Source organism: Oncorhynchus mykiss, chromosome 13 (genome assembly GCF_057628025.1).
Source record: "Oncorhynchus mykiss isolate SJ-2025 chromosome 13, ASM5762802v1, whole genome shotgun sequence".
NCBI lineage: Eukaryota > Metazoa > Chordata > Actinopteri > Salmoniformes > Salmonidae > Oncorhynchus > Oncorhynchus mykiss.
The window spans coordinates 79,035,172-79,098,870 of record NC_143034.1 but is presented as its reverse complement, the minus strand read 5'-3'; the positions used below and the strand labels follow the sequence as shown (position 1 = coordinate 79,098,870).

Here is a 63,699-nt window from a genome sequence, read left to right as displayed (position 1 = left end):
GTGTATATAAACACCTCTCCTCTCCCTCTAGACCATGCCAGACAGACAGATCAGTGTGTATATATTATATAAACACCTCTCCTCTCCCTCCTAGACCATGCCAGACAGATAGATCAGTGTGTATATATTATATAAACACCTCTCTTCTCCCTCCAGACCATGCCAGACAGACAGATGGATAGATCTGTGTGTATATAAACACCTCTCCTCTCCCTCCAGACCATGCCAGAGAGACAGATCAGTGTGTATATATTATATAAACACCTCTCCTCTCCCTCTAGACCATGCCAGACAGATCACCAAGTCCATGATGAGGAAACAGACCATTGACAAGCTGCTGTCCAACAGGGAAGCTGACATCACCAACTTTGTGAGCTTCATCACTAAAGACTCCATCCAGAGGTCCCTGCGCATGTACCTGGAGATGCTCAAGAGTAGAAAGGCCTAGTCTGGGGCCCGAACGGCTCCCCCATTCCCTACATAGTGCACTACCCCTATAGGTAGGCCTAGTCTGAGGCCCGAGCGGCTCCCCCATTCCCTACATAGTGCACTACCCCTATAGGTAGGCCTAGTCTGGGGCCCGAACGGCTCCCCCATTCCCTACATAGTGCACTACCCCTATAGGTAGGCCTAGTCTGGGGCCCGAACGGCTCCCCCATTCCCTGTATAGTGCACTACCCCTATAGGCTCTGGTCAAAAGTAGTGCCCTTGGCCCTATAGACCCTGGTCAAAAGTAGTGCCCTTGGCCCTATAGACCCTGGTCTAAAGTAGTGCCCTCGGCCCTATAGACCCTGGTCTAAAGTAGTGCCCTCAGTCCTATAGGCCCTGGTCTAAAGTAGTGCCCTCAGTCCTATAGGTCCTGGTCAAAAGTAGTGCACTATAGGGAATAGGGTGCCAGTTGACACACTACCCTGTCATATATATATATATATATATTAGGGCATTTTGTCAACTGTATTTCATTCTATTTCTGTCTGCAACCTTCATGAAATGACATGGGGTGTGTTTATTAGTGCAGACCGTAGCGAAACGTAGTGCAACAGAAAACGAAAACAACCGTTTTGTTATTGGACAAAATCAGGTAGTTCACTCCCCGTTCTGGCTCGTTTGGATCCTAATGAACACACCCCTGGCCTTATTTCCCCCTGCCACAATGTTTGACTGTTTGGACTGAAACAACGAGCACTGTTACCATGTAGGTGATTGTACAGGAAGTCATCTTGCCTTTGTCTCTGAACATAATGTTTGGACTGAAACAACGAGCACTGTTACCATGTAGGTGATTGTACAGGAAGTCATCTTGCCTTTGTCTCTGAACATAATGTTTGTGATCTTTTCCTGTACTGTTGGTTTGCAAGTAAACATCTGTAAAATACCTTCCATGGAATGTGTGTTGAGTTTCATGTTCCACGATGTCACGAGTTCAGGCCAGGGTTGACTAAATTCTGTCCTGCCCCAACGGGTGTGTGTTGAGTTTCATGTTCCACGATGTCACGAGTTCAGGCCAGGGTTGACTAAATTCTGTCCTGCCCCAACGGGTGTGTGTTGAGTTTCATGTTCCACGATGTCACGAGTTCAGGCCAGGGTTGACTAAATTCTGTCCTGCCCCAACGGGGGGGGGGGGGGTTTTCTTTTTTGCACTTCACAGCTGATTTGAAATAACCTCGAGAATAACTCCTCATCTAGCTTTGATTATTGGAATCTGCTGTGTAGTGTTAGGGCAACAACAGTTAATATGCACCCAGGTGGGGCCCCAGGACCGAGTTGGGGACCGAGCTGCCGCCCCTCTAACCACTAGGCTACCTGCCACCCCTCTAACCACTAGGCTACCTGCCGCCCCTCAAACCACTAGGCTACCCTGCCGCCCCTCTAACCACTAGGCTACCTGCCACCCCTCTAACCACTAGGCTACCCTGCCTCCCCTCTAACCACTAGGCTACCCTGCCGCCCCTCTAACCACTAGGCTACCCTGCCACCCCTCTAACCACTAGGCTACCCTGCCACCCCTCTAACCACTAGGCTACCTGCCACCCTCTAACCACTAGGCTACCTGCAACCCCTCTAGCCACTAGGCTACCTGCCGCCCCTCTAACCACTAGGCTACCTGCCGCCCCTCAAACCACTAGGCTACCTGCCGCCCCTCTAACCACTAGGCTACCTGCCGCCCCCTAACCACTAGGCTACCTGCCGCTCCTCTAACCACTAGGCTACCCTGCCGCCCCTCTAACCACTAGGCTACCCTGCCGCCCCTCTAACCACTAGGCTACCTGCCGCCCCCCTTCACAGCTGATCGATATGCACCCAGGTGGGGCCCCAGGACCGAGTTAAACCAGGAAACCCTGGCTGGCAGTGGTACATTGTACATGTGGTCCAGAGGCAGAGGCCTGGACCTCTTCACCACCCCGAGCCACATGTTTTAGATTGAGACAGACTAAATATGTAGAGAAGCAATCTTATAACCTTCAAACGGTTGGGTTTAATTGATCAAAACAGTAGCCATGGGTGTTTAATAGGTGCATCTGATTGGACGTCATTCCACTGGTGTCTGAGCTGTTACTGAGTGGACTAACAGAACCAAACTACCAAATTAATGTAGAATTCATACGGGCTCTTCCATCTCTTATAAAGCACTCGTTTCAGCTTGGATGTTGGACACAAACAATAACAGTTAGACTGAGTTTTATTGAAACGCGTCATGGCGATGACACTCAACTGGCACCCTATTCTCTATAGAAGGCTCTGGTCCAAAGTAGTGCACTACGCAGCGAATAGGGTGCCATTTGAGAGTGTCGGAACACTTCCTGGAGGCGGGCTCATGCAGCAGGGGCGTGACCAATCAACGGGGGGGGGGGGGGGTTTCTTTTTTGCACTTCACAGCTGATTTGAAATAACCTCGAGAATAACTCCTCATCTAGCTTTGATTATTGGAATCTGCTGTGTAGTGTTAGGGCAACAACAGTTAATATGCACCCAGGTGGGGCCCCAGGACCGAGTTGGGGACCGAGCTGCCGCCCCTCTAACCACTAGGCTACCTGCCACCCCTCTAACCACTAGGCTACCTGCCGCCCCTCAAACCACTAGGCTACCCTGCCGCCCCTCTAACCACTAGGCTACCTGCCACCCCTCTAACCACTAGGCTACCCTGCCTCCCCTCTAACCACTAGGCTACCCTGCCGCCCCTCTAACCACTAGGCTACCCTGCCACCCCTCTAACCACTAGGCTACCCTGCCACCCCTCTAACCACTAGGCTACCTGCAACCCCTCTAGCCACTAGGCTACCTGCCGCCCCTCTAACCACTAGGCTACCTGCCGCCCCTCAAACCACTAGGCTACCTGCCGCCCCTCTAACCACTAGGCTACCTGCCGCCCCCTAACCACTAGGCTACCTGCCGCTCCTCTAACCACTAGGCTACCCTGCCGCCCCTCTAACCACTAGGCTACCCTGCCGCCCCTCTAACCACTAGGCTACCTGCCGCCCCCCTTCACAGCTGATCGATATGCACCCAGGTGGGGCCCCAGGACCGAGTTAAACCAGGAAACCCTGGCTGGCAGTGGTACATTGTACATGTGGTCCAGAGGCAGAGGCCTGGACCTCTTCACCACCCCGAGCCACATGTTTTAGATTGAGACAGACTAAATATGTAGAGAAGCAATCTTATAACCTTCAAACGGTTGGGTTTAATTGATCAAAACAGTAGCCATGCGTGTTTAATAGGTGCATCTGATTGGACGTCATTCCACTGGTGTCTGAGCTGTTACTGAGTGGACTAACAGAACCAAACTCCTAAATGAATGTAGAATTCATACGGGCTCTTCCATCTCTTATAAAGCACTCGTTTCAGCTTGGATGTTGGACACAAACAATAACAGTTAGACTGAGTTTTATTGAAACGCGTCATGGCGATGACACTCAACTGGCACCCTATTCTCTATAGAAGGCTCTGGTCCAAAGTAGTGCACTACGCAGCGAATAGGGTGCCATTTGAGAGTGTCGGAACACTTCCTGGAGGCGGGCTCATGCAGCAGGGGCGTGACCAATCAGCTTCACCTCAACGGGGTAGTGGTCGCTGACAGCCAATGCCTGAGAGGGGGAGAGAGAGTAGAGCTGTACCGGTAAGACACTGTTACTCTACCTAGCTCAACACCAAACATTTAAAATGGGCTACTAAAATCATCCTGATTAGAAGGCGAATACAAGTAGCTGTCTCCTATTGGCTGAGGTGAATGTTCAGTCTCTTATTGGCTGAGGTGAATGTTCAGTCTCTTATTGACTGAGGTGAATGTTCAGTCTCTTATTGACTGAGGTGAATGTTAAGTCTCCTATTGACTGAGGTGAATGTTCAGTCTCTTATTGACTGAGGTGAATGTTCAGTCTCTTATTGACTGAGGTGAATGTTCAGTCTCTTATTGACTGAGGTGAATGTTCAGTCTCTTATTGACTGAGGTGAATGTTCAGTCTCTTATTGACTGAGGTGAATGTTCAGTCTCCTATTGACTGAGGTGAATGTTCAGTCTCTTATTGACTGAGGTGAATGTTCAGTCTCCTATTGACTGAGGTGAATGTTCAGTCTCCTATTGACTGAGGTGAATGTTCAGTCTCTTATTGACTGAGGTGAATGTTCAGTCTCCTATTGACTGAGGTGAATGTTCAGTCTCCTATTGACTGAGGTGAATGTCTCCTATTGACTGAGGTGAATGTTCAGTCTCTTATTGACTGAGGTGAATGTTCAGTCTCTTATTGACTGAGGTGAATGTTCAGTCTCTTATTGACTGAGGTGAATGTATAGTCTCTTATTGACTGAGGTGAATTTTCAGTCTCTTATTGACTGAGGTGAATGTTCAGTCTCCTATTGACTGAGGTGAATGTTCAGTCTCCTATTGACTGAGGTGAATGTTCAGTCTCCTATTGACTGAGGTGAATGTTCAGTCTCTTATTGACTGAGGTGAATGTCTCTTATTGACTGAGGTGAATGTTCAGTCTCTTATTGACTGAGGTGAATGTTCAGTCTCTTATTGACTGAGGTGAATGTTCAGTCTCTTATTGACTGAGGTGAATGTTCAGTCTCCTATTGACTGAGGTGAATGTTCAGTCTCTTATTGACTGAGGTGAATGTCCAGTCTCCTATTGACTGAGGTGAATGTCTCCTATTGACTGAGGTGAATGTTCAGTCTCCTATTGACTGAGGTGAATGTTTAGTCTCTTATTGACTGAGGTGAATGTTCAGTCTCTTATTGACTGAGGTGAATGTCCAGTCTCCTATTGACTGAGGTGAATGTCTCCTATTGACTGAGGTGAATGTTCAGTCTCCTATTGACTGAGGTGAATGTTCAGTCTCTTATTGACTGAGGTGAATTTTCAGTCTCTTATTGACTGAGGTGAATGTTCAGTCTCCTATTGACTGAGGTGAATGTTCAGTCTCTTATTGACTGAGGTGAATGTTCAGTCTCCTATTGACTGAGGTGAATGTTCAGTCTCTTATTGACTGAGGTGAATGTTCAGTCTCTTATTGACTGAGGTGAATGTTCAGTCTATTATTGACTGAGGTGAATGTTCAGTCTCCTATTGACTGAGGTGAATGTCTCCTATTGACTGAGGTGAATGTTCAGTCTATTATTGACTGAGGTGAATGTTCAGTCTCTTATTGACTGAGGTGAATGTCTCCTATTGACTGAGGTGAATGTTCAGTCTATTATTGACTGAGGTGAATGTTCAGTCTCTTATTGACTGAGGTGAATGTTAAGTCTCCTATTGACTGAGGTGAATGTTCAGTCTCTTATTGACTGAGGTGAATGTTCAGTCTCTTATTGACTGAGTCAATTTTGCTTGTTTTTGCTGAGAGTTTTTAAATTGTGTAGAAATGCACAGACTAGAGATAAGAGTTTATTTACTGTTGAGGGGAAGCCTGACTTGAGTTTAAGGGGAAATATGCAGAAATCGCTCCTCCATTTCCTGGTTGCTAAAATTCTAACAGTTCCCCTAATTTCATTGTATGTGACAAAACTAGCAAGTGTAGAGAATCCTTGTACCATATGAACGGCTAAGAAATAAATCTTCAACAACCCAAAATATAATTTTTTTTGGTTAAAGGTAGACTCAGTGAGATGACGTTGAAATTAGCCCTTGCTGGGACTTTGCTCTTGACACAGTCCCAAAATGTACCTGCACAGGTGCTCTTCACGCTGCTACAACGTGGTAGCTACGGGACCTGAGCAGAGGAGAAGTTTAGGGCAGGTAGCCTATTGGTTAGAGCAGTGGTCACCAACTGGGTCGATCGCCATCCACTGGTCGATCTTCAAGGCATTCCTAGTCGATCACCAAACATTTCTGTCGGAAAGCCAACGATAAAGGCTTGTTTGACTTTTGTTGTTGTATTTGTGTTGCCCTGTTGGTGGTTGGTGCACTGGATTCAGAATCCCTGTTGGTGGTTGGTGCACTGGATTCAGAATCCCTGTTGGTGGTTGGTGCACTTGATTCAGAATCCCTGTTGGTGGTTGGTGCACTGGATTCAGAATCCCTGTTGGTGGTTGGTGCACTTGATTCAGAATCCCTGTTGGTGGTTGGTGCACTGGATTCAGAATCCCTGTTGGTGGTTGGTGCACTTGATTCAGAATCCCTGTTGGTGGTTGGTGCACTTGATTCAGAATCCCTGTTGGTGGTTGGTGCACTGGATTCAGAATCCCTGTTGGTGGTTGGTGCACTGGATTCAGAATCCCTGTTGGTGGTTGGTGCACTGGATTCAGAATCCCTGTTGGTGGTTGGTGCACTTGATTCAGAAACCCTGTTGGCGGTAGGTGCACTTGATTCCCATTTTGAACCGAATCATTTGTCTGAAAAGACAAACTCCGCCTACCCGGCGGACCGGGAGATCTGTGGCTTAATCGAGTTCTCATACTGCGCTGGCCAATCGAATGTCTCAAATCAACGTTCCTACAGCTTCATCGACCAGTAGTTGGTGACCACTGGGTTAGAGCGTTGGTCCAGTAACCCAAATGTTGCCGGTTCGAATACCAGAGCCGACAAGGTGAAAAATCTGTCCATGTGGCCTCGAGCAAGGCACTTAACCCTGATTCGCTCCAGGGGTGAAGTACTACTATGACTGATCCTGTAAAACAACACCTTTCATACTACTATGACTGACCCTGTAAAACAACACCTATCATACTACTATGACTGACCCTGTAAAACAACACCTATCATACTACTATGACTGACCCTGTAAAACAACACCTATCATACTACTATGACTGACCCTGTAAAACAACACCTATCATACTACTATGTCTGACCCTGTAAAACAACACCTATCATACTACTATGACTGACCCTGTAAAACAACACCTACCATACTACTATGACTGACCCTGTAAAACAACACCTATCATACTACTATGACTGACCCTGTAAAACAACACCTATCATACTACTATGACTGACCCTGTAAAACAACACCTATCATACTACTATGACTGACCCTGTAAAACAACACCTATCATACTACTATGACTGACCCTGTAAAACAACACCTATCATACTACTATGACTGACCCTGTAAAACAACACCTATCATACTACTATGACTGACCCTGTACAACAACACCTATCATACTACTATGACTGACCCTGTAAAACAACACATATCATACTACTATGACTGACCCTGTAAAACAACACCTATCATACTACTATGACTGACCCTGTAAAACAACACCTATCATACTACTATGACTGACCCTGTAGAACAACACATTACACTGCACCTATCCGGTGTATGAGACAATAAAACATAAACATTGAAAGTTTAGCCTCGCGCTTCAATGCTATCAGTTGTGTAGATTGACCCGATATTGTGTTGACTTCGTGCCACATCATCTGACTGAGTCCACCTTTAAGGGTTAAGAGTTGTTACCGTGCTGTGGCTGAGCTTCAGGTGAGTCATGTAGTTGAACACCTCAGCCGACCCAGGGACCACTCCTCTCATCATCTCAGTGGTGGCCACCACCCTTCACAACCAGACCAACAGTTAGTCTGTGAGTGAGTGTGTGAGTTTGTGTGTGAGTTTGTGTGTGAGTTTGTGTGTGAGTGTGTGCGTGTGTGAGTGAGTTTGTGTGTGAGTGAGTTTGTGTGTGAGTGAGTGAGTGAGTGAGTGAGTGAGTGAGTGAGTGAGTGAGTGAGTGAGTGAGTGAGTGTGAGTGAGTGAGTTTGAGTGTGTGTGAGTGTGTGAGTTTGTGTGTGAGGGAGTGTGTGAGTTTGTGAGTTTGTGTGTGTGTGAGTTTGTGTGTGTGTGAGTGTGTGTGTGTGTGTAGGTGCATGGGTGTCCCTGACCTGTCGTAGGGACAGTCGGTGTTAGAGACCGTGGTGTCAGCGTGGTCAGGTATCAGCCAGTGTGTGTATAGGTGTACAGGTTTCTCTGACCTGTCGTAGGGACAGTCGGTGTTAGAGACCGTGGTGTCAGCGTGGTCAGGTATCAGCCAGTGTGTGTGTGTGTATAGGTGTATAGGTGTCTCTGACCTGTCGTAGGGACAGTCGGTGTTAGAGACCGTGGTGTCAGCGTGGTCAGGTATCAGCCAGTGTGTGTATGGGTGTATAGGTGTCTCTGACCTGTCGTAGGGACAGTCGGTGTTAGAGACCGTGGTGTCAGCGTGGTCAGGTATCAGCCAGTGTGTGTGTGTGTGTATGGGTGTATAGGTGTCTCTGACCTGTCGTAGGGACAGTCGGTGTTAGAGACCGTGGTGTCAGCATGGTCAGGTATTAGCCAGTGTGTGTGTGTGTGTATAGGTGTATAGGTGTCTCTGACCTGTCGTAGGGACAGTCGGTGTTAGAGACCGTGGTGTCAGCGTGGTCAGGTATCAGCCAGTGGTATCTGTGGTCTGTGAAGAGACGTATCAGCTGCCAGTCTGATCCACTGACGTAGCGACAGCCTGCGTTGAAGTCCCCCAGCAGCACTATGTCCTGCCAATCAACCAATCAATCAATCAATCAATCAATTCATCAATCAATCAATCAATTCATAAACCAATCAATCAATCAATTAATCAATCAATCAATTAATCAATCAATCAATTCATAAATCAATCAATTCACCAATCAATCAATGAATCAATCAATCAATCGACCAATCAATCAATTAATCAATTAATCGACCAATCAATCAATCAATCAATTAATCAATCAATCAATTGACCAATCAATCAATCGACCAATCAATCAATCAATTCATCAATCGATCAAACCTTTGTGTGCAAGTCAAGTTTCATGTTTTAATGTTATGTGCACAGGACAGTGAAATGCCTTTTATCTTGTAAACTCTAAACCCCCACAATGCAACAATCAACATCAATGTAGTACAACACTGAACAAAACAATAAACCCAACATGCAACAATTTCAAAGATTTTACTGAGTTACAGTTCATATAAGGACATGAGTCAATTTAAATAAATTCATTCATCTATGGATTTCACATGACTGGGCATGAATAAAGATGCATAATTTGTTACGACGGAAATCTGTTGTTTCTATGCCAGAGTTGTGTTATATTTCAGTCTTCTGTGGTGAATATAAAGGGTCATATTGGGGAATCTGGTGTTTCTATGTCTAACAGTTGTGTTATATTTCAGTCTTCTGTGATGAATATAAAGGGTCATATTGGGGAATCTGGTGTTTCTATGTCTAACAGTTGTGTTATATTTCAGTCTTCTGTGATGAATATAAAGGGTCATATTGGGGAATCTGGTGTTTCTATGTCTAACAGTTGTGTTATATTTCAGTCTTCTGTGATGAATATAAAGGGTCATATTGGGGAATCTGGTGTTTCTATGTCTAACAGTTGTGTTATATTTCAGTCTTCTGTGATGAATATAAAGGGTCATATTGGGGAATCTGGTGTTTCTATGTCTAACAGTTGTGTTATATTTCAGTCTTCTGTGATGAATATAAAGGGTCATATTGGGGAATCTGGTGTTTCTATGTCTAACAGTTGTGTTATATTTCAGTCTTCTGTGATGAATATAAAGGGTCATATTGGGGAATCTGGTGTTTCTATGTCTAACAGTTGTGTTATATTTCAGTCTTCTGTGATGAATATAAAGGGTCATATTGGGGAATCTGGTGTTTCTATGTCTAACAGTTGTGTTATATTTCAGTCTTCTGTGATGAATATAAAGGGTCATATTGGGGAGTCTGGTGTTTCTATGTCTAACAGTTGTGTTATATTTCAGTCTTCTGTGATGAATATAAAGGGTCATATTGGGGAATCTGGTGTTTCTATGTCTAACAGTTGTGTTATATTTCAGTCTTCTGTGGTGAATATAAAGGGTCATATTGGGGAATCTGGTGTTTCTATGTCTAACAGTTGTGTTATATTTCAGTCTTCTGTGGTGAATATAAAGGGTCATATTGGGGAATCTGGTGTTTCTATGTCTAACAGTTGTGTTATATTTCAGTCTTCTGTGATGAATATAAAGGGTCATATTGGGGAGTCTGGTGTTTCTATGTCTAACAGTTGTGTTATATTTCAGTCTTCTGTGATGAATATAAAGGGTCATATTGGGGAATCTGGTGTTTCTATGTCTAACAGTTGTGTTATATTTCAGTCTTCTGTGGTGAATATAAAGGGTCATATTGGGGAATCTGGTGTTTCTATGTCTAACAGTTGTGTTATATTTCAGTCTTCTGTGATGAATATAAAGGGTCATATTGGGGAATCTGGTGTTTCTATGTCTAACAGTTGTGTTATATTTCAGTCTTCTGTGATGAATATAAAGGGTCATATTGGGGAATCTGGTGTTTCTATGTCTAACAGTTGTGTTATATTTCAGTCTTCTGTGATGAATATAAAGGGTCATATTGGGGAATCTGGTGTTTCTATGTCTAACAGTTGTGTTATATTTCAGTCTTCTGTGGTGAATATAAAGGGTCATATTGGGGAATCTGGTGTTTCTATGTCTAACAGTTGTGTTATATTTCAGTCTTCTGTGATGAATATAAAGGGTCATATTGGGATTGAATCTCAACATGGAATACATTTAAATTCTAGAACTCAATAGTATGAAGGGGTTCTTAATGTTTTGTACACTCAGTGTAAATGATGGTTATATGTCCGTGTGTGTGTGGAGTCAGTATACATTTGTCAGTGTGTGTGTGGAGTCAGTATACACGTGTCAGTGTGTGTGTGTGTGTGTGTGTGTGTGTGTGTGTGTGTGTGTGTTGTATAGTCACATTGGTGTTCCAGCGAGCTCTGACGTCAGTGGCCACATCGTACAGAGCATCAACCTCCTTCACTGCAGAGTCTGGAGACGTGTGTTGAGGAATCAAAACAAAGTTTCCCACAGCTAGAAGAGAGGGAGGGAGGGAGGGAGGGAGGTGGGGGGTGGAGGGAGGTGGGGAGGGAGGAAGGGAGGGAGGAGGGGAGGTGGGGGGGAGAGAGGTGGGGAGGGAGGAAGGGAGGGAGGGAGGAAGGGAGGGAGGTGGGGAGGGAGGGGGGGAGGTGGGGAGGGAAGGAGGGAGGTGGGGAGGGAGAGAGGGAGGTGGGGAGAGAGAGAGGGAGGTGGGGAGGGAGATAAGGAGGTGGGGAGGGAGAGAGGGAGGTGGGGAGGGAGGTGGGGAGGGAGAGAAGGAGGTGGGGAGGGAGAGAGGTGGGGAGAGAGGGAGGGAGGGAGGGAGGTGGGGAGAGAGGGAGGGAGGGAGGTGGGGAGGGAGAGAGGGAAGGAGAGAGGGAGGTGGGGAGGGAGAGAGGGAGGTGGGGAGGGAGAGAGGGAGAGAGGGAGGTGGGGAGGGAGAGAGAAAAACACCGGAATGGAGAGTTAAAGATTTAATATCTTCATTAATCAGTTCCAAAATGTTTTACAGCAGTCAAGTTTTTCAAGATATTCAGCCTGGTCTCATAGACGAGATGTATATCATAGATGATATAGATAGACTAGATATTCAGCCTGGTCTCATAGACGAGATGTATATCATAGATGATATAGATAGACTAGATATTCAGCCTGGTCTCAGAGACGAGATGTATATCATAGATGATATAGATAGACTAGATATTCAGCCTGGTCTCATAGACGAGATGTATATCATAGATGATATAGATAGACTAGATATTCAGCCTGGTCTCATAGACGAGATGTATATCATAGATGATATAGATAGACTAGATATTCAGCCTGGTCTCATAGACGAGATGTATATCATAGATGATATAGATAGACTAGATATTCAGCCTGGTCTCATAGACGAGATGTATATCATAGATGATATAGATAGACTAGATATTCAGCCTGGTCTCAAAGACGAGATGTATATCAAAGATGATATAGATAGACTAGATATTCAGCCTGGTCTCATAGACGAGATGTATATCATAGATGATATAGATAGACTAGATATTCAGCCTGGTCTCATAGACGAGATGTATATCATAGATGATATAGATAGACTAGATATTCAGCCTGGTCTCAAAGACGAGATGTATATCATAGATGATATAGATAGACTAGATATTCAGCCTGGTCTCATAGACGAGATGTATATCATAGATGATATAGATAGACTAGATATTCAGCCTGGTCTCATAGACGAGATGTATATCATAGATGATATAGATAGACTAGATATTCAGCCTGGTCTCATAGACGAGATGTATATCATAGATGATATAGATAGACTAGATATTCAGCCTGGTCTCATAGACGAGATGTATATCATAGATGATATAGATAGACTAGATATTCAGCCTGGTCTCATAGACGAGATGTATATCATAGATGATATAGATAGACTAGATATTCAGCCTGGTCTCATAGATGAGATGTATATCATAGATGATATAGATAGACTAGATATTCAGTCTGGTCTCATAGACGAGATGTATATCATAGATGATATAGATAGACTAGATATCCAGCCTGGTCTCATAGACGAGATGTATATCATAGATGATATAGATAGACTAGATATTCAGCCTGGTCTCATAGACGAGATGTTGATGATCATAGATGATATAGATAGACTAGATATTCAGCCTGGTCTCATAGACGAGATGTATATCATAGATGATATAGATAGACTAGATATTCAGTCTGGTCTCATAGACGAGATGTATATCATAGATGATATAGATAGACTAGATATTCAGCTTGGTCTCATAGACGAGATGTATATCATAGATGATATAGATAGACTAGATATTCAGCCTGGTCTCATAGACGAGATGTATATCATAGATGATATAGATAGACTAGATATTCAGCCTGGTCTCATAGACGAGATGTATATCATAGATGACATAGATAGACTAGATATTCAGCCTGGTCTCATAGACGAGATGTATATCATAGATGATATAGATAGACTAGATATTCAGCCTGGTCTCATAGACGAGATGTATATCATAGATGATATAGATAGACTAGATATTCAGCCTGGTCTCATAGACGAGATGTATATCATAGATGATATAGATAGACTAGATATTCAGCCTGGTCTCATAGATGAGATGTATATCATAGATGATATAGATAGACTAGATATTCAGCCTGGTCTCATAGACGAGATGTATATCATAGATGATATAGATAGACTAGATATTCAGCCTGGTCTCATAGACGAGATGTATATCATAGATGATATAGATAGACTAGATATTCAGCCTGGTCTCATAGACGAGATGTATATCATAGATGATATAGATAGACTAGATGGAACTGTAACGCTGGGAGTCGGGAAGCAGGTTCAGGGAGTGTATTTAATAAATGAACTTAGAACAAAACAAGGAACACGGGTACAGACATGAACACTGGACCAGAAACAATAACGCCTGGGGAAGGAACCACAGGGAGGGACAGATACAGGGAAGGAACCAAAGGGAGGTGATGGAGACAGACAGTTGAAGTGGGAAGTTTACATACACTTAGGTTGGAGTCATTAAAACTCGTTTTTCAACCCCCCCACAAATGTATTGTTAACAAACTATAGTTTTGGCAAGTCGGTTAGGACATCTACTTTGTGCAAGTAATTTTTACAACAATTGTTTACAGACAGATTATTTCACTTATAATTCACTGTATCACAATTCCAGTGGGTCAGAGGTTTACATACACTAAGTTGACTGTGCCTTTAAACAGCTTGGAAAATTCCAGAAAATTATGTCATGGCTTTAGAAGCTTCTGATAGGCTAATTGACATAATTTGAGTCAATTGGAGGTGTACCTGTGGATGTATTTCAAGGCCTACCTTCAAACTCAGTGCCTGACATCATGGGAAAATCAAAAGAAATCAGCCAAGACCTCAGAAGAAAATTGTAGACTTCCACAAGTCTGGTTCATCCTTGGGAGTAATTTCCAAACACATGAAGGTACTAAGTTAATCTGTACAAACAATAGTACGCAAGTATAAACACCATGGGACCAGGCAGACGTCATACCGCTCAGGAAGGAGACGCATTCTGTCTCCTAGAGATGAACGTACTTTGGTGCGAAAAGTGCAAATCAATCCCAGAACAACAGCAAAGGACCTTGTGAAGATGCTGGAGGAAACAGGTACAAAAGTATCTATATCCACAGTAAAACGAGTCCTATATCGAGATAACCACAGTTGACAGTGAATGTCAGAGCAAAAACCAAGCCATGAGGTTGAAGGAATTGTCCGTAGAGCTCTGAGACCATTTGGTCCTAGACTTGGCGCTCCGGTACCGCTTGCTGTGCGGTAGCAGAAAACAGTCTATGACTGGGGTGACTGGAGTCTTTGACAATTTTTTGGGCCTTCCTCTGACACTGCCTAGTATGTCCTGGATGGCAGAAAGCTTGGCCCCAGTGATGTACTGGGCCGTGCGCACTCTGTAGCGCCTTACGATCGGATGCCGAACAGTTGCCATACCAGGCGGTGATGCAACCCGTCAGGATGCTCTCGATGGTGCAACTTTATGATGCAAAATGCTTCATGACACTTTGCTTCTTGAAAGTCTAATATCTTGAAAACTGCTGACACGCAACACATCCTGGGACTGACTGTATCAACAGGACTAATGGACTGACTGTATCAACAGGACTAATGGACTGACTGTATCAACAGGACTAATGGACTGACTGTATCAACAGGACTAATGGACTGACTGTATCAACAGGACTAATGGACTGACTGTATCAACAGGACTAATGGACTAATGGACTGACTGTATCAACAGGACTAATGGACTGACTGTATCAACAGGACTAATGGACTGACTGTATCAACAGGACTAATGGACTAATGGACTGACTGTATCAACAGGACTAATGGACTGACTGTATCAACAGGACTAATGGACTGACTGTATCAACAGGACTAATGGACTAATGGACTGACTGTATCAACAGGACTAATGGACTAATGGACTGACTGTATCAACAGGACTAATGGACTGACTGTATCAACAGGACTAATGGACTAATGGACTGACTGTATCAACAGGACTAATGGACTAATGGACTGACTGTATCAACAGGACTAATGGACTGACTGTATCAACAGGACTAATGGACTGACTGTATCAACAGGACTAATGGACTAATGGACTGACTGTATCAACAGGACTAATGGACTGACTGTATCAACAGGACTAATGGACTGACTGTATCAACAGGACTAATGGACTAATGGACTGACTGTATCAACAGGACTAATGGACTGACTGTATCAACAGGACTAATGGACTGACTGTATCAACAGGACTAATGGACTAATGGACTGACTGTATCAACAGGACTAATGGACTGACTGTATCAACAGGACTAATGGACTGACTGTATCAACAGGACTAATGGACTAATGGACTGACTGTATCAACAGGACTAATGGACTAATGGACTGACTGTATCAACAGGACTAATGGACTGACTGTATCAACAGGACTAATGGACTAATGGACTGACTGTATCAACAGGACTAATGGACTAATGGACTGACTGTATCAACAGGACTAATGGACTGACTGTATCAACAGGACTAATGGACTGACTGTATCAACAGGACTAATGGACTAATGGACTGACTGTATCAACAGGACTAATGGACTGACTGTATCAACAGGACTAATGGACTGACTGTATCAACAGGACTAATGGACTAATGGACTGACTGTATCAACAGGACTAATGGACTGACTGTATCAACAGGACTAATGGACTGACTGTATCAACAGGACTAATGGACTAATGGACTGACTGTATCAACAGGACTAATGGACTGACTGTATCAACAGGACTAATGGACTGACTGTATCAACAGGACTAATGGACTAATGGACTGACTGTATCAACAGGACTAATGGACTGACTGTATCAACAGGACTAATGGACTGACTGTATCAACAGGACTAATGGACTGACTGGATCAACAGGACTAATGGACTGACTGTATCAACAGGACTAATGGACTGACTGTATCAACAGGACTAATGGACTAATGGACTGACTGTATCAACAGGACTAATGGACTGACTGTATCAACAGGACTAATGGACTGACTGTATCAACAGGACTAATGGACTAATGGACTGACTGTATCAACAGGACTAATGGACTGACTGTATCAACAGGACTAATGGACTGACTGTATCAACAGGACTAATGGACTGACTGTATCAACAGGACTAATGGACTGACTGTATCAACAGGACTAATGGACTGACTGTATCAACAGGACTAATGGACTGACTGTATCAACAGGACTAATGGACTAATGGACTGACTGTATCAACAGGACTAATGGACTGACTGTATCAACAGGACTAATGGACTGACTGTATCAACAGGACTAATGGACTAATGGACTGACTGTATCAACAGGACTAATGGACTGACTGTATCAACAGGACTAATGGACTGACTGTATCAACAGGACTAATGGACTAATGGACTGACTGTATCAACAGGACTAATGGACTGACTGTATCAACAGGACTAATGGACTGACTGTATCAACAGGACTAATGGACTGACTGGATCAACAGGACTAATGGACTGACTGTATCAACAGGACTAATGGACTGACTGTATCAACAGGACTAATGGACTAATGGACTGACTGTATCAACAGGACTAATGGACTGACTGTATCAACAGGACTAATGGACTGACTGTATCAACAGGACTAATGGACTAATGGACTGACTGTATCAACAGGACTAATGGACTGACTGTATCAACAGGACTAATGGACTGACTGTATCAACAGGACTAATGGAAACAAATACACATGTTTTTTGAGTTAATAATTTTTTTATGTAAGGGAACCTCTTATTTTTCCTCCTCTCTCTCTCTCTCTCTCTCTCTCTCTCTCTCACACACACACGGAATCTCTCTCTCCCTCTCATTCCCCCTCTCCCTCCTCACTCTCTCTCGGAGGAGGACCTGAGCCCTAGGACCATCTCTCAGGACTACCTGGCATTATGACTCCTTGCTGTCCCCAGTCCACCTGGCCGTGCTGCTGCTCCAGTTTCAACTGTTCTGCCTGCAGCTATGGAACCCTGACCTGTTCACCGGTCGTGCTACCTGTCCCAGACCTGCTGTTTTCAACTCTCTAGACAGCAGGAGTGGTAGAGACACTCTGAATGATCGGATATGAAAAGCCAACTGACATTTACTCCTGAGGTGCTGACCTGTTGCACCGACAGCCACTGTGATTATTATTATTTGACCCTGTTGGTCATCTATGAACATTTGAACATCTTGGCCATGTTCTGTTATAATCTCCACCCGGCACAGCCAGAAGAGGACTGGCCACCCCTCATAGCCTGGTTCCTCTCCAGGTTTCTTCCTAGGTTCTGGCCTTTCTAGGGAGTTTTTCCTAGCCACCGTGCTTCTACACCTGCATTGCTTGCTGTTTGGGGTTTTAGGCTGGGTTTCTGTACAGCACTTTGTGACATCAGCTGATGTACGAAGGGCTTTATATATACATTTGATTGATTGATTGAGATATTACAGGCCACATGCATCCTGGAGGTCAGGGATTAGGGGTTAGAGGTTAGAGGTCAGATATTATAGGCCACGCACATCCTGGAGGTCAGGGATTAGGATTCAAATATTACAGACCACACACATCCTAGCCTGCTAGTATAATAGATGGTGGTGTAGGAGAAGCCTGCTAGTATAATAGATGGTGGTGTAGGAGAAGCCTGCTAGTATAATAGATGGTGGTGTAGGAGAAGCCTGCTAGTATAATAGATGGTGGTGTGAGAGAAGCCTGCTAGTATAATAGATGGTGGTGTAGGAGAAGCCTGCTAGTATAATAGATGGTGGTGTAGGAGAAGCCTGCTAGTATAATAGATGGTGGTGTAGGAGAAGCCTGCTAGTATAATAGATGGTGGTGTGAGAGAAGCCTGCTAGTATAATAGATGGTGGTGTAGGAGAAGCCTGCTAGTATAATAGATGGTGGTGTAGGAGAAGCCTGCTAGTATAATAGATGGTGGTGTAGGAGAAGCCTGCTAGTATAATAGATGGTGGTGTAGGAGAAGCCTGCTAGTATAATAGATGGTGGTGTAGGAGAAGCCTGCTAGTATAATAGATGGTGGTGTAGGAGAAGCCTGCTAGTATAATAGATGGTGGTGTAGGAGAAGCCTGCTAGTATAATAGATGGTGGTGTGAGAGAAGCCTGCTAGTATAATAGATGGTGGTGTAGGAGAAGCCTGCTAGTATAATAGATGGTGGTGTAGGAGAAGCCTGCTAGTATAATAGATGGTGGTGTAGGAGAAGCCTGTTAGTATAATAGATGGTGGTGTAGGAGAAGCCTGCTAGTATAATAGATGGTGGTGTAGGAGAAGCCTGCTAGTATAATGGATGGTGGTGTAGGAGAAGCCTGCTAGTATAATAGATGGTGGTGTAGGAGAAGCCTGCTAGTATAATGGATGGTGGTGTAGGAGAAGCCTGCTAGTATAATAGATGGTGGTGTAGGAGAAGCCTGCTAGTATAATAGATGGTGGTGTAGGAGAAGCCTGCTAGTATAATAGATGGTGGTGTAGGAGAAGCCTGCTAGTATAACAGATGGTGGTGTAGGAGAAGCCTGCTAGTATAATAGATGGTGGTGTAGGAGAAGCCTGCTAGTATAATAGATGGTGGTGTGGGAGAAGTCTGCTAGTATAATAGATGGTGGTGTAGGAGAAGCCTGCTAGTATAATAGATGGTGGTGTAGGAGAAGCCTGCTAGTATAATAGATGGTGGTGTAGGAGAAGCCTGCTAGTATAACAGATGGTGGTGTAGGAGAAGCCTGCTAGTATAATAGATGGTGGTGTAGGAGAAGCCTGCTAGTATAATAGATGGTGGTGTGGGAGAAGCCTGCTAGTATAATAGATGGTGGTGTAGGAGAAGCCTGCTAGTATAATAGATGGTGGTGTGGGAGAAGCCTGCTAGTATAATAGATGGTGGTGTAGGAGAAGCCTGCTAGTATAATAGATGGTGGTGTAGGAGAAGCCTGCTAGTATAATAGATGGTGGTGTAGGAGAAGCCTGCTAGTATAATAGATGGTGGTGTAGGAGAAGCCTGCTAGTATAATAGATGGTGGTGTAGGAGAAGCCTGCTAGTATAATAGATGGTGGTGTAGGAGAAGCCTGCTAGTATAATAGATGGTGGTGTAGGAGAAGCCTGCTAGTATAATAGATGGTGGTGTAGGAGAAGCCTGCTAGTATAATAGATGGTGGTGTAGGAGAAGCCTGCTAGTATAATAGATGGTGGTGTAGGAGAAGCCTGCTAGTATAATAGATGGTGGTGTAGGAGAAGCCTGCTAGTATAATAGATGGTGGTGTAGGAGAAGCCTGCTAGTAAAATAGATGGTGGTGTAGGAGAAGCCTGCTAGTATAATAGATGGTGGTGTAAGATAAGCCTGCTAGTATAATAGATGGTGGTGTAGGAGAAGCCTGCTAGTATAATAGATGGTGGTGTGAGAGAAGCCTGCTGGTATAATAGATGGTGGTGTAGGAGAAGCCTGCTAGTATAATAGATGGTGGTGTAGGAGAAGCCTGCTAGTATAATAGATGGTGGTGTAGGAGAAGCCTGCTAGTATAATAGATGGTGGTGTAGGAGAAGCCTGCTAGTATAATAGATGGTGGTGTAGGAGAAGCCTGCTAGTATAATAGATGGTGGTGAAAGAGAAGCCTGCTAGTATAATAGATGGTGGTGTAGGAGAAGCCTGCTAGTATAATAGATGGTGGTGAAAGAGAAGCCTGCTAGTATAATAGATGGTGGTGTAGGAGAAGCCTGCTAGTATAATAGATGGTGGTGTAGGAGAAGCCTGCTAGTATAATAGATGGTGGTGTAGGAGAAGCCTGCTAGTATAATAGATGGTGGTGTAGGAGAAGCCTGCTAGTATAATAGATGGTGGTGTAGGAGAAGCCTGCTAATATAATAGATGGTGGTGTAGGAGAAGCCTGCTAGTATAATAGATGGTGGTGTAGGAGAAGCCTGCTAGTATAATAGATGGTGGTGTAGGAGAAGCCTGCTAGTATAATAGATGGTGGTGTGAGAGAAGCCTGCTAGTATAATAGATGGTGGTGTAGGAGAAGCCTGCTAGTAAAATAGATGGTGGTGTAGGAGAAGCCTGCTAGTATAATAGATGGTGGTGTAGGAGAAGCCTGCTAGTATAATAGATGGTGGTGTAGGAGAAGCCTGCTAGTATAATAGATGGTGGTGTAGGAGAAGCCTGCTAGTATAATAGATGGTGGTGGTGTAGGACAAGCCTGCTAGTAAAATAGATGGTGGTGAAAGAGAAGCCTGCTAGTATAATAGATGGTGGTGTAGGAGAAGCCTGCTAGTATAATAGATGGTGGTGTAGGAGAAGCCTGCTAGTGTAATAGATGGTGGTGTAGGAGAAGCCTGCTAGTAAAATAGATGGTGGTGTGGGAGAAGTGCATCTTATGGAACAGTGGGGAATGTGAAGAGATAAACACACACACACACACAGGAACAGACACACGCCTACATAAACACACCCTTTAGCACACGCACTCTACACACACGTTCATTGTAATATTGTTGTATGGTGTCACGTTCGTTCAGAGATGGATTGGACCAAGGTGCAGCGTGGTAGGTGTACATCATTCAGTTATTAAATGAACATTACGTTTTGTAGCGCTAACACAGCAACTAACCAAAAACAAGATCCCACAAACTAAAGGTGGAAAAAAGGCTGCCTAAGTATGATCCCCAATCAGAGACAACGATAGACAGCTGCCTCTGATTGGGAACCATACCAGGCCAACAAAGAAATATAAAAACTAGAATGCCCTCCCAAATCAAACCCTGACCTAACCAAATAGAGAAATAAAAAGGCTCTCTAAGGTCAGAGCGTGACAGTACCCCCCCCCCCCCCCCTAAAGCTGCGGACTCCGGCCACAAAACCTGACTCTATGGGGGAGGGTCCGGGTGGGCATCTAGCCTCGGTGGTGGTTCGGGATGTAATAAACCCCAGGAAGAGTAGCTGCTGCCTTGGCAGGAACTAATTGGGATCCATAATAAACCCCAGGAAGAGTAGCTGCTGCCTTGGCAGGAACTAATAGGGATCCATAATAAACCCCAGGAAGAGTAGCTGCTGCCTTGGCAGGAACTAATAGGGATCCATAATAAACCCAGGGAAGAGTAGCTGCTACCTTGGCAGGAACTAATGGGGATCCATAATAAACCCCAGGAAGAGTAGCTGCTGCCTTGGCAGGAACTAATGGGGATCCATAATAAACCCCATGAAGAGTAGCTGCTGCCTTTGCAGGAACTAATGGGGATCCATAATAAACCCCAGGAAGAGTAGTTGCTGCCTTGGCAGGAACTAATGGGGATCCATAATAAACCCCAGGAAGAGTAGCTGCTGCCTTGGCAGGAACTAATGGGGATCCATAATAAACCCCAGGAAGAGTAGCTGCTGCCTTGGCAGGAACTAATGGGGATCCATAATAAACCCCAGGAAGAGTAGCTGCTGCCTTGGCAGGAACTAATGGGGATCCATAATAAACCCCAGGAAGAGTAGCTGCTGCCTTGGCAGGAACTAATGGGGATCCATAATAAACCACAGGAAGAGTAGCTGCTGCCTTGGCAGGAACTAAGGGGGATCCATAATAAACCCCAGGAAGAGTAGCTGCTGCCGTGGCAGGAACTAATAGGGATCCATAATAAACCCAGGGAGGAGTAGCTGCTACCTTGGCAGGAACTAATGGGGATCCATAATAAACCCCAGGAAGAGTAGCTGCTGCCTTGGCAGGAACTAATAGGGATCCATAATAAACCCCAGGAAGAGTAGCTGCTGCCTTGGCAGGAACTAATAGGGATCCATAATAAACCCCAGGAAGAGTAGCTGCTGCCTTGGCAGGAACTAATGCTGATCCATAATAAACCCCGGGAAGAGTAGCTGCTGCCTTGGCAGGAACTAATGCTGATCCCTAATAAACACAAATACAAATTTGGGACATAACCATAGTGTAAACGAAACATGAAGCAGAGCAACTTACCTGCTTGTGTTGGTTGGTTCAATGTAGTGTGGGTCCACTGCCTCAGTGGGGTCTGAAGGAAGAGGAAGCCTGCTATTATGGAGAGAGGACAGAGCCCTCTGTGTGTCCGTTCTAACAGTCTACTGTAGTACCTTTGACACAGAAGCCCCTATCTGCCCCCCCCCCTCCCCCATCGGCTTACATTCACCTGGGCTGGAGTCTGGGACTGTGGGAAAACAGCACGTTGTTAGGTCCACGGAGGGAGGAAGAGGTGGGTGGAGGGGGAGGGGGAGGGAGGGAGTGGGGCGGGGGGTTGAGGGTAGCGGGGCGGGGGGTTGAGGGTAGCGGGGGGGGGGGAGTGAAAGCATCAAGGCTGAACTAGGCAGAGCTACGGGGGTAAGGAGCGAACATTGCCTTTAAAAGGTGCATAGCTGATAAGTGGTGATGGGATTGAATCCCCGGCCCAAGGCTAGTTCAGATGAAGATAGAGGGGTGATGGGGTTGAATCCCCGGCCCAAGGCTAGTTCAGATGAAGATAGAGTGGTGATGGGGTTGAATCCCCGGCCCAAGGCTAGTTCAGATGAAGATAGAGTGGTGATGGGGTTGAATCCCTGGCCCAAGGCTAGTTCAGATGAAGATAGAGTGGTGATGGGGTTGAATCCCCGGCCCAAGGCTAGTTCAGATGAAGATAGAGTGGTGATGGGGTTGAATCCCGGCCCAAGGCTAGTTCAGATGAAGATAGAGTGGTGATGGGGTTGAATCCCCGGCCCAAGGCTAGTTCAGATGAAGATAGAGTGGTGATGGGGTTGAATCCCCGGCCCAAGGCTAGTTCAGATGAAGATAGAGTGGTGATGGGTTGAATCCCCGGCCCAAGGCTAGTTCAGATGAAGATAAAGTGGTGATGGGGTTGAATCCCCGGCCCAAGGCTAGTGAGATCAGTTGAACTGTACAGGACACATATTGACTACTAGAACTGAGATCAGTTGAACTCTTCAGGACACATATAGACTACTAGAACTGAGATCAGTTGAACTGTACAGGACACATATAGACTACTAGAACGGAGATCAGTTGAACTGTACAGGACACATATAGACTACTAGAACTGAGATCAGTTGAACTGTTCAGGACACATATAGACTACTAGAACTGAGATCAGTTGAACTGTACAGGACACATATAGACTACTAGAACTGAGATCAGTTGAACTGTACAGGACACATATAGACTACTAGAACTGAGATCAGTTGAACTGTACAGGACACATATAGACTACTAGAACTGAGATCAGTTGAACTGTACAGGACACATATAGACTACTAGAACTGAGATCAGTTGAACTGTTCAGGACACATATAGACTACTAGAACTGAGATCAGTTGAACTGTTCAGGACACATATAGACTACTAGAACTGAGATCAGTTGAACTGTTCAGGACACATATAGACTACTAGAACTGAGATCAGTTGAACTGTTCAGGACACATATAGACTACTAGAACTGAGATCAGTTGAACTGTTCAGGACACATATAGACTACTATTTTATTGAACCTTTATTTGACTAGGCAAGTCAGCTAAGAACAAATTCTTATTTACAATGACAGCCTACCCCGGCCAAACCCAGACGACGCTGGGTCAATTGTGCGCGCGCCCTAGGGGATTCCCAATCACGGCCAGATGTGATACAGCCTGGATTCAAACCAGGGACTGTAGTGATGCCTCTTGCACTGAGATGCAGTGCCTTAGGCCGCTGCGCCACTCGGGAGTCTAATACCATAGATGAGATAAGTCGGGCACACACATTGTTTCCCAGACGATATCGTGCACACGCAGGTGCACATGCCGACAAAGGAGTTCACTGCTGCTGCAGACTATCCAATATAAAGTGTTGTGGAGCTGCTTCACGGCCCAGCTCAGAGGTCCTGCCGTGTTATAGTGTTTGTCCTGGGTGTGAGACGGGACCAGGTGTCTTCAGTGAGCTGATAAGATTAAACCTAAACTAGGTAGAGTGAAGGAGCTACGTGTTTGACTGGTGCTCTTACTGGTTATAACTTCATTATGAGGAAGGGGGGGGGGGGGGGGTAACTTTCCATGTGAGTCTCAGGGATGACACAGCATATCTGTATCGACGTTATCAAATGGCACCTGTGACCCTATTCCATACATAGTGGTTTTTTACTTTATTTTTTTAATTTCAGTTTATTTTAGTATATAAATTTACTTTCTTAAAACTATTTTTTATTTTCTTAAAACTGCATTGTTGGTTAAGAGCTTGTAACTAAGCATTTGACTGTAATTACATTACAATCAAAATTAAAATATAGAAATAAAAATAACTTTTTTATGGTCAAAAGTAGTGCAAAATCAAATCAAATCACATTTAATTTTTCACATGCGCCGAATACAACAGGCGTATAACATACCTACATACCTACACCTGTTGTGTAGGTACTGTTTGTAGGTATGTAGGTATGTTATACACCTGTTGTAATTCGGCACATGTGAAAAATAAAATGTGATTTGATTTGATTTTGCACTCAAATCAAATGTATTTATATAGCCCTTTGTACATCAGCTGATATCTCAAAGTGCTGTACAGAAACCCAGCCTAAAACCCCAAACAGCAAGCAAAATAAAAGTTATTTTTATTATTTTATATATATTTTGAATGTAATTTATCAGGGAGTGCTGCAGCACCTCGACACCCCTGCTATGGGAATTGGGCTTAAGATATGTGCCTTCAGAAAATATTCACACCCCTTGACTTTTTCACATACACAGGGTTAGCAGATGTTATTGGTCACATACACAGGGTTAGCAGATATTACTGGTCACATGGTTAGCAGATGTTATTGTGAGTGCAGTGAAATGCTTGTGCTTCTAGTTCTGACAGTGCAGCAAAATCGAACAAGTAATATCTAACAATTACACAACAAATACCTAGTAGTCTAGTTTTTTTTAATTTTTTTATTTCACCTTTATTTAACCAGGTAGGCTAGTTGAGAACACCTTTATTTAACCAGGTAGGCTAGTTGAGAACAAGTTCTCATTTGCAACTGCGACCTGGCCAAGATAAGGCATAGCAGTGTGAACAGACAACACAGAGTTACACATGGAGTAAACAATTAGCAAGTCAATAACACAGTAGAAAAAAGGGGAGTCTATATATACATTGTGTGCAAAAGGCATGAGAAGGTAGGCAAATAATTACAATTATGCAGATTAACACTGGAGTGATAAATGATCAGATGGTTATGTACAGGTAGAGATATTGGTGTGCAAAAGAGCAGAAAAATAAAAATAAATAAATAAAAACAGTATGGGGATGAGGTAGGTGAAAATGGGTGGGCTATTTACCAATAGACTATGTACAGCTGCAGCGATCGGTTAGCTGCTCAGATAGCAGATGTTTGAAGTTGGTGAGGGAGATAAAAGTCTCCAACTTCAGCGATTTTTGCAATTCGTTCCAGTCACAGGCAGCAGAGAACTGGAACGAAAGGCGGCCAAATGAGGTGTTGGCTTTAGGGATGATCAGTGAGATACACCTGCTGGAGCGCGTGCTACGGATGGGTGTTGCCATCGTAACCAGTGAACTGAGATAAGGCGGAGCTTTACCTAGCATGGACTTGTAGATGACCTGGAGCCAGTGGGTCTGGCGACGAATATGTAGCGAGGGCCAGCCGACTAGAGCATACAAGTCGCAGTGGTGGGTGGTATAAGGTGCTTTAGTGACAAAACGGATGGCACTGTGATAAACTGCATCCAGTTTGCTGAGTAGAGTGTTGGAAGCAATTTTGTAGATGACGTCGCCGAAGTCGAGGATCGGTAGGATAGTCAGTTTTACTAGGGTAAGTTTGGCGGCGTGAGTGAAGGAGGCTTTGTTGCGGAATAGAAAGCCGACTCTTGATTTGATTTTCGATTGGAGATGTTTGATATGGGTCTGGAAGGAGAGTTTAGAGTCTAGCCAGACACCTAGGTACTTATAGATGTCCACATATTCAAGGTCGGAACCATCCAGGGTGGTGATGCTGGTCAGGCGTGCGGGTGCAGGCAGCGAACGGTTGAAAAGCATGCATTTGGTTTTACTAGCGTTTAAGAGCAGTTGGAGGCCACGGAAGGAGTGCTGTATGGCATTGAAGCTCGTTTGGAGGTTAGATAGCACAGTGTCCAAGGACGGGCCGGAAGTATATAGAATGGTGTCGTCTGCGTAGAGGTGGATCAGGGAATCGCCCGCAGCATGAGAAACATCATTGATATATACAGAGAAAAGAGTCGGCCCGAGAATTGAACCCTGTGGCACCCCCATAGAGACTGCCAGAGGACCGGACAGCATGCCCTCCGATTTGACACACTGAACTCTGTCTGCAAAGTAATTGGTGAACCAGGCAAGGCAGTCATCCGAAAAACCGAGGCTACTGAGTCTGCCGATAAGAATACGGTGATTGACAGAGTCGAAAGCCTTGGCAAGGTCTATGAAGACCGCTGCACAGTACTGTCTTTTATCGATGGCGGTTATGATATCGTTTAGTACCTTGAGCGTGGCTGAGGTACACCCGTGACCGGCTCGGAAACCAGATTGCACAGCGGAGAAGGTACGGTGGGATTCAAGATGGTCAGTGACCTGTTTGTTGACTTGGCTTTCGAAGACCTTAGATAGGCAGGGCAGGATGGATATAGGTCTGTAACAGTTTGGGTCCAGGGTGTCGCCCCCTTTGAAGAGGGGGATGACTGCGTTAGCTTTCCAATCCTTGGGGATCTCAGACGATATGAAAGAGAGGTTGAACAGGCTGGTAATAGGGGTTGCGACAATGGCGGCGGATAGTTTCAGGAATAGAGGGTCCAGATTGTCCAGCCCAGCTGGTTTGTACGGGTCCAGGTTTTGCAGCTCTTTCAGGACATCTGCTATCTGGATTTGGGTAAAGGAGAACCTGGAGAGGCTTGGGCGAGTAGCTGCGGGGGGGGGGAGCTGTTGTCCGAGGTTGGAGTAGCCAGGCGGAAGGCATGGCCAGCCGTTGAGAAATGCTTGTTGAAGTTTTCGATAATCATGGATTTATCGGTGGTGACCATGTTACCTAGTCTCAGTGCAGTGGGCAGCTGGGAGGAGGTGCTCTTGTTCTCCATGGACTTCACAGTGTCCCAGAACTTTTTGGAGTTGGAGCTACAGGATGCAAACTTCTGCCTGAAGAAGTTGGCTTTAGCTTTCCTGACTGACTGTGTGTATTGGTTCCTGACTTCCCTGAACAGTTGCATATCGCGGGGACTATTCGATGTTAGCGCAGTCCGCCACAGGATGTTTTTGTGCTGGTCGAGGGCAGTCAGGTCTGGAGTGAACCAGGGGCTATATCTGTTCTTAGTTCTGCATTTTTTGAACGGAGCATGCTTATCTAAAATGGTGAGGAAGTTACTTTTAAAGAAAGACCAGGCATCCTCAACTGACGGGATGAGGTCAATGTCCTTCCAGGATACCCGGGCCAGGTCGATTAGAAAGGCCTGCTCACAGAAGTGTTTTAGGGAGCGTTTGACAGTGATGAGGGGTGGTCGTTTGACTGCGGCTCCGTAGCGGATACAGGCAATGAGGCAGTGATCGCTGAGATCCTGGTTGTAGACAGCGGAGGTGTATTTGGAGGGCCAGTTGGTCAGGATGACGTCAATGAGGGTGCCCTTGTTTACAGAGTTAGGGTTGTACCTGGTGGGTTCCTTGATGATTTGAGTGAGATTGAGGGCATCTAGCTTAGATTGTAGGACTGCCGGGGTGTTAAGCATATCCCAGTTTAGGTCACCTAACAGAACAAACTCTGAAGCTAGATGGGGGGCGATCAATTCACAAATGGTGTCCAGGGCACAGCTGGGAGCTGAGGGGGGTCGGTAGCAGGCGGCAACAGTGAGAGACTTATTTCTGGAGAGAGTAATTTTCAAAATTAGTAGTTCGAACTGTTTGGGTATGGACCTGGAGAGTATGACATTACTTTGCATGCTATCTCTGCAGTAGACTGCAATATATAGAGTAGACTGCAGTAGAGCAGTAGACTGCAGTATACCTAGAGTCACTGATGTGATCGTCTTGTCTGGGTTGGCCCCCCCCCCCTTGTGTTGTGCCGTGGCGGAGATCTTTGTGGGCTATACTCGGCTTTGTCTCAGGATGGTAAGTTGGTGGTTGAAGATATCCCTCTAGTGGTGTGGGGGCTGTGCTTTGGCAAAGTGGGTGGGGTTATATCCTTCCTGTTTGGCCCTGTCCGGGGGTGTCCTCGGATGGGGCCACAGTGTCTCCTGACCCCTCCTGTCTCAGCCTCCAGTATTTATGCTGCAGTAGTTTATGTGTTGGGGGGCTATGGTCAGTTTGTTATATCTGGAGTACTTCTCATGACCTATCCGGTGTCCTGTGTGAATTTACGTATGCTCTCTCTAATTCTCTCTTTCTCTCTTTCTTTCTTTCTCTCTCTCGGAGGACCTGAGCCCTAAGACCATGCCTCAGGACTACCTGACATGATGACTCCTTGCTGTCCCCAGTCCACCTGGCCGTGCTGCTGCTCCAGTTTCAACTGTTCTGCCTTATTATTATTGGACCATGCTGGTCATTTATGAACATTTGAACATCTTGGCCATGTTCTGTTATAATCTCCACCTGGCACAGCCAGAAGAGGACTGGCCACCCCACATAGCCTGGTTCCTCTCTAGGTTTCTTCCTAGGTTCTGGCCTTTCTAGGGAGTTTTTCCTAGCCACCGTGCTTCTACACCTGCATTGCTTGCTGTTTGGGGTTTTAGGCTGGGTTTCTGTACAGCACTTTGAGATATCAGCTGATGTACAAAGGGCTATATAAATACATTTGATTTGATTTGATTTAGTACACACAGATCTAAGTAAAGGAATGGAATACGAATATATATATATACTGATATATATATATATATATATGGAGGAGCAATGACAGAGCGGCATAGACTAAGATACAATAGAATAGTACAGAATACAGTATCTACATATGAGATGAGTAATGCATTATTAAAGTGCCATTGTTTAAAGTGACTAGTGATTTCAAGTCTGTATGTAGGCAGCAGCCTCTCTGTGTTAGTGGTGGCTGTTTAACAGTCTGATGGCCTTGAGATAGAAGCTGTTTTTCAGTCTCTCGGTCCCAGCTTTGATGCACCTGTACTGACCTCGCCTTCTGGATGATAGCGGGGTGAACAGGCAGTGGCTCGGGTGGATGTTGTCCTTGATGATTGTTTTTGGCCTTCCTGTGACATCGGGTGCTGTTGTCTTGGCTTTGCTCGAAACATAACACTTTGTATTCAGGACAACACGTTAATTGCTTTGCCACATTTGTTGCAGTATTACTTTAGTGCCTTGTTTACAAACAGGATGTATGTGTTTCGGAATATTTTTTATTCTGTACAGGCGTCCTTCTTTTCAGTCACAAATCTGTGTTTGAAATTTACTGCTCGACGGAGGGACCGTACAGATATAATAGTATGTGTGGGGGGGTTACAGAGATGAGGTAGTCATTCAAAAAATCATGTTAAACACTATATTTGTACACTGTGAGTCCATGAAACTTATTATGTGACTCGAGCAAACGTTTACTCCTGAACTTATTTAAGCGTTTCCATAACAACGGGGTTGAATAATTATTGACTTAAGAAAGACATGTCAGCTTTTCATTTGAAATACATTTGTTAACATTTCTAAAAAAACAAACATTGTAGAGTATTGTGTTTAGGACAGTGACACAAAATCTCAATTTAATCCATTTTGAATTCAGGCTGTAAAATGTTGCAATAGGTCAAGGGGTGTGATTACTTCCTGATTACTTCCTGATTACTTCCTGATTACTTCCTGAAGGCTCTGTATGGTGTCCTGTAAGGACCCTGATCAAAAGGGGTGTGATTACTTCCTGATTACTTCCTGATTACTTCCTGATTACTTCCTGAAGGCTCTGCATGGTGTCCTGTAAGGACCCGGATCAAAAGGGGTGTGATTACTTCCTGAAGGCTCTGTATGGTGTCCTGTAAGGACCCTGATCAAAAGGGGTGTGATTACTTCCTGATTACTTCCTGATTACTTCCTGAAGTCTCTGTATGGTGTCCCGTAAGGACCCTGATCAAAAGGGGTGTGATTACTTCCTGATTACTTCCTGATTACTTCCTGAAGTCTCTGTATGGTGTCCTGTAAGGACCCTGATCAAAAGTGGTGCAGCATTTGATCGTCTGTCTGAGAGGCAAGTTAGTTGCACTTGCAGTTGATAGTGTGTTGATAGCGAGAGAATCAGACCGGACATTGTTATTATCTAGTTATGTACAGTATACTAATAAATTGTGGTAATAACTCATAAATGATCAAATAAATAATACATGTTAATTCATAAATTATGTAATAAATTGTGATGTTAATGTCCACCCAGGGCTGTAATACTGGCCTGATGTTATTGTCTACACAGGGCTGTAATACTGGCCTGATGTTATTGTCTACACAGGGCTGTAATACTGGCCTGATGTTATTGTCTACACAGGACTGTACCTCCTCACAGGTAATACTGGCCACAGCACAGCAGATCGTCAGACTTTCATCCATTACTGTTGTGTCAACTGTGTCAAAAATGATAGCGAGGGATTTGACGTTGGGAAGGTGCTTAAACAACAACTTTACTAGGGGTTTCTTCCTCAGCCGAAAGGAGCATATTTTACTATAGGCTATCAATGGATACAGAGATGGGAAAAAGATGCACACAAATCTCTCTTGTTACATGCACAAGATATTCTAAAAACCAATGTATCAAACATAAAATACAAAATACTTTTGCAAAGTATTGTATCTCGATAAAATACAAGTATTTTGTATTTTCAACCTTTTCAAAATTCTAAATACATTTGCCAGTACACGGCTTCATGTCAAGGTGGTGGGTGTAGCTGGTGTGTTGGAAAGTCAGGCGCAGGAGAGCAGAGATGAGTGGACAAGGCACTTTAATGAGGCAGTTTATGAACAGAACGCAACCGCGTCACAAAAACAAATGCCCTCAGAACAGGTGAGGCAGCACCAAGTACAACAATAACAAGGTTCAAAGTTCAGGCTGTCACAAAGCACGGGTGTAAAATACCAGCCGGTAAGAGTGCCAACCTGACAATAAACAATTACACACACAGACATGGGGGGGGAACAGAGGGTTAAATACATGACATGTAATGAGGGCAATGTAAAACCAGGTTTGTGGGAAAACAAGACAAAACAAATGGAAAATGAAAGATGGATCGACCGGTGACGTCGACCGCGAACACCGTCCCGCACAAGCAGAGAGACCGACTTCGGCGGAAGTTGTGACACTTCACTCCAACAGCATTCTCAGTAATGGTATATATAAAAAAAACAGTTTAGTTGCTATGACTGTGATATGTGGTTGTTATTCTACCTTGGTTAAATGCACTGGCCGAAATGTAAATTATTAAAATGATCAACTGCAAAGCACACTGGGTATTATTATTGGCCTTGTTTTGGGTGCGGAGCTCATTAGAATAATACCCAGTGTTCATTTACATTGTTGTCATTTAGCAGACACTCTCATCACACCATAGTACCATCAGACTTCTGATACCATTGCAGTGTGAAAGGGGGTGACAAAATTGTGAACCGCTATAAAAAAAATATAAAAAAAATAAACATATGTATATATATATATTTTTTTATAGAAAAGTATTTTGTAAATATTAAATTAAAGGTCTGTATGTATCTTGTTATAAAATACATTGTAGTTCGGGACAGTGTAAAAAAAACAACATACTCAAGAGTAGTTAAATACGTATTTAAAATACATGTAACAGAAATAATGCCTATGTCTGAATGTATAGCATGTTCGTTACAATCATTTTGGGGAAATTAAACTACAAAACCATATCCCAGAGAAACTACATTTCCGCACACAAAGCTGAATGACTTCCGGAATGTGACATACACAGGAAGAAGCCAACTCGGCTAGTTGTCAAATTAGCAAACGCTGACTAGCCAGCTAATGTATTGGTGGGAGACCAGTGTCTGTGGTTTTCTGAATAGAGAGCAAATTTGGGTTTTATCATGGTGTTTCCACTGTAGAAAACACTTTAAACGACACCCAAGGGATTTCACCCCACACTTTCCTCTTGTTCGAGCGCATAAACAAGGTAAGGTCAGCTGGCTACCCAGCTAATTGTAGCCATTATCCTCTACTCACTTTTGAGCTGACATAGTTAGCGAAGTGGTGTCCAGTTATACTTATATTTCCTTTACTTATTTTGCCTGGAATCGTAGCTAAGTAGGTCGCTACGTCAGCTAGTTAACCCCCTCAGAACTAGACAGCTAGCTAACCCCCTCAGAAATAGACAGCTAGCTAACCCCCTCAGAACTAGACAGCTAGCTAACCCCCTCAGAACTAGACAGCTAGCGAACCCCCTCAGAACCAGACAGCTAGCTAACCCCCTCAGAACTAGACAGCTAGCTAACCCCCTCAGAACTAGACAGCTAGCTAACTAGCCAGGTTAGCTAACTCTCTTGTTTTGACAACCAGTCAAGTCTACATATCCAACGCTAGCTAAAGGGGGAAGGAATTGGCTAATAATGCATCTTGTTTAGCTGAATTTACTGTGGAATGTCAACCGAACAACAGAGATGTCAGTTTGCTAGCAGTGTTAGCTAGCTTGATAACAGAGCACCTTACTAGGGCTGCTGATTAGGTTGTTTTGGCATTTAACTTTAAAAGCTCTGGTTTCGTCCTCACCGACGACAGTTGCTACTGCCACCAGGGGCAGAGTAGAGAGGTTTCAGAAGTTTGTTTGCCTGTCCTAGCTATCATTCCCTGTCCCTCTCCATCCACCTGTGCCTCCCAAATGGCACCCTATTCCCTACACAGTGCACTACTGTTGACCAGGTCCATAGAGCACAGGTCGAAGTAGTGAATTATAAAGGTATTAGTGCCATTTGGGATGAACACTCATATCCAGGCCCATAGAGCACAGGTCGAAGTAGTGAATCATAAAGGTATTAGGGTGCCATTTGGGATGAACACTCATATCCAGGCCCATAGAGCACAGGTCAAAGTAGTGAATTATAAAGGTATTAGGGTGCCATTTGGGATGAACACTCATATCCAGGCCCATAGAGCACAGGTCGAAGTAGTGAATTATAAAGGTATTAGTGCCATTTGGGATGAACACTCATATCCAGGACCATGGACAGTTGACCTGGCAATTCATTAACCAACTGACTAACTATTTTAAAAGGACCCTGGACAGTTCAGCTGGCAATTCATTAACCAGCTGACTAACACTTTTAAAAGGACCAAGGACAATTCAGCTGGCAATTCATTAACCAGCTGACTAACTATTTTAAAAGGACCAAGGACAATTCACCTGGCAATTCATTAATCAGCTGACTAACCATTTTAAAAGTTGTGTATAAATATATAAACAAAATATGGCAGACAATGTTATAGAAGATTGATCAGTGTGATTGGTGTGTGTGATCTGTGATTGATGGGTCGTTTTCTAGGTGTGAATGACCGACGTGGTGTCCCCCACTGCGCTCAGCGAAGTCCAGCTCCGCCTCCTCTGCCACGATGACATAGGCAGCGTCAAGCTGCTGTGCGGTGATTGGTTCCCCATCGAGTGAGTACTGCGCAACGCGGCCAATAGCAACACAGGATCGTATTGTGTTCACTAGAGAGAGAGCTGAGTGAAACTGTAGTGGTACTTTAACTTGTCTAATAAGAACAGATTTTCACTTTCCATTTCAAAATGCTTTGCTATGTTGAGCCCCACTGAACACAACCCAGGGCACCTGTCGCTCACCTGTCCCCTGTCCTCACCTGTCCCCTGTCCTCACCTGTCCCCTGTCCTCACCTGTCCCCTGTCCTCACCTGTCCCCTGTCCTCACCTGTCACCTGTCCTCACCTGTCCCCTGTCCTCACCTGTCACCTGTCCTCACCTGTCCCCTGGCACCTTAATACAGCTGAAGTCTACATCACCTGTCCTCACCTGTCCCCTGTCACCTTAATACAGCTGTAATCTACAGTACCTGTCCCCTGTCACCTTAATACAGCTGAAATCTACTTCCCCTGTCACCTTAATACAGCTGTAATCTACAGTACCTGTCCCCTGTCATCTGTCCTCACCTGTCCCCTGTCATCTTAAAACAGCTGAAATCTACATCATCTGTCCTCACCTGTCCCCTGTCCTCACCTGTCCCCTGTCCTCACCTGTCACCTGTCCTCACCTGTCCCCTGGCACCTTAATACAGCTGAAGTCTACATCACCTGTTCTCACCTGTCCCCTGTCACCTTAAAACAGCTGAAGACTACCACACCTGTCCTTACCTGTCCCCTGTCACCTTAATACAGCTGAACTCTACATCACCTGTCCTCATCTGTCCCCTGTCACCTTAATACAGCTGAAGTCTACATCACCTGTCCCCTGTCACCTTAATACAGCTGAACTCTACATCACCTGTCCTCACCTGTCCCCTGTCACCTTAATACAGCTGAAGTCTACATCACCTGTTCTCACCTGTCCCCTGTCACCTTAATACAGCTGAAGTCTACATCACCTGTTCTCACCTGTCCTCACCTGTCCCCTGTCACCTTAATACAGCTGAAGACTACATCACCTGTTCTCACCTGTCCCCTGTCACCTTAATACAGCTGAAGTCTACATGACCTTTTCTCACCTGTTCTCACCTGTCCGCTGTCACCTTTATACAGCTGAAGTCTACTCATTCTATTTACCACCTGTACCTACCTTAAGGCATATTAGGCCTATAAGCCATTTAGCGATTCGCTTTTATCCCAAGTGACTTAGACATGCATTTTCCATATGAGTGGCCACAGCAGGAATCTAACCTCTGATCCTCACCTGTCTCCCAAAAGGTACCCAGACTCATGGTATAATGACATCACATCCAACAAGAAGTTCTTCTCCCTCGCCGCCATCTTCAAGGGAGGCATTGTGGGAATGATCGTAGCTGAGATCAAGGGCCGGACCAAAGTACACAGAGAGGTACGGGTGCTGGGGTAGAGATGGTCCTGACTGACAGTACACAGAGAGGTACAGGTGCTGGTGTAGAGATGGTCCTGACTGACTGACAGTACACATAGATGTACAGGTGCTGGGGTAGAGATGGTCCTGACTGACTGACAGTACACATAGAGGTACAGGTGCTGGGGTAGAGATGGTCCTGACTGACTGACAGTACACAGAGAGGTACTGGTGCTGGGGTAGAGATGGTCCTGACTGACTGACAGTACACAGAGTGGTATGGATGCTGGGGTAGAGATGGTCCTGACTGACTGACAGTACACAGAGAGGTACTGGTGCTGGGTAGAGATGGTCCTGACTGACAGTACACAGAGAGGTACGGGTGCTGGGGTAGAGATGGTCCTGACTGACTGACTGACTGTACACAGAGAGGTACAGGTGCTGGGGTAGAGATGGTCCTGACTGACAGTACACAGAGAGGTATGGGTGCTGGGGTAGAGATGGTCCTGACTGACTGACAGTACACATAGAGGTACCGGTGCTGGGGTAGAGATGGTCCTGACTGACTGACAGTACACAGAGAGGTACTGGTGCAGGGGTAGAGATGGTCCTGACTGACTGACAGTACACAAAGTGGTATGGATGCTGGGGTAGAGATCGTCCTGACTGACTGACAGTACACAGAGAGGTACTGGTGCTGGGGTAGAGATGGTCCTGACTGACAGTACACAGAGAGGTACGGGTGCTGGGGTAGAGATGGTCCTGCCTGACTGACTGACTGTACACAGAGAGGTACAGGTGCTGGGGTAGAGATGGCCCTGACTGACAGTACACAGAGAGGTACGGGTGCTGGGGTAGAGATGGTCCTGACTGACTGACAGTACACAGAGAGGTACGGGTGCTGGGGTAGAGATGGTCCTGACTGACAGTACACAGAGAGGTACTGGTGCTGGGGTTGAGATGGTCCTGACTGACTAAAAGTACACAGAGAGGTATGGATGCTGGGGTAGAGATGGTCCTGACTGACTGACAGTACACAGAGAGTTACTGGTGCTGGGGTAGAGATGGTCCTGACTGACAGTACACAGAGAGGTACGGGTGCTGGGGTAGAGATGGTCCTGACTGACTGACTGACTGTACACAGAGAGGTACAGGTGCTCGGGTAGAGATGTTCCTGACTGACAGTACACAGAGAGGTACGGGTGCTGGGGTAGAGATGGTCCTGACTGACTGACAGTACACAGAGAGGTACGGGTGCTGGGGTAGAGATGGTCCTGACTGACAGTACACAGAGAGGTACTGGTGCTGGGGTTGAGATGGTCCTGACTGACTGACAGTACACAGAGAGGTATGGATGCAGGGGTAGAGATGGTCCTGACTGACTGACAGTACACAGAGAGGTACTGGTGCTGGGGTAGAGATGGTCCTGACTGACAGTACACAGAGAGGTACGGGTGCTGGGGTAGAGATGGTCCTGACTGACAGTACACAGAGAGGTACGGGTGCTGGGGTAGAGATGGTCCTGACTGACTGACAGTACACAGAGAGGTACTGGTGCTGGGGTAGAGATGGTCCTGACTGACAGTACACAGAGAGGTACGGGTGCTGGGGTAGAGATGGTCCTGACTGACTGACAGTACACAGAGAGGTACTGGTGCTGGTGTAGAGATGTTCCTGACTGACTGACAGTACACAGAGAGGTACGGGTGGCACCAGATTGATCCTGACTGACTGACAGTACACAGAGAGGTACTGGTGCTGGGGTAGAGATGGTCCTGACTGACAGTACACAGAGAGGTACGGGTGCTGGGGTAGAGATGGTCCTGACTGACTGACAGTACACAGAGAGGTACGGGTGCTGGGGTAGAGATGGTCCTGACTGACTGACAGTACACAGAGAGGTACTGGTGCTGGGGTAGAGATGGTCCTGACTGACAGTACACAGAGAGGTACGGGTGCTGGGGTAGAGATGGTCCTGACTGACTGACAGTACACAGAGAGGTACGGGTGCTGGGGTAGAGATGGTCCTGACTGACTGACAGTACACAGGTACTGGTGCTGGGGTAGAGATGGTCCTGACTGACAGTACACAGAGAGGTACGGGTGCTGGGGTAGAGATGGTCCTGACTGGCTGACTTACAGTACACAGAGAGGTACTGGTGCTGGAGTAGAGATGGTCCTGACTGACTGACAGTACACAGAGAGGTACGGGTGCTGGGGTAGAGATGGTCCTGACTGACTGACAGTACACAGAGAGGTACGGGTGCTGGGGTAGAGATGGTCCTGACTGACTGACAGTACACAGAGAGGTACGGGTGCTGGGGTAGAGATGGTCCTGACTGACTGACAGTACACAGAGAGGTACGGGTGCTGGGGTAGAGATGGTCCTGACTGACTGACAGTACACAGAGAGGTACGGGTGCTGGGGTAGAGATGGTCCTGACTGACTGACAGGACGATTGAACATGGTTTCAGGAGAGATGTCCGTTATAGACTGTGAATGTACCCCATATTGTTGGAAGCTGAATGTATTGACAGACCGTTGTTAGTGGGGTCACATTAAAGTCAGGGTTGGGGTCAATCCCTTTTAAATTTCAGTTCATTCAGGAGGAACACATCCATTCCAATAGTTTTCTATGAGGATCATTTGGAATCTGAAGTTGTATTACTGATAATAACACTGATAATAGTAGTTGTGTTTCCAGTAGTGCCGTTAGTTCCACATCCCTGTCACTCACATTCCTTGGGAACAGTCTGAAATGGAACACACTGACATTCTACATTCTGTTTATAGTCTCCTACTAATTAGACCTGAAACAGCCGTAGGGGGAGAGGAGTGGGAGGTGGGGGGGGACGAGAGTGAGTGGAGGAGGAGGGGACGAGGGGAGAGAAGGAGGGTGAGGAGGGTGGAGAGGAGGAGGAGGGGCGTGGGGATGGAAGGGTGGAGGAGAAAAGGAGGGTGGTAATGGACGAGGGGGCCATGAGGTGGAGAGGAGGAGGGGGGAGGAGGGGTATTGAAGAGTAATGGAGAGAGGTGGAGGGGGTTGTGTTGCTCGGTATACATCTGCAGGATGGAGACATCCTAGCCTCTAGATTTCCTGGTGTTAGTCAGTGTTTATAAGTACTAATAGCTGTGTATAACCTCTCCTCTCTGCAGGATGGAGACCTCCTAGCCTCTAGATTTCCTGGTGTTAGTCAGTGTTTATAAGTACTAATAGCTGTGTATAACCTCTCCTCTCTGCAGGATGGAGACATCCTAGCCTCTAGATTTCCCGTGGACACCCAGGTGGCTTACATCCTGAGTCTGGGCGTGGTGAAGGAGTTCAGGAAACATGGAATAGGTAGGTACACTTAGGGCTGTTGCAGTGACCGTTTTACTGCCACACTGGCGAGTCACGAGTCATGAAGGTCTAGTGGTTAGAGCGTTGGACTAGTAACCCGGAAGGTTGCAAGTTCAAATCCCCGAGCTGACAAGGTACAAAGCTGTTGCAGTGACCGTTTTACTGCCACACTGACGAGTCATGAAGGCAGTCAAATTCCACATGGCCGTGTAGTCACGGTAATTAGGCTTCGCCAAGCTCGGATGCTGATGATGGGGTGGCAGGGTAGCCTAGTGGTTAGAGTGTAGAGGCGGCAGGGTAGCCTAGTGGTTAGAGTGTAGAGGCGGCAGGGTAGCCTAGTGGTTAGGGCGTTGGACTAGTAACCCGGAAGGTTGCAAGTTCAAATCCCCGAGCTGACAAGGTCGTTCTGCCCCTGAACAGGCAGTTAACCCACTGTTCCTAGGCCGTCATTGAAAATAAGAATTTGTTCTTAACTGACTTGCCTAGTTAAATAAAGGTAAAATAAATAAAAAATGGTAGTCTACCAAACTTGCTAACTGCCTGGTACTTCAGCACTCTATTGTCCCTCTAATCACTCTGACATCAATGCAAATGTATTAGAAAAATCGAATCCAATACTTCATGAGTGCCCAAGAGCCCATGTTGCGTATCATTTCTATATTTCCAACCTCTAATAAAAAGAGGAGGATCCCATCAGCTTTCTATAGGCTAGTGCTTTTGCTGTTCGTTAGGCCTACTCATCTAGTTGGCTGATAAAGTGAATGTGGAGAGTTCTTCCAATATCTTCAATATGCACCTCGGAATTGGATAAGGATGCTCGCTCGCAGGTGCGTCCCCGATGTGTCTGTCTTCACTTGTAGCCTGTGAGAAAGACCTTGATCTCGTGACGGAGAGCAATGTGAGTGAGAGATGCTTCGGGTTGCTCAGCACACTCAGGGAGAAGGTCACAACGCAGCACTCCGGGCCACAAAAGGCACAGATATATTTTCTTAGGGTGCGTTATGGCCGCAAAGGGGATGCAGCTGTGAAATACGAGGCATTATCAAGTGCTTGTCAAATTGTGAATGAGAGACTATTGGAGTGTGTACAGCCTGCGCAAACAAACTTAGCAGAGCTCAATGCCTTTTAAAGCAAACATTTTTCAAATCAACATTAGTCTCGTCATACAGCTTTACAATGTATTAAACATCTAAACATATAGCCCAACGTTAGTAGAACAACTAAAGTTACATTAATAACTCTAAATGTATTTATTTATTTTATTTAACTAGGCAAGTCAGTTAAGAACAAATTCTTATTTTCAATGACGGCCTAGGAACAGTGGGTTAACTGCTTGTTCGGGGGCAGAACGACAGATTTGTACCTTGTCAGCTCGGGGATTTGAACTTGCAACCTTCCGGTTACTAGTCCAACGCTCTAACCACTAGGCTACCCTGCCGCCCCAAATGAAGCATATAGGAATTCCTGTTTCTTTAACTGCTCAACACAGAATAGCCGAATGTGCGCACTTCCTTCAAATCGTTTGGAGAAAGTATTTATATTTTATTCAGCTTTGTTCAATTGTGTTCTTCATATTTGAAAATAATATAAGATATTGCCAGGGAATTCTAAGCATGTCTTGTCTGCTGAGTGAACTAGTGTCGCCCACAGCCATATGGCAGAGCCAGATCAGGACCTAACAATAAGGACAACTCAGACTACGCTATTCTGTTCTCCTGAAACATTTTCTTCATATCATGCTCCTTTAGACTTGTCTAAAATAAATAGTTCATTTATTGTGAAGGTGTAGGCTATATTACATGGATTTATTTGACTTTTTAAAATGGCTTGTAGGCTGTGTGTGGGAGCCAGGAGATGCTAAATGTGTTGATGTTAATTAACCTGTCAGTTAACCGTGAGACCGACAGTTATTTGACTTGGCTTGTAGGCTGTGTCACCGGCAGTTATTTGCATGACAATTATCGGCTGACAATTTTGTGGCCGCCACAACCCTAGGTACACTCACAGTCAGTCAGTCAGTCACTCACTCATTCACTCACTCAGTCACACACTCACTCACTCACTCACTCAGTCACTCACTCACTCACTCACTCACTCACTCACTCACTCACTCACTCACTCACTCAGTCAGTCAGTCAGTCAGTCACTCACTCACTCAGTCACTCACTCACTCACTCACTCAGTCACTCACTCACTCACTCACTCACTCACTCACTCACAGTCACTCACTGTCCTGCTACTCTCCTCTTCTCCCCCTCTCAGGCTCCTTGCTGCTGGACAGTCTGAAGGAACACATCTCCACCACGGCTCAGGACCACTGCAAGGCCATCTACCTCCACGTGCTGACAACCAACACCACGGCTATACACTTCTACCACAACAGGTAGGTAGGTAGAGACCTGCTATACACTTCTACCACAACAGGTAGATAGAGACCTGCTATACACTTCTACCACAACAGGTAGGTAGAGACCTGCTATTCACTTCTACCACAACAGGTAGGTAGATACAGTTGAAGTCAGAAGTTTACATACACTTAGGTTGGAGTCATTAAAACTCGTTTTTCAACTACTCCACAAATGTCTTGTTAACAAATTATAGTTTAGGCAAGTTGGTTAGGACATGTACATTGTGCATGACACAAGTAATTTTTCCAACAAGTGTTTAGAGAAATATTATTTCACTTATAATTCACTCTATTACAATTCCAGTGGGTCAGAAGTTCACATAATTTTGTTATTTGCAAATTATGGTGGAAAATAAGTATTTGGTCAATAACAAAAGTTTATCTCAATACTTTGTTATATACCCTTTGTTGGCAATGACAGAGGTCAAATGTTTTCTGTAAGTCTTCACAAGGTTTTCACACACTGTTGCTGGTATTTTGGCCCATTCCTCCATGCAGATCTCCTCTAGAGCAGTGATGTTTTGGGGCTGTTGCTGGGCAACACAGACTTTCAACTCCCTCCAAAGATTTTCTATGGGGTTGAGATCTGGAGACTGGCTAGGCCACTCCAGGACCTTGAAATGCTTCTTACGAAGCCACTCCTTCGTTGCCCGGGCGGTGTGTTTGGGATCATTGTCATGCTGAAAGACCCAGCCACGTTTCATCTTCAATGCCCTTGCTGATGGAAGGAGGTTTTCACGCAAAATCTCACGATACATGGCCCCATTCATTATTTCCTTTACACGGATCAGTCGTTCTGGTCCCTTTGCAGAAAAACAGCCCCAAAGCATGAGGTTTCCACCGCCATGCTTCACAGTAGGTATGGTGTTCTTTGCATGCAACTCAGCATTCTTTGTCCTCCAAACACAACGAGTTGAGTTTTTACCAAAAAGTTATATTTTGGTTTCATCTGACCATATGACATTCTCCCAATCTTCTTCTGGATCATCCAAATGCTCTCTAGCAAACTTCAGAAGGGCCTGGACATGTACTGGCTTAAGCAGGGGGACACGTCTGGCACTGCAGGATTTGAGTCCCTGGCGGCGTAGTGTGTTACTGATGGTAGGCTTTGTTACTTTGGTCCCAGCTCCCTGCAGGTCATTCACTAGGTCCCCCCGTATGGTTCTGGGATTTTTGCTCACCGTTCTTGTGATCATTTTGACCCCACGGGGTGAGATCTTGCGTGGAGCCCCAGATCGAGGGAGATTATCAGTGGTCTTGTATGTCTTCCATTTCCTAAAAATTGCTCCCACAGTTGGTTTCTTCAAACCAAGCTGCTTACCTATTGCAGATTCAGTCTTCCCAGCCTGGTGCTGGTCTACAATTTTGTTTCTGGTGTCCTTTGACAGCTCTTTGGTCTTGGCCATAGTGGAGTTTGGAGTGTGACTGTTTGAGGTTGTGGACAGGTGTATTTTATACTGATAACAAGTTCAAACAGGTGCCATTAATACAGGTAACGAGTGGAGGACAGAGGAGCCTCTTAAAGAAGAAGTTACAGGTCTGTGAGAGCCAGAAATCTTGCTTGTTTGTAGGTGACCAAATACTTATTTCCCACCATAATTTGCAAATAAATACATTTAAAATCCTACAATGTGATTTTCTGGATTTTTGTTTCTCATTTTGTCTGTCATAGTTGAAGTGTACCTATGCTGAAAATTACAGGCCTCTCTCATCTTTTTAAGTGGGAGAACTTGCACAACTGGTTGCTGACTAAATACTTTTTTGCCCCACTGTAGCTACTGGTTGTATATGTGTTTTAAAATGATCATGTAAAAGAAATGAATCCCAACAGAGACTTCACGCAGCATCACTACCTACCTTACTACTACTCCATACGAGGGGTGCTGAAAGATGGGTTCACCTACGTACTGTACATCAACGGAGGCCATCCGCCCTGGACGCTCTTATATCCTTTACTACTGGGGGGGGGGGGGCATCCGCCCTGGACACTCTTATATCCTTTACTACTGGGGGGGGGGGGGATCCACCCTGGACGCTCTTATATCCTTTACTACTGGGGGGGGGGGGGGGGCATCCACCCTGGACGCTCTTATATCCTTTACTACTGGGGGGGGGGGGGGCATCCGCCCTGGACACTCTTATATCCTTTACTACTGGGGGGGGGGGGGGGGCATCCACCCTGGACGCTCTTATATCCTTTACTACTGGGGGGGGGGGGGGGCATCCGCCCTGGACACTCTTATATCCTTTACTACTGGGGGGGGGCATCCACCCTGGACACTCTTATATCCTTTACTACTGGGGGGGGGCATCCACCCTGGACACTCTTATATCCTTTACTACTGGGGGGGGGCATCCACCCTGGACACTCTTATATCCTTTACTACTGGGGGGGGGCATCCACCCTGGACACTCTTATATCCTTTACTACTGGGGGGGGGGCATCCACCCTGGACACTCTTATATCCTTTACTACTGGGGGGGGGGGGGCATCCGCCCTGGACGCTCTTATATCCTTTACTACTGGGGGGGGGGGATCCACCCTGGACGCTCTTATATCCTTTACTACTGGGGGGGGGCATCCGCCCTGGACGCTCTTATATCCTTTACTACTGGGGGGGGGATCCACCCTGGACACTCTTATATCCTTTACTACTGGGGGGGGGCATCCGCCCTGGACGCTCTTATATCCTTTACTACTGGTGGGGGGGGGACAAGTGTGCATCCGCCCTGGACGCTCTTATATCCTTTACTACTGGGGGGGGGGGCATCCACCCTGGACACTCTTATATCCTTTACTACTGGGGGGGGGGGGGCATCCGCCCTGGACACTCTTATATCCTTTACTACTGGGGGGGGGGGCATCCACCCTGGACACTCTTATATCCTTTACTACTGGGGGGGGGGGGGGGCATCCGCCCTGGACACTCTTATATCCTTTACTACTGGGGGGGGGGCATCCGCCCTGGACACTCTTATATCCTTTACTACTGGGGGGGGGGGGGCATCCGCCCTGGACACTCTTATATCCTTTACTACTGGGGGGGGGGGACAAGTGTGCATCCGCCCTGGACGCTCTTATATCCTTTACTACTGGGGGGGGGGGCATCCACCCTGGACACTCTTATATCCTTTACTACTGGGGGGGGGGGGGGGGGCATCCGCCCTGGACACTCTTATATCCTTTACTACTGGGGGGGGGGGCATCCACCCTGGACACTCTTATATCCTTTACTACTGGGGGGGGGGGGGGCATCCGCCCTGGACACTCTTATATCCTTTACTACTGGGGGGGGGGGACAAGTGTGCATCCGCCCTGGACGCTCTTATATCCTTTACTACTGGGGGGGGGGGGCATCCACCCTGGACACTCTTATATCCTTTACTACTGGGGGGGGGGGACAAGTGTGCATCCGCCCTGGACGCTCTTATATCCTTTACTACTGGGGGGGGGCATCCGCCCTGGACGCTCTTATATCCTTTACTACTGGGGGGGGGCATCCACCCTGGACACTCTTATATCCTTTACTACTGGGGGGGGGCATCCGCCCTGGACGCTCTTATATCCTTTACTACTGGGGGGGGGGGACAAGTGTGCATCCGCCCTGGACGCTCTTATATCCTTTACTACTGGGGGGGGGCATCCGCCCTGGACGCTCTTATATCCTTTACTACTGGTGGGGGGGGACAAGTGTGCATCCGCCCTGGACGCTCTTATATCCTTTACTACTGGGGGGGGGACAAGTGTGCATCCGCCCTGGACGCTCTTATATCCTTTACTACTGGTGGGGGGGGGGGGGCATCCACCCTGGACGCTCTTATATCCTTTACTACTGGTGGGGGGGGGGGGCATCCACCCTGGACACTCTTATATCCTTTACTACTGGTGGGGGGGGACAAGTGTGCATCCGCCCTGGACGCTCTTATATCCTTTACTACTGGTGGGGGGGGGGAGGGCATCCGCCCTGGACACTCTTATATCCTTTACTACTGGTGGGGGGGGGGCAAGTGTGCATCCGCCCTGGACGCTCTTATATCCTTTACTACTGGTGGGGGGGGGGGGGCATCCACCCTGGACGCTCTTATATCCTTTACTACTGGTGGGGGGGGGGAGGGCATCCGCCCTGGACGCTCTTATATCCTTTACTACTGGTGGGGGGGGACAAGTGTGCATCCGCCCTGGACGCTCTTATATCCTTTACTACTGGTGGGGGGGGGGGGCATCCACCCTGGACACTCTTATATCCTTTACTACTGGTGGGGGGGGGGGGGGTGGCATCCGCCCTGGACGCTCTTATATCCTTTACTACTGGGGGGGGGGGGGAGCATCCGCCCTGGACACTCTTATATCCTTTACTACTGGGGGGGATTGGTGGGGTGGGGGGACAAGTGTGCATCCGCCCTGGACACTCTTATATCCTTTACTACTGGGGGGGTGGGGGGGGGATTGGTGGTGGTGGGGGACAAGTGTGCATCCGCCCTGGACACTCTTATATCCTTTACTACTGGGGGGGTGGGGGGGGGGCAAGTGTGTGAGATGTTGTTGATAGTTGGTTTGGGGGGTACAAAGGGGGATGGGGGTAGGAGTCTGAGTGTGTCCATGTGGAGCTCCTGATCTAACTTAGATGTATCACAGCAAGGGGGATGGGGACCTTTGGCAGTCAATATTTATTTGTTTTTATTTGTAATTTAAAAAAATATATTTTTTCCACTTTTTAAATGTGGCGTAGGTTGTGTCGATCAGTGGTAAAATCATCCAAATGAAATCCCTATTTAGAAATGGAAGACGGCAACACGTGAAGACTGTGCACGGGTATGTACACTTCCCCTAGGCGCAATTCTGGAATTCAAGCAGGAAGTGGAGAATTTAATTGGAATTCAAGCCTGAAGTGGAGAATTGAATTGTACCGGGCCACCGCACCGGGTCCCCCGACAGCCCACCGTACCTGGTCCCCCGACAGCCCACCATACCGGGTCCACTGACAGCCCACCGTACCGGGTCCCCCGACAGCCCACCGTACCGGGTCCCCCGACAGCCCACCGTACCGGGTCCCCCGACAGCCCACCGCACCGGGTCCCTCGACAGCCCACCGTACCTGGTCCCCCGACAGCCCACCATACCGGGTCCCCCGACAGCCCACCATACCGGGTCCACTGACAGCCCACCGTACCGGGTCCCCCGACAGCCCACCGTACCGGGTCCCCCGACAGTCCACCGTACCGGGCCAACATATTGTTGGCATTGCCAACGACATTGTTGTCTCTGTCTGGTGTTGACATGTAGTTGCCTCAGTCTGGTGTTGACATGTAGTTGTCTCAGTCTGGTGTTGACATGTAGTTGCCTCAGTCTGGTGTTGACATGTAGTTGTCTCAGTCTGGTGTTGACATCTAGTTGCCTCAGTCTGGTGTTGACATGTAGTTGTCTCAGTCTGGTGTTGACATGTAGCTGACTCAGTCTGGTGTTGACATGTAGCTGACTCAGTCTGGTGTTGACATTTAGTTGACTCGGTCTGGTGTTGACATGTAGTTGCCTCAGTCTGGTGTTGACATGTAGTTGCCTCAGTCTGGTGTTGACATGTAGTTGTCTCAGTCTGGTGTTGACATGTAGTTGCCTCAGTCTGGTGTTGACATGTAGTTGTCTCAGTCTGGTGTTGACATGTAGTTGCCTCAGTCTGGTGTTGACATGTAGTTGTCTCAGTCTGGTGTTGACATGTAGTTGTCTCTGTCTGGTGTTGACATGTAGTTGTCTCAGTCTGGTGTTGACATGTAGTTGTCTCAGTCTGGTGTTGACATGTAGTTGACTCAGTCTGGTGTTGACATGTAGTTGACTCAGTCTGGTGTTGACATGTAGCTGACTCAGTCTGGTGTTGACATGTAGCTGACTCAGTCTGGTGCTGACATGTAGTTGTCTCAGTCTGGTGCTGACATGTAGTTGTCTCAGTCTGGTGTTGACATGTAGTTGTCTCGGTCTGGTGTTGACATGTAGTTGTCTCAGTCTGGTGTTGACATGTAGTTGACTCAGTCTGGTGTTGACATGTAGTTGTCTCAGTCTGGTGTTGACATGTAGTTGACTCAGTCTGGTGTTGACATGTAGTTGTCTCAGTCTGGTGTTGACATGTAGTTGACTCAGTCTGGTGTTGACATGTAGCTGACTCAGTCTGGTGTTGACATGTAGTTGTCTCAGTCTGGTGTTGACATGTAGTTGACTCAGTCTGGTGTTGACATGTAGTTGTCTCAGTCTGGTGTTGACATGTAGTTGACTCAGTCTGGTGTTGACATGTAGCTGACTCAGTCTGGTGTTGACATTCTGAATGATCAAAATGACAGTAAAATGTTCATTGACCAACTGTTCCTCCTCCTTCATGTTTATCCCCTGGGTTTTCTTCCTGGCTTGCCAGCATAAGATCAATTACAAAAACACAGGTATTTAAACAAACTATTCAAAAAAGAAATCCACCTGCAATAAAGCATGCTGGGAAATATGATAATGATGGGCGTGGTTTTGAGAATTCTACTCAACACAGAGTGAAAATGACACAATCACTTCTGGTTATTAACACCAACACTCAGGTCTTTACGACACTGAGTGTTCATTTAACTCCTAAATGAATGGAGAGTGGAATTACACTCTGGTCTTTACAACACTGAGTGTTCATTTAACTCCTAAATGAATGGAGAGGAGAATTACACTCTGGTCTTTACGACACTGAGTGTTCATTTAACTCCTAAATGAATGGAGAGTGGAATTACACTCAGGTCTCTACAACACTGAGTGTTCATTTAACTCCTAAATGAATGGAGAGTGGAATTACACTCAGGTCTCTACAACACTGAGTGTTAATTTAACTCCTAAATGAATGGAATTACTACCTTTTTTAGTGTTTTTGCTTTAGACAGACACACAACAAATGGAGACGGGAATCGAGGTGTAGAAGCACGGTGGCTAGGAAAAACACCCCTAGAAAGGCCAGAACCTAGGAAGAAACCTAGAGAGGAACCAGGCTATGTGGGGTGGGCCAGTCCTCTTCTGGCTGTGCCGGGTGGAGAGGAACCAGGCTATGAGGGGTGGGCCAGTCCTCTTCTGGCTGTACTGGGTAGAGAGGAACCAGGCTATGAGGGGTGGCCAGTCCTCTTCTGGCTGTACTGGGTAGAGAGGAACCAGGCTATGTGGGGTGGCCAGTCCTCTTCTGGCTGTACTGGGTAGATAGGAACCAGGCTCTGAGGGGTGACCAGTCCTCTTCTGGCTGTACTGGGTAGAGAGGAACCAGGCTATGTGGGGTGGGCCAGTCCTCTTCTTGCTGTACTGGGTAGAGAGGAACCAGGCTCTGAGGGGTGACCAGTCCTCTTCTGGCTGTACTGGGTAGAGAAGAACCAGGCTATGTGGGGTGACCAGTCCTCTTCTGGCTGTACTGGGTAGAGAGGAACCAGGCTATGTGGGGTGGCCAGTCCTCTTCTGGCTGTACTGGGTAGAGAGGAACCAGGCTCTGAGGGGTGACTAGTCCTCTTCTGGCTGTACTGGGTAGAGAGGAACCAGGCTATGAGGGGTGGGCCAGTCCTCTTCTGGCTGTACTGGGTAGAGAGGAACCAGGCTCTGAGGGGTGACCAGTCCTCTTCTGGCTGTACTGGGTAGAGAGGAACCAGGCTCTGAGGGGTGACCAGTCCTCTTCTGGCTGTACTGGGTAGAGAGGAACCAGGCTATGTGGGGTGACCAGTCCTCTTCTGGCTGTACTGGGTAGAGAGGAACCAGGCTCTGAGGGGTGGCCAGTCCTCTTCTGGCTGTGCCAGGTGGAGATTATAACAGAACATGGCCAAGATGTTGAAACGTTCCTAGATGACCAGCATGGTTAATAATAGTCATTACAGTAGCCAATACAGATTGAAGTAGAGTATTGAGCATTTCCAGAATGATTTCATGCTGTTCGTATTGAACAGCTTCAACAGCTCTGATATTCACTCGTTGGATTGGTTATATTTAGGATCCTGTTTTACAGCTTTGGCTTGTATGTTTTCATGTGAAAACACATTCCTGAACGTTTTCAGAATGCAGGGGACATTTAAACGTTTACCAGGACTAGTCCCTCTTAGTTTGTTTAGAGTTTGAGGGGGACATCTAGTTTACCAGGACTAGTCCCTCTTAGTTCGTTTAGAGTTTGAGGGGGACATCTAGTTTACCAGGACTAGTCCCTCTTAGTTCGTTTAGAGTTTGATGGGGACATTTAGACGTTTACCAGGACTAGTCCCTCTTAGTTCGTTTAGAGTTTGAGGGGGACATCTAGTTTACCAGGACTAGTCCCTCTTAGTTCGTTTAGAGTTTGAGGGGGACATTTAGACGTTTACCAGGACTAAGTCCCTCTTAGTTCGTTAAGAGTTTGAGGGGGACATCTAGTTTACCAGGACTAGTCCCTCTTAGTTCGTTTAGAGTTTGAGGGGGACATCTAGTTTACCAGGACTAGTCCCTCTTAGTTTGTTTAGAGTTTGAGGGGGACATTTAGTTTACCAGGACTAGTCCCTCTTAGTTCGTTAAGAGTTTAAAAGGGACATTTAGTTTACCAGGACTAGTCCCTCTTAGTTCGTTAAGAGTTTGAGGGGGACATCTAGTTTACCAGGACTAGTCCCTCTTAGTTCGTTTAGAGTTTGAGGGGGACATCTAGTTTACCAGGACTAGTCCCTCTTAGTTCGTTTAGAGTTTGAGGGGGACATCTAGTTTACCAGGACTAGTCCCTCTTAGTTCGTTAAGAGTTTAAAAGGGACATTTAGTTTACCAGGACTAGTCCCTCTTAGTTCGTTTAGAGTTTGAGGGGGACATCTAGTTTACCAGGACTAGTCCCTCTTAGTTCGTTTAGAGTTTGAGGGGGACATTTAGTTTACCAGGACTAGTCCCTCTTAGTTCGTTTAGAGTTTGAGGGGGACATCTAGTTTACCAGGACTAGTCCCTCTTAGTTTGTTTAGAGTTTGAGGGGGACATCTAGTTTACCAGGACTAGTCCCTCTTAGTTCGTTTAGAGTTTGAGGGGGACATCTAGTTTACCAGGACTAGTCCCTCTTAGTTCGTTTAGAGTTTGATGGGGACATTTAGACGTTTACCAGGACTAGTCCCTCTTAGTTCGTTTAGAGTTTGAGGGGGACATCTAGTTTACCAGGACTAGTCCCTCTTAGTTCGTTTAGAGTTTGAGGGGGACATTTAGACGTTTACCAGGACTAAGTCCCTCTTAGTTCGTTAAGAGTTTGAGGGGGACATCTAGTTTACCAGGACTAGTCCCTCTTAGTTCGTTTAGAGTTTGAGGGGGACATCTAGTTTACCAGGACTAGTCCCTCTTAGTTTGTTTAGAGTTTGAGGGGGACATTTAGTTTACCAGGACTAGTCCCTCTTAGTTCGTTAAGAGTTTAAAAGGGACATTTAGTTTACCAGGACTAGTCCCTCTTAGTTCGTTAAGAGTTTGAGGGGGACATCTAGTTTACCAGGACTAGTCCCTCTTAGTTCGTTTAGAGTTTGAGGGGGACATCTAGTTTACCAGGACTAGTCCCTCTTAGTTCGTTTAGAGTTTGAGGGGGACATCTAGTTTACCAGGACTAGTCCCTCTTAGTTCGTTAAGAGTTTAAAAGGGACATTTAGTTTACCAGGACTAGTCCCTCTTAGTTCGTTTAGAGTTTGAGGGGGACATCTAGTTTACCAGGACTAGTCCCTCTTAGTTCGTTTAGAGTTTGAGGGGGACATTTAGTTTACCAGGACTAGTCCCTCTTAGTTCGTTTAGAGTTTGAGGGGGACATCTAGTTTACCAGGACTAGTCCCTCTTAGTTCGTTTAGAGTTTGAGGGGGACATCTAGTTTACCAGGACTAGTCCCTCTTAGTTCGTTAAGAGTTTGAGGGGGACATCTAGTTTACCAGGACTAGTCCCTCTTAGTTCGTTTAGAGTTTGAGGGGGACATTTAGACGTTTACCAGGACTAAGTCCCTCTTAGTTCGTTAAGAGTTTGAGGGGGACATCTAGTTTACCAGGACTAGTCCCTCTTAGTTCGTTTAGAGTTTGAGGGGGACATCTAGTTTACCAGGACTAGTCCCTCTTAGTTTGTTTAGAGTTTGAGGGGGACATTTAGTTTACCAGGACTAGTCCCTCTTAGTTCGTTAAGAGTTTAAAAGGGACATTTAGTTTACCAGGACTAGTCCCTCTTAGTTCGTTAAGAGTTTGAGGGGGACATCTAGTTTACCAGGACTAGTCCCTCTTAGTTCGTTTAGAGTTTGAGGGGGACATCTAGTTTACCAGGACTAGTCCCTCTTAGTTCGTTTAGAGTTTGAGGGGGACATCTAGTTTACCAGGACTAGTCCCTCTTAGTTCGTTAAGAGTTTAAAAGGGACATTTAGTTTACCAGGACTAGTCCCTCTTAGTTCGTTTAGAGTTTGAGGGGGACATCTAGTTTACCAGGACTAGTCCCTCTTAGTTCGTTTAGAGTTTGAGGGGGACATTTAGTTTACCAGGACTAGTCCCTCTTAGTTCGTTTAGAGTTTGAGGGGGACATCTAGTTTACCAGGACTAGTCCCTCTTAGTTTGTTTAGAGTTTGAGGGGGACATCTAGTTTACCAGGACTAGTCCCTCTTAGTTCGTTTAGAGTTTGAGGGGGACATCTAGTTTACCAGGACTAGTCCCTCTTAGTTCGTTTAGAGTTTGATGGGGACATTTAGACGTTTACCAGGACTAGTCCCTCTTAGTTCGTTTAGAGTTTGAGGGGGACATCTAGTTTACCAGGACTAGTCCCTCTTAGTTCGTTTAGAGTTTGAGGGGGACATTTAGACGTTTACCAGGACTAAGTCCCTCTTAGTTCGTTAAGAGTTTGAGGGGGACATCTAGTTTACCAGGACTAGTCCCTCTTAGTTCGTTTAGAGTTTGAGGGGGACATCTAGTTTACCAGGACTAGTCCCTCTTAGTTTGTTTAGAGTTTGAGGGGGACATTTAGTTTACCAGGACTAGTCCCTCTTAGTTCGTTAAGAGTTTAAAAGGGACATTTAGTTTACCAGGACTAGTCCCTCTTAGTTCGTTAAGAGTTTGAGGGGGACATCTAGTTTACCAGGACTAGTCCCTCTTAGTTCGTTTAGAGTTTGAGGGGGACATCTAGTTTACCAGGACTAGTCCCTCTTAGTTCGTTTAGAGTTTGAGGGGGACATCTAGTTTACCAGGACTAGTCCCTCTTAGTTCGTTAAGAGTTTAAAAGGGACATTTAGTTTACCAGGACTAGTCCCTCTTAGTTCGTTTAGAGTTTGAGGGGGACATCTAGTTTACCAGGACTAGTCCCTCTTAGTTCGTTTAGAGTTTGAGGGGGACATTTAGTTTACCAGGACTAGTCCCTCTTAGTTCGTTTAGAGTTTGAGGGGGACATCTAGTTTACCAGGACTAGTCCCTCTTAGTTCGTTTAGAGTTTGAGGGGGACATCTAGTTTACCAGGACTAGTCCCTCTTAGTTCGTTAAGAGTTTGAGGGGGACATCTAGTTTACCAGAACTTGTCCCTCTTAGTTCATTAAGAGTTTGAGTTAGTCTGGAATTGGAGATCAGTTGAAATAAATTATAAATTGAAGAACTGTTATAGAATATTACATTGATGGAATAGAATTGGAATTGAATTTGTGTAATTGATCCCAACCTTGCTACATAAATCCTATAGTCCTTGACGGTCCTCTTGCACTGACTACATCCAACACATTGGCTCGGCCCTGGCCAGCCTCAGTCCCTGCTCGATCCCCCAGAGACTCTACAGACAGGCCCAGTCTCTGCTCCGTAGCCTGATACCCTGGTCCGGCATCGCATCCAAGACTGGTATCCAGTACAGCAGGACCATGTGACAGTACAGGTGTGTATTTGGGAGAGGGGGGGGGGTGTACACGATGTGTTGTAGTTTGACTTTAATTTAACTCAATTCTCTCTTTGTTTCTGTCTTTCTCTCTCTGTCTCCCTACTCTCTCTACCCTCGTTGTTTATCTCTGTCTCTCCCCCCTCTCTCTCTCCTCTCTGTCTCTCTCTCTCCCCACTCTGTTTATCTCTGTCTCTCTGTCTCCCTCTCACCTTCTTTTCTCTCCCCATTTCTGTTTTTCTTCATGGTCTTCCCCTGTGTTCTTCAGAACCCTCTGACCTCATCTGACCCTCCACCACTCGGAACCCTGGAAAGACTGAGGGCTGAGACCCCCCAAACACCAACCAAGCCACCCAGCCACTAAGCCCAGACTCTACAAACCAAGCCACTCAGCCCACCAAACCAAGCCACTCAGCCCACCAAACCAAGCCGCCCAGCCCAGCCCACCAAACCAAGCCACCCAGCCCAGCCCACCAAACCAAGCCGCCCAGTCCAGCCCACCAAACCAAGCCACCCAGTCCAGCCCACCAAACCAAGCCACCCAGCCCACCAAACCAAGCCGCCCAGTCCACCAAACCAAGCCGCCCAGTCCACCAAACCAAGCCGCCCAGTCCACCAAACCAAGCCGCCCAGTCCACCAAACCAAGCCGCCCAGTCCACCACACCAAGCCGCCCAGCCCACCACACCAAGCCTCCCAGCCCACCACACCAAGCCTCCCAGCCCACCACACCAAGCCTCCCAGCCCACCACACCAAGCCTCCCAGCCCAGCCCACCACACCAAGCCTCCCAGCCCACCACACCAAGCCTCCCAGCCCAGCCCACCACACCAAGCCTCCCAGCCCAGCCCACCACACCAAGCCTCCCAGCCCACCACACCAAGCCGCCCAGCCCAGCCCACCACACCAAGCCACCCAGCCCACCACACCAAGCCTCCCAGCCAAGCCCACCACACCAAGCCTCCCAGCCCAGCCCACCACACCAAGCCTCCCAGCCCAGCCCACCACACCAAGCCGCCCAGCCCACCACACCAAGCCGCCCAGCCCACCACACCAAGCCACCCAGCCCACCACACCAAGCCTCCCAGCCCAGCCCACCACACCAAGCCTCCCAGCCCAGCCCACCACACCAAGCCTCCCAGCCCACCACACCAAGCCTCCCAGCCCACCACACCAAGCCTCCCAGCCCACCACACCAAGCCGCCCAGCCCACCCCACCACACCAAGCCACCCAGTCCACCACACCAAGCCACCCAGCAAGCTACACACCACTGTCAGTAGCTGCCCTCCACTCTACTGTCAGTAGCTGCCCTCCACTCTACTGTCTGAGCCAGTGGTGTAGTGGAGGGTCAACACATGTAGACTCCGGTCACTCTGAATTGAAATATAGGGATTGAATGTTACCTTTTTCACTGGAATGGTGTGGACTGGGTTACGATTCAGTAGGATTGGGATCGACTCTGGGTTCAACTGGACCGGGGTTACGATTCAGTAGGATTGGGATCGACTCTGGGTTCAACTGGACTGGGTTACGATTCAGTAGGATTGGGATCGACTCTGGTTTCAACTGGACTGGGTTACGATTCAGTAGGATTGGGATCAACTCTGGGTTCAACTGGACTGGGTTACGATTCAGTAGGATTGGGATCAACTCTGGTTTCAACTGGACTGGGTTACGATTCATTAGGATTGGGTTCAACTCTGGTTTCAACTGGACCGGGGTTACGATTCAGTAGGATTGGGATCAACTCTGGTTTCAACTGGACTGGGTTACGATTCAGTAGGATTGGGATCAAATCTGGTTTCAACTGGACCGGGGTTACGATTCAGTAGGATTGGGATCAACTCTGGGTTCAACTGGACTGGGTTACGATTCAGTAGGATTGGGATCGACTCTGGTTTCAACTGGACTGGGTTACGATTCAGTAGGATTGGGATCGACTCTGGGTTCAACTGGACTGGGTTACGATTCAGTACGATTGGGATCGACTCTGGGTTCAACTGGACTAGGTTACGATTCAGTAGGATTGGGATCAACTCTGGTTTCAACTGGACTGGGGTGAGATTCAGTAAGATTGGGGTCAACTCTGGTTTCAACTGGACCCGGGTGAGATTCAGTAGGATTGGGATCAACTCTGGGTTCAACTGGACCGGGGTGAGATTCAGTAGGATCGGGTTCAACTCTGGGTTCAACTGGACTAGGTTACGATTCAGTAGGATTGGGATCAACTCTGGTTTCAACTGGACTGGGTTACGATTCATTAGGATTGGGTTCAACTCTGGTTTCAACTGGACCGGGGTTACGATTCAGTAGGATTGGGATCAACTCTGGTTTCAACTGGACTGGGTTACGATTCAGTAGGATTGGGATCAAATCTGGTTTCAACTGGACCGGGGTTATGATTCAGTAGGCTTGGGGTCAACTCTGTTTTCAGTTCAGACAATTTGAAATGCTCCTTGTCAATAGTCAGAATCCACATAGAAAAAATAATTTGTTATTTCAATACAATCATTGAAATCCTGAATCCTGAGTTGAGGTCAGCGCTCACACTTTCACACAAATCTTCCATTGACATCAACGTATGATCTACACAGAAGTCTACTTTTTAAGTGTGCACAGAGATCTCAAGGACTAGGATTCCTCCCAGACTGACTTTGGGTTCACTTTGGGTCCGATTCAGACTTGAGATGAGTAGTCTTACAGTAAATCATTTATTTTTGTTTTACTGACGTCCACGTTTAGTAAAACTCAAGTCTGAATTGTGACCTTCCTGACCTAATTTTGATCTGAAATGGGTTTTGACCCGAAACCCTGCTGTCTGTCTGTCTGTCCCCTTTCAGGGCTGTCTGTCATTCTGCTGCTCACGTAGACAACCAGACAGTCTGGTTTTAATCCAGATGTTTAACATAGCTGACATTTAGTTTTGTATGTCTGCCTGTTTCTATTAAGAGATTAAAAAATATAACATGGTAGAAGTTGCTCTCTCTGTGAGATTCCCCCAATAACACAAATATATATATGTGTGGGTGTAGTGTGTGTCTAGTCAAATGCAGTGCACTATATAGGGAATAGGGTGCTATTTGGGACTCAGCCGAGGTGTAGTTAAGACCGTTTCTAGATAATGTTTTAAAGAGGAGCACTGTGTTGTTTAGGGTTACAGAATTCCTCTATCTTTCCCAACACTCCCAAAGTTTTCCAGAAGTCCTCTATCTTTCCCAACACTCTCAAAGTTTTACAGAATTCCTCTATCTTTCCCAACACTCCCAAAGTTTTCCAGAAGTCCTCTATCTTTCCCAACACTCCCAAAGTTTTACAGAAGTCCTCTATCTTTCCCAACACTCCCAAAGTTTTCCAGAAATCCCGGTTGGACGATTCCTGGAATGACGACCGGATAAGCAGGAAATACGGGAATCGTCCAACTAGGATTTGTTAAATACCATGGAACTTTGAGAAGGTTTACGGAGTTTTTGCAACGCTACTAGGTGTCTAGATGACATCTTTAAACAGGAGGGTGTATTGAGGTAATACTGTAGTGTTGATGGCACCGGTTAACTGACCAGTCTGATTTTAGGGAGAAACAACTCACTCTGGACACAGATCCAGTTAACTGACCAGTCTGATTTTTAGGAAGAAACGACTCACTCTGGACACAGATCCAGTTAACTGACCAGTCTGATTTTAGGAAGAAACGACTCACTCTGGACACGGATCCGGTTAACTATCCAGTCTGATTTTTAGGAAGAAACAACTCAGTCTGGACACAGATCCAGTTAACTGACCAGTCTGATTTTTAGGAAGAAACGACTCACTCTGGACACAGATCCAGTTAACTGACCAGTCTGATTTTAGGAAGAAACGACTCACTCTGGACACAGATCCAGTTAACTGACCAGTCTGATTTTAGGAAGAAACGACTCACTCTGGACACAGATCCAGTTAACTGACCAGTCTGATTTTTAGGAAGAAACGACTCACTCTGGACACAGATCCAGTTAACTGACCAGTCTGATTTTAGGAAGAAACGACTCACTCTGGACACAGATCCAGTTAACTGACCAGTCTGATTTTAGGAAGAAACAACTCACTCTGGACACAGATCCAGTTAACTGACCAGTCTGATTTTAGGAAGAAACAACTCACTCTGGACACAGATCCAGTTAACTTACCAGTCTGATTTTAGGAAGAAACAACTCACTCTGGACACAGATCCAGTTAACTGACCAGTCTGATTTTTAGGAAGAAACGACTCAGTCTGGACACAGATGCTAAATTGAGATGTATTCTCATCAATAGCAGCATTAGTCACATTTTTATAGTGCAAAAGCAATGTGCAAAAATGTACGGTTAAAATCTGGAAGTTGGATTTCACTTAACACTTTTCTTCAATGTGTGTTTATAAAGAGACGTCTGTTAGGGCATCGCTCAGTTTACTGAACTCTGGTGAGGCAATCGCCTCTTTTATAACGCGTATTGTTGAAGAAAAGTTTTCAAATTAAATCTCACTGCGAGATTATAATGAGGTTTACTGTCATTTTTTTTCAATTTTCCACAATGTTTTTTTTTTTTTTGCGCTGTGAAAATAGGAACCGTTAATCAGGGTCTGGGAACCTTCCCCTGTTGATGAAATGGAAACAGAGTGGGTCTCGTAGAAACTGTCTGAACCCCTAACGGCATCCAGTTCCCGAATTAGTCCACTACTTTTGACCACAAACCAATGTAGAGCTCTGGTCAACAAGTAATGCGCTTATATAGGGAATAGGGTGCCATTTGGGATTGAGACACTATTGTTCAACTGAAAATATAATTTGATCAGGAGGTCTTTTAAATGTTTTTATTGTGTCCGACAGCCTTCATCCAAAACGGGGATGTGCACGCAGGTATACGTTTGTGTCTTAAGAGTCAGTGTGAGTTTGTCCCAAATGGCACCCTATTCCCTACGTAGTGCACTACTACAGTAACCACAGAGGGTTTAGCCAATCAGAGCTCTGGTTGAAAGTAGTGCACTACTACAGTAACCACAGAGGGTTTAGCCAATCAGAGCTCTGGTTGAAAGTAGTGCACTACTACAGTAACCACAGAGGGTTTAGCCAATCAGAGCTCTGGTTGAAAGTAGTGCACTACTACAGTAACCACAGAGGGTTTAGCCAATCAGAGCTCTGGTTGAAAGTAGTGCACTACCACAGTAACCATAGAGGGTTTAGCCAATCAGAGCTCTGGTTGAAAGTAGTGCACTACTACAGTAACCACAGAGGGTTTTGCCCATCAGAGCTCTGGTTAAAAGTAGTGCACTATATAGGGAACAGGGATCCATTTGGGGAGTAGTTCATCTGGTTGTAGGTAGTGTAAATACAAAATATATAATGTCCTTTTTTTCCCCACAGCAGAAGAATGGATGTTTTAAAAAAAAACGTGCATCTTGAGCTGCTTTTCTATTTAATATATATTTAAAATGTTGTGCTGATTTCTTTCTGTTGATGTGTTGTCTTCTATGTGGACAGGGACAGGAAAGAGACCTTTGGTTTGTTAAATACGTCTTTTCACTACGTCTTGCCTTCAGTTTTTTTTCAATAAGTTTTTTTTTTTTTTTCCTTCAATAAGGGACAACCTTTGTATCGTTACAGCTGATTTGACTAGAACTTCAAATGGATCCTTTTCTCCGTTGTGAATGAGAAACCACTTCTTCAAGGTCACCTGCAGCCTTGATTCCAATACATCTTTTTATACAGAGCAACGTATGACAGTTCAGATGGGGACGACTAGACATGGTGACGCAGAAAACACATTACCTGGATCCAGTAGCAAATTAATGTTTTAATTAATGTGTTAAAGAAATAAATCGCTTTTCTATCATGTTAGAGGTTACCAGGGTTGGGGGTCCAAATCACTTTTCTATCATGTTAGAGGTTATCAGGGGTCGGGGGTCAAAATCACTTTTCTATCATGTTAGAGGTTACCAGGGGTCGGGGGTCAAAATCACTTTTCTATCATGTTAGAGGTTACCAGGGGTCGGGGGTCAAAATCACTTTTTAAATTCCAGTCAATTGAGAATGTTCACTGACATTCCAGTTCCAACTGTCATCAATGCCTTTCAATAAAGAACATTTGGAATTCGGTTTACTTAGTGAATTGAAATGGAGCTCCACCCTGATCGCTATATTACTGTGTATACTGATAGGTGCACTACGTACGCTGGACAACCCTTTTCCCCAACCAATGGTAGAACTGTTGTGGCGCCCTCTGCTGTTTTAATGGAAGTAGTGCAGTCTAATGTCCCCCCGACTTCACGTCTTCACACACCTGGGTCGTGTTCATTAGTAGCACACCTTAGCGGGGGAAAAAAACGCTTTACACAACGGAACACGAGCGTTTTCTTATTAGACATGTTCAGGTAGTCTCTCCTCGTTTCAGCCTGTTTGATTCCGTTTGATTCCTAATGAATCACCTGTTCTGTGGTGTATTCATTCTGTTTGATTCCTAATGAATACGACCCTGTTCTGTGGTGTATTCATTCTGTTTGATTCCCAATGAATCACCTGTTCTGTGGTGTATTCATTCTGTTTGATTCCTAATGAATATGACCCTGTTCTGTGGTATATTCATAGTCTAGTTTCCTGCTTCTGGTTTAGTTTGAATAAGACCATGTCCTGTTTCCTGCGTCTGGTTTAGTTTGAATACGACCATGTCCTGTTTCCTGTTTCCTGCGTCTGGTTTAGTTTGAATACGACCATGTCCTGTTTCCTGTTTCCTGCGTCTGGTTTAGTTTGAATAAGACCATGTCCTGTTTCCTGCGTCTGGTTTAGTTTGAATACGACCATGTCCTGTTTCCTGGTTTAGTTTGAATACGACCATGTCCTGTTTCCTGTTTCCTGTATCTGGTTTAGTTTGAATACGACCATGTCCTGTTTCCTGGTTTAGTTTGAATATGACCATTTCCTGTTTCCTGTATCTGGTTTAGTTTGAATACGACCATGTCCTGTTTCCTGGTTTAGTTTGAATACGACCATGTCCTGTTTCCTGTATCTGGTTTAGTTTGAATACGACCATGTCCTGTTTCCTGTTTCCTGGTTTAGTTTGAATACAACCATGTCCTGTTTCCTGTTTCCTGGTTTAGTTTGAATACAACCATGTCCTGTTTCCTGGTTTAGTTTGAATACGACCACGTCCTGTTTCCTGTTTCCTGTATCTGGTTTAGTTTGAATACAACCATGTCCTGTTTCCTGTTTCTTGGTTTAGTTTGAATACAACCATGTCCTGTTTCCTGTTTCCTGCGTCTGGTTTAGTTTGTGATTTCCTACATCCGGTACCTTACTTGTGTTGATTTCAGAACGTCTTCACAGCTCCTGTTCCTCTGGTTTATAATCATCACATGTTATCATCAGACATACATTCTCTCTCTCACACACACACACACACACACACACACACACACACACACACACACACACACACACACACAAGCCCCAATGTTAAACGTTTGTACCAACAGCACAGATGAAAATAAATGACTTTACAATGTCATGCTGTGGGTCCCTTGATTGAGTGTTTTGTTTGTTAGGACACGTTAGTGTTTTGTTTGTTAGGGCACATTATTGTTTTGTTTGTTAGGGCACATTATTGTTTTGTTTGTTAGGGCACGTTAGTGTTTTGTTTGTTAGGGCACATTATTGTTTTGTTTGTTAGGACATGTTAGTGTTTTGTTTGTTAGGGCAGGTTAGTGTTTTGTTTGTTAGGGCAGGTTAGTGTTTTGTTTGTTAGGACATGTTAGTGTTTTGTTTGTTAGGGCAGGTTAGTGTTTTGTTTGTTAGGGCAGGTTAGTGTTTTGTTTGTTGGGACACGTTAGTGTTGTTTGTTGGGACACGTTAGTGTTTTGTTTGTTGGGACACGTTAGTGTTGTTTGTTGGGACACGTTAGTGTTTTGTTTGTTGGGACACATTAGTGTTGTTTGTTAGGACACGTTAGTGTTTTGTTTGTTAGGGCATGTTGGAGTGTTTTGTACAGATATCATGCTTGCAAACAAATTCTAGAGTTCACAAACCATATTAATATTAGATTGCCTTTTGTTTTATAAATAATGTCTTGTTACATTTAACGATGTTATGATGGTCATTTCCTTAGTAGTTGATGTCAGAGATCAGTATGTGGGGGAAGTGGGTGTTCAGGATGATAGATGAGTTTCCCCTCTAGTAATTACCAGGAGCCCCCCCCCCAATTGTATGAGGAAAATCACCACTTCCCCAAACAGAAGCAAACGGGATGTCCAATAAAAACTCATTGTCTTTGCAAGACATTTTTACTACGGTGTGCACAAATGACTACATCACAGGTTAGTCCCTCCCCGGTTTTGGCCTGTTGGCTTCCGTTTGGTTCCTAGTGAATACCACCCACTTGTAGTCCACAGTCTATTCCTGTAATGGTGTTTCTACTGTTGTAGTCCACAGGGTAACAGTCTATTCCTGTAATGGTGTTTCTACTGTTGTAGTCCACAGGGTAACAGTCTATTCCTGTAATGGTGTTTCTAGTGTTGTAGTCCACAGGGTAACAGTCTATTCCTCTAATGGTGTTTCTAGTGTTGTAGTCCACAGGGTAACAGACTATTCCTCTACTAGTTTTATTTAACTAGGCAAGTCAGTTAAATATTAGGGGACTGGGCAAACTGTTACCCTAATGGAAGGTTAAAGCTGGGTTGTTTGACCTGGGTAGGACGTCATTGTAAATAAGAGTTTGTTCTTAACTGACTTGCCGAGTTAAATAAAGGTTAAATTTAAAAAATACAGACGGTGTAAAAATCTGGCATGTGTCTGTAATGTAGTGAGGCAGGAACTCGACCAATGGCCTGGCAATCTGTTCCTAGATCTTTCGGTAAAAGTCAATCCTTTACTGTAAAGTCATGTTGCGTTGACTTTTGCACTTGGAGACAATTGTTTTTGTCGTCCTAACGTGCCGCATGGAGAGCTGGACGATCAATATCGAGTGCTACTAAAATCGTGTATCTCCGTTGTGGAGGTTTTAGATTCAGATCTCTTCGGGTTACGCTCACGAGGAGCCTACTCCACGATGACGTCATCGCTAGATGGGTCCCGCCCATCGGGACTCGCACTGAAACGAACGGAGAAACAAACCCAGCGTCACTGCTGTCGTGTACTTCACACGTCCTGTCTATTCTCCCAAATAACTATTTTGTTGTGAGAAAAGGTTACGAATTGATTGATTCCAATCTCAGACTGCAGGGAGTCCGTTTGTATCCATTACCTGCTGCTCGACCTCAAAAGGAAAGTGTTTTTGTTTCCTCCACGGAAAAGTTCGGAAAAGGTGAGTGGTGACGCGCTTCACTTCAGAGCCTTGCGCAAACATGATTGATTCATTAACGCCATTCATATCATGCGTACAGCATTTATATCGTACAGCATTTATAAACAGTTACGCTGTTAGCCTACATTATTGACACAGTCGAATGAAAAATCAGTGCAGTCGCTCGATACAATCAAAATAACTGTAGTTGGCTGTTTTACTATAGATGTTTCATAATTACGTCTAAATCATACCCATTCATGATTAACTGATGAGGATTCAAAACGAAGTGAAGCATATTTGTATTTATTTAAATATTTGTAGTTGGAAGTTAGGGCGGGAGTGGGTTGCGTGGGGGCGGGTAGTTTAGGGGGGAGGGGGTTTGCATGCGTGTTAAGAGTCAAGGACTGGTGTAAATCACAGTTTCCTTCTGTTCAGTGTTGTCAGTATGAATGGTTCTAGAAGGCTAGTGTTCTGTTGTCAATATGAATGGTTCTAGAAGGCTAGTGTTCTGTTGTCAATATGAATGGTTCTAGAAGGCTAGTGTTCTGTTGTCAATATGAATGGTTCTAGAAGGCTAGTGTTCTGTTGTCAATATGAATGGTTCTAGAAGCCTAGTGTTCTGTAGACTAGTGTTCTGTGCTAATGGTCCCTAGTGGGCAATAAAATGAAAGTAGGAGGACAGAGAGGGGGATATTAGGAGGAGAGAGACAGAGAGGGAGGATATTAGGAGGAGAGAGACAGAGAGGGAGGATATTATGAGGAGAGAGACAGAGAGGGAGGAGAGAGACAGAGAGGGAGGATATTAGGAGGAGAGAGACAGAGAGGGAGGAGAGAGACCGAGAGGGAGTATATTGGGAGGAGAGAGACAGAGAGGGAGGGAGGATATTAGGAGGAGAGAGACCGAGAGGGAGTATATTGGGAGGAGAGAGACAGAGAGGGAGGATATTAGGAGGAGAGAGACAGAGAGGGAGGATATTAGGAGGAGAGAGACCACTCCAAGGTCTGGGAATGGGGAAGTAGATGTGTGTCTCCCACTCCAAGGTCTGGGAATGGGGAAGTAGATGTGTGTCTACCACTCCAAGGTCTGGGAATGGGGAAGTAGATGTGTGTCTACCACTCCAAGGTCTGGGAATGGGGAAGTAGATGTGTGTGTGTGTGTGGGTAGGTCTAAGCATCATAGAAATTGTGTTACTAGATCCGTACAGTAAATCCTCTGTGTTTCTCCGGGTAAATGACAGACAGTCCTGTGTGTGTGCCCTAAATGGCACCCTAATCCCACCATAGTGCCCTCTGGACTGGAGCCGTATGGGCCCTGGTCAAGTAGTGTAAAACAGAGAGAATAGGCTGCTATTTAGGACACAGTCCTGGGAACCTTGCCTTTGTACAGTATTATGACTGCT

At 45.8% G+C, this 63,699-nt stretch overlaps 4 protein-coding genes and 1 long non-coding RNA gene across 8 annotated transcripts in view; 4 read left to right on the top strand and 1 right to left on the bottom strand.

Moving 5' to 3' along the window:
- The window catches only part of eci1 (enoyl-CoA delta isomerase 1), an 11,497-nt gene extending 10,122 nt beyond the window's left edge, over positions 1-1,375 (top strand). For all 3 annotated transcript variants that reach the window (XM_090197885.1, XM_090197886.1, XM_090197887.1), the window contains one exon: positions 282-1,375. In XM_090197885.1, coding sequence (XP_090054011.1) covers positions 282-448 — 167 coding nt within the window. In that variant the 3' untranslated portion in view covers positions 449-1,375. The remainder of the gene's footprint in view (positions 1-281) is intronic.
- A 2,490-nt stretch (positions 1,376-3,865) lies between these two features.
- On the bottom strand, positions 3,866-31,004 carry dnase1 (deoxyribonuclease I). The gene is made up of 5 exons (XM_090194377.1): positions 30,959-31,004; positions 11,219-11,331; positions 8,797-8,951; positions 7,909-8,002; positions 3,866-4,082 (listed from the first exon to the last, which is right to left on the bottom strand). Exons 1-5 carry the CDS (start codon positions 31,002-31,004, stop codon positions 4,017-4,019), a joined length of 474 nt encoding a protein of 157 aa, XP_090050503.1. The 3' UTR covers positions 3,866-4,016.
- Positions 31,005-32,351: 1,347 nt separating this feature from the next.
- naa60 (N-alpha-acetyltransferase 60, NatF catalytic subunit) lies at positions 32,352-55,979 on the top strand. 2 transcript variants are annotated; one of them, XM_090197896.1, is made up of 9 exons: positions 32,352-32,581; positions 33,945-34,060; positions 35,317-35,446; positions 38,670-38,766; positions 41,029-41,149; positions 43,005-43,096; positions 45,288-45,309; positions 52,845-53,009; positions 53,278-53,414. In XM_090197896.1, exons 2-8 carry the CDS (start codon positions 33,951-33,953, stop codon positions 52,999-53,001), a joined length of 729 nt encoding a protein of 242 aa, XP_090054022.1. In that variant the 5' UTR covers positions 32,352-32,581; positions 33,945-33,950; the 3' UTR covers positions 53,002-53,009; positions 53,278-53,414. The 2 variants fall into 2 exon arrangements, with proteins under 2 accessions (XP_090054022.1, XP_090054021.1); XM_090197895.1 differs by lacking the exon at positions 45,288-45,309 and having other exon boundaries at positions 43,005-43,118; positions 53,278-55,979.
- A 2,755-nt stretch (positions 55,980-58,734) lies between these two features.
- On the top strand, positions 58,735-59,121 carry LOC149979028 (uncharacterized). The gene is made up of 2 exons (XR_016486144.1): positions 58,735-58,866; positions 58,958-59,121. It is a non-coding gene; the product is annotated as an uncharacterized LOC149979028 (long non-coding RNA).
- Positions 59,122-61,823: 2,702 nt separating this feature from the next.
- Positions 61,824-63,699, top strand: part of carhsp1 (calcium regulated heat stable protein 1) — a 35,661-nt gene continuing 33,785 nt past the window's right edge. Inside the window, exon 1 of the mRNA XM_036942126.2 lies at positions 61,824-62,317. The gene's annotated coding sequence lies outside the window, so the exon portion shown is untranslated. The remainder of the gene's footprint in view (positions 62,318-63,699) is intronic.

Coding starts and splice junctions, on each gene's coding strand:
- naa60 (XM_090197895.1), top strand. CDS start 33,951: ATGACCGACGTGGTGTCCCCCACTGCGCTCAGCGAAGTCCAGCTCCGC. Junction 34,061..35,316: donor GGTGATTGGTTCCCCATCGA/GTGAGTACTGCG, acceptor GTCTCCCAAAAG/GTACCCAGACTCATGGTATA. Junction 43,119..52,844: donor CATCCGCCCTGGACGCTCTT/ATATCCTTTACT, acceptor GTCCTCTTGCAC/TGACTACATCCAACACATTG.
- dnase1 (XM_090194377.1), bottom strand. CDS start 31,004: ATGGATGAAAGTCTGACGATCTGCTGTGCTGTGGCCAGTATTACCT. Junction 8,003..8,796: donor ACCGACTGTCCCTACGACAG/GTCAGAGACACC, acceptor CTGGTTGTGAAG/GGTGGTGGCCACCACTGAGA. Junction 4,083..7,908: donor TGAAGCTCAGCCACAGCACG/GTAACAACTCTT, acceptor TCCCCCTCTCAG/GCATTGGCTGTCAGCGACCA.